Source organism: Aegilops tauschii, chromosome 5 (genome assembly GCF_002575655.3).
Source record: "Aegilops tauschii subsp. strangulata cultivar AL8/78 chromosome 5, Aet v6.0, whole genome shotgun sequence".
In the NCBI taxonomy this organism is placed as follows: Eukaryota; Viridiplantae; Streptophyta; class Magnoliopsida; order Poales; family Poaceae; genus Aegilops; species Aegilops tauschii.
The window spans coordinates 344,750,124-344,822,212 of record NC_053039.3 but is presented as its reverse complement, the minus strand read 5'-3'; the positions used below and the strand labels follow the sequence as shown (position 1 = coordinate 344,822,212).

At 43.6% G+C, this 72,089-nt stretch overlaps 1 protein-coding gene across 1 annotated transcript; it reads left to right on the top strand.

Annotated features, from left to right (window-relative positions):
- Positions 1 to 24,382: 24,382 nt before the first annotated feature.
- LOC120963963 (uncharacterized) lies at positions 24,383 to 27,788 on the top strand. The gene is made up of 3 exons (XM_040388432.1): positions 24,383 to 25,122; positions 26,843 to 26,923; positions 27,006 to 27,788. The coding sequence occupies exons 1-3, from the start codon at positions 24,520 to 24,522 to the stop codon at positions 27,108 to 27,110; spliced, it is 789 nt and encodes a 262-aa protein (XP_040244366.1). The 5' UTR covers positions 24,383 to 24,519; the 3' UTR covers positions 27,111 to 27,788.
- Positions 27,789 to 72,089: the final 44,301 nt, after the last annotated feature.

Sequence of the window (72,089 nt, the reverse complement as noted above, 5' to 3'; positions counted from 1 at the left end):
CATCATGCCTTATTCATGTGTGGTGTGTTCACCATGTTGTGTGCTTCTTCTCGATAGTTCCCGTTTCGTTGCGATCGTGAGGATTCGTTCGTCTACGCTTGGTTCGTCTTCGTGGCTTCATCTTCTTCATGGACTCGTTCTTCTTCCTAGCGGGATTTCAGGCAAGATGACCATCACCTTGGATCTCATTACTATCATTGCTATGCTAGTTGCTTCGTTCTATCGCTTTGCTGCGCCACCTATCACTTGCTCTTCAAGCCTCCCAAATTGCCATGAACCTCTAACCTTTGTCACCCTTCCTAGCAAACCGTTGTTTGGCTATGTTACCGCTTTTGCTCAGCCCCTCTTATAGCGTTGCTAGTTGCAGGTGAAGATGAAGATTGCTCCGTGTTGGATTATGTTTATGTTGGGATATCACAATACCTCTTATTTAATTAATGCATCTATATACTTGGTAAAGGGTGGAAGGCTCGGCCCTATGCCTGGCATTTTGTTCCACTCTTGCCGCCCTAGTTTCGTCATATCGGTGTTATGTTCCTTGTTTTTGCGTCCCTTACGCGGTTGGGTGATTTATGGGACCCCCTTGACAGTTCGCTTTGAATAAAACTCTTCCAGCAAGGCCCAACCTTGGTTTTACATTTGCCTCACCTAGCCTTTTTTCCCTTGGGAGTCGCGCATCCCGAGGGTCATCTTTATTTTACCCCCCCCCCCCCGGGCCAGTGCTTGTCTAAGTATTGGTCCAAACTAGAGCATCGTGCGGGACCATCACTTGGCAACTTGGGTTACGTCGGTACCTGTAAGCTTAGCTCATCCGGTGTGTCCTGAGAACGAGATACGTGCGACTCCTATCGGGATTGTCGACACATCGGGCGGCTTTGCTGGACTTGTTTTACCATTGTTGAAATGTCTTGTAACCGGGATTCCGAGATTGATCGGGTCTTCCCGGGAGAAGGAATATCCTTCGTTGACCGTGAGAGCTTATAATGGGCTAAGTTGGGACACCCCTGCAGGGTATAAACTTTCGAGAGCCGTGCCCGCGGTTATGTGGCAGATGGGAATTTGTTAATATCCGGTTGTAGAGAACTTGACACTTGACTTAAATAAAACGCATCAACCGCGTGTGTAGCCATGATGGTCTCTTCTCGGCGGAGTCCGGGAAGTGAACACGGTTTATGGGTTATGCTTGACATAAGTAGGAGTTCAGGATCACTTCTTGATCATTACAAGTTGACGACCGTTCCGTTGTTTCTCTTCTCGCTCTTATTTGCGTATGTTAGCCACCATACTTGCTTAGTCGCTCCTGCAACCTCACCACTTTACCCCTTCCTTACCCATTAAGCTTTGCTAGTCTTGATACCCATGGTAATGGGATTGCTGAGTCCTCGTGGCTCACAGATTACTACAACACCAGTTGCAGGTACAGGTTTTGCGATGATCATGACGCGAGAGCGATGTTACTTGTTTTGGAGTTCTTCTTCTGCTTCTTCTTCGATCAGGGGATAGGTTCCAGGTCGGCAGCCTGGGCTAGCAGGGTGGATGTCGTTTGAGCTTCTGTTTGTGTTTCATCCGTAGTCGGATGTGGATCTTAGGTATGATGTATTGATGTATTCTTGCGGCATTTGTATGCCTTGTATGTATTCCCTTCTATTATGCACGACGGTATGATCTTAGGGACCAGTGAAGTCGGACCCGACCTCATAGGTTCCTTTTTCCTTTAGCGCGTGACTCCTTACGTTCTCGTCCACTTGATTGCGAGTCGGATCGCATTCGGCTTGACCAGTCGGTAGCGGTTTCTAGCAAAGCGTCCCGACTCCAAGTGTTCGATGAAGTCGCTTCGGCGAGCCTGTACAACGTATCAGCTTCTGTTCTTTTTGCCTCACGATGATGTTGTAGGTCTCAAGGCGAGCCAGTCATCCTTGTGCTAGCCCGGCCTCTTTCTCGTTCCAATGATGCCGATCTCAAAACCAGATTATCTCATAATCCTCGTCACATGACCATGCTTATCCAGGTCAGATCACGCGAGGAGCCCAAAGTATATCGCTCCAGATTGGAGGCGCAAATTACATCTTGCTCAACCATGTCTCGTGGCATGGATCTAGACAAGCCCGAAACCAACCTTTATAACTACCCAGTTACAGAGTAGCGTTTCATCAGCCCAAAGCAGGTCGTTCACCATTCTGTGTCTATGCGTCGACCTTAGGTCTAGGACACACAACACATGTCTTACTAGAGACTAATAGATGACCAGATCTTGTTGCGTTACATGTTGGATCTGTTTGACTCGGACCTTATCTGGATCCGGATCCAACTCTACTCCCAATCTTTCCAACACTACAAAAAAAAGACACATCCGTGACATTTTGGGCCGAACGAAATTTTTTTCTGCCATACTTATGACATTTCTATGACTATAATTGTGACAAAACCCGGTATCATCATAGATGTGGTGGGTTCCTACTTCTATGACAAAAAATCATGACAGAAAATGGGCTTTTCGTCCTGGGCGGGCCGGAGACGCAGCTGCATGACATTCTTTGGGCCGTCCATGATGGAAAAACCGTGGTAGAAGCGAGGGCGAGAAAAATATCGGGGTGTTCCCGGTTACGGTGGGTGGTCGGGGCCGAGCGATGCGCGTTTCTCTCGTACACGCACGCGTGTGGGTGCGAGGCGTTGGGCTCTAACTGAACCCGAGCGAGGCGTTGGGCTCTAACTGAACCCGAGCGATTGCACTGCAGGCTACGCGTTACTGAACCCGAGCGATCGATCGATGGCTGTTAACTGAACCCGATCGAGCGATTCCTTCGCTACTGCTGCTAACTGAAGCCGATCGATGCTGCCTCTGGATGAACAGTGAGCGATGCTGGGGGGTGGATGAACAGTTCCTGGTGGGGGTGGATGAACAGGACCCCGTGGTGTTGCCTCTGGATGAACAGGACCCTGATCGATCGAGCCGGTTGGGGATGGATGAACAGGACCCCGTGGAGGGCTGGATGAACAGGACCACCCCATGGAGGGCTGGATGAACAGTAGATGGTGGAGGGCTGGATGAACAATAGCCCGTGGAGGGGTGGTTGAACAGGAGCCCGTGGAGAGGGCTGGTTGAACAGTAGCCGGTGGAGTAGCGCGCGGTGGAGGCTGGATGAACAGGAGCCCGTGGATGAACAGTCGCAGGTGGAGGCTGGAGGAGGTCGACGGTGGATGAACAGTAGCCCGTGGAGGCTGGAAGGGGTCGACGGTGGAGATGAACAGTATCCCATGGAGTCCCATTTTGCGGTACGCCACACCCCTCCCGATGAACAGGACCCCCATTTCGACCGTAGCGCTCTAACAGAAGTCCGTCTCCTCCGTTTTGCGGTACGCCACACCCCTCCCGATCAACAGGACCCCCGTTTTGACCGTAGGTGGTCTGTTTCCTCCGTTTTGCGGTACGCCAAACCCCTCTCGATGAACAGGATCCCGTTTCGAACGTGGCCGGTCGAACACAAGGTCGTTTCCTCCGTTCTGCCGTACGCCAGGCCTCGTTTCCATCGGCTGTTCCCTCCAAGCCCTCCCGATGAACACGACGACACATTCCATTCCGACCCAGCCGGTTGGCTTCCCATGAACACGACGACGACGCTGTTTCTCCATTCCGACCCAGCCCTGTACACGAGCCCGGGCCGTACGTATGCGCGAGTAAGCGTTCGAGACCCTGCCCATATGTACGTGCGTGGCCGTATTTTCTTTCTTGCACACTAGCCGCTGTACGTACGTGTACATGCTACGTGTGCGACTCTACATCGACCAGTATGTACGTACACGTTCGCGACGAGAATGACAACGCTACGTACGCTTCGACCAGGTGAGTCCCGACTGTCAGGCACTCCCTTGCATGCGAAGATGTAGCTGGTGGGTCCCAGCAGTCGGGGGGCGACTCATTTTTTTTGCCCGGACGCACTTCCTTGCGTGCGAAGATGTAGCTAGTGGGTCCCAGCAGTCAGGGGGGAAACGTTTTTTTTCGTGAAATACGGTGGCCCGTCCAGTGGGTCCCCGCTGTCAGGTGGAGGAATAATTATTTTGCGCGTAATAAGGAGGCACTTCCTTGCTGCGGCCGTGGACCCAGCTGTTAGCCTCTCCACGTACAGTCCACGTCCGATGGAAGCCGTTCCTTGACCACGTTGACCACGCCGCGCCGAGAGCACTAGGGCGGTGGACGACGGTGAGGCCTAGGAAGGGGACGACACGGAGCCGGAGAAGACACGGCAGTGGATGCCCACGCGTAGTGGAGTATGAGGGTTCACTGGTTCACTGCGGTGTGAGGCTGCCGTCGCCGCAGAATAACAGGGGGGTGTGGGTGAGTAGAGGGATGGCCTGGCCAGCGGTGGGAGTAGTAGGGGGTGGTGAGGCCTCCGCGGCATCGCAGCCGGCCACGGGAGGCAGGAGCACGAGGCACGACCGGCGCTGGTTTGGGCGGCTGGTGCAAGAAGACCAGTGGTTGAAGAAGCACTACGGTCGTTGGATGGACATCGTACGGTCACTGGAGCTAGAATCATGCATATTGACTAAGTTGACAAAGCCCTCCGTCCCCGTCAACTTAGTAGGCCCACAAGTCAGCCTGCCACTATACTGGGTCCCAGCTAGCATGGGGAGTATTCATTTTTTTGCGTAATAAGGAGGCACTTCCTTGCGTGTGAAGATATAGCTGGTGGGTCCGAGCTGTCAGTGGCGGTAACGTTTTTTTCGCGAAATACAGAGGCCCTTTTGGTGGGTCCCAGATGTTAGGTGGAGGAATCATTATTTTGCGCGTAATAAGGAGGCATTTCATTGCGTGCGGTGACAATCCCCAAGTGCAGGGAATCATCGTAGCAATTTCCAAAGGTGGAAGTGATAAGTATGGAGTGTCGAACCCACAAGGAGCTAAAGGTAAGATCAATATTCTCTCAAGCCCTATCTACCACTGATACGACTCTACGTACACCGAACATTTGCTTCCAACTAGAAACGAGAAATAAAACTACATTGTGGGTATGAAGAGGATAACTTTGCATGGTATCGGAGACCTAAAATATAAAAGTAGATGATGTTATCATAAAGTTAGAATATATTACTAAGTATTATAAATAGCGAGTGTGGAATAATGGTGGATCGGTGTACGGAATTGTCCTAGGCAATTGTTAACAAGACCGGTAATCACTATTGCAGTTTCATATGAGGGAGAGGCATAAGCTAACATACTTTCTCTACTTGGATCATATGCACTTATGATTGGAAATCTAGCAAGCATCCGCAACTACTAAAGATCATTAAGGTAAAACCCAACCATGCATTAAAGCATCAAGTCCTCTTTATTCCCATACGCAACAATCCCTCTTACTCGGGTTTGTGTTTCAGTCACTCACCAACCCACTATAAGCGAATCATGAACGTATTGCAACACCCTACAGCGGGAATCCCTCACGCTTGCGCGACACGGAGGGCACCATAGGACAGCACCAAAATAAAAAGATGAGGATGGTGATGATGATGGTGATGTTGATGAAGACGATTACCGCGGCGATGATTCCCCTCTCAATGGCACTCCGGTGCCACCAACAGAGAGGAGGAGAGGTTCTCCCCCTTGTGCTTCCTCCTCCATGGCCTCCACCCTCTGGTCCTTGGCCTTCATGGTGATGATGGCCCATCCGGGATACTCCTCCATGGCCACCGGTGATGATGGCCCCCTCCGGCAGGGTGCCGGAGAGGGCCTAGATTGATTTCTCGTGGCTACAGAGGCTTGCGGCAGCGGAACTTCCGATCCAGGTTTCTTTCTGGAAGTTTGGGTATATATAGAAGAATTTTGCATTGATTTCACGTCAGGGAGGTCTCCGGGCTGTCCACGAGGCAGGGGGCGCGCCCCAGGGGGGTGGGCGCGCCCCCCACCCTCGTGGGCAGCCCGGGACTCTTCTGGCCTGCTTCTGGTACTCCGTGGGCTTCTTCTGGTCCAAAAATGATCTCCTTCAAGTGGCACGTCAATTGGACTCCGTTTGGTTTTCCTTTTCTGCGATACTCTAAAACAAGGAGAAAACAGAAACTGGCACTGGGCTCTAGGTTAATAGGTTAGTCCCAAAAATCATATAAAATGTCATAAAAATGCATATAAAACATCCTAGAAGGATAGTATAATAGCATGAATACTTCATAAATTATAGATACGTTGGAGACGTATCAGCATCCCCAAGCTTAATTCCTGCCGTCCTCGAGTAGGTGAATGATAAAAGAAATAATTTATGAAGTGTGAATGCTAGCAAGTGCTTAAGTTTGATCAATGATAATTCCAATCACCTTTTCTAGCATCATTACATGTCATAACAGTAGCTCATCTCATAAAACTTCTCATGATCAAGTAACAAGAAAATCGCATGTTTAAAGTATAGATCATAAACTTTCTTGAAAACTAACAAACAATATTCTCAGTCATCAAACAATTGCAATTCATCTTATTTTCAGGGAGAGTCTATGTCAGAGCTTTGATTTAGCAAACTCCACATACTCAACTATCATTTAGTCTTTCACAATTGCTAACACTCACGCGATATTTATGGGTTCAAAGTTTTAATCAGACACAGAGAAATATAGGGGCTTATAGATTCGCCTCCCAACCTTTTACCTCAAGGGTAATGTCAACAATAATAGTTCATGATGCCTTACATCCAATTGGATATATATATATCAGAATCTTTCCAACACAAGGTGCTTGCCAAAGGATAAAATGTAAAAAGGAAAGGTGAAAATCACCATGACTCTTGCATAAGGGTAAGAGATAAAAGTAAAGGATAGGCCCTTCGCAGAGGGAAGCAGAGGTTGCCATGCGCTTTCAGGGTTGGATGCACAAAATCTTAATGCGAAAGAACATCACTTTATATTGCCACTTGTGATATGGACCTTTATTATGCAGTCCGTCGCTTTTATTTCTTCCACATCACAAGATCGTATAAAGCTTATTTCCTCCACACTAGTCAATCATACATATTTAGAGGGCAATTTTTATTGCTTGCACCGATGACAACTTATTTGAAGGATCTTACTCAATCCATAGGTAGGTATGGTGGACTCTCATGGCAAAACTTGGTTTAAGGATATTTGGAAACACAAGTAGTATCTCTACTTAGTGCAAAGAATTTGGCTAGCATGAGGGGGAAAGGCAAGCTCAATGTGTTGGGCGATCCATGACAATATACTTTATTTCAGATATAAGAAAACATAACCCATTACGTTGTCTTCCTTGTCCAACATCAACCTTTTAGCATGTCATATTTTAATGAGTGCTCACAACTACAAAAGATGTCCAAGATAGTATATTTATATGTGAAATCCCTCTTCCTTCAATATTCTTTCATGAATTGTTCAAGTGACCAATTCTACGTTTGCTAACTTTCAATAAGTTTACTACCTATACTTATTATGTGTGTGTTGGAAATATGCCCTAGAGGCAATAATAAATGGTTATTATTATATTTCTTTGTTCATGATAATTGTCTATTATTCATGCTATAATTTTATTGTCCGGAAATCGTAATACATGTGTGAATACATAGACCACAACGTGTCCCTAGTAAGCCTCTAGTTGACTAGCTCGTTGATCAACAGATAGTCATGGTTTCCTGACTATGGACACTGGATGTCATTGATAACGGGATCACATCATTAGGAGAATGATGTGATGGACAAGACCCAATCCTAAGCATAGCATAAAAGATCGTGTAGTTTCGTTTGCTAGAGCTTTTCCAATGTCAAGTATCTTTTCCTTAGACCATGAGATCGTGCAACTCCCGGATACCGTAGGAGTGCTTTGGGTGTGCCAAACGTCACAACGTAACTGGGTGATTATAAAGGTGCACTACGGGTATCTCCGAAAGTGTCTGTTGGGTTCGCACGGATCGAGACTGGGATTTGTCACTCCGTGTGACGGAGAGGTATCTCTGGGCCCACTCGGTAATGCATCATCATAATGAGCTCAATGTGACTAAGGCGTTAGTCACAGGATCATGCATTGCGGTACGAGTAAAGAGACTTGCCGGTAACGAGATTGAACAAGGTATTGGGATACCGACGATCGAATCTCGGGCAAGTAACATACCGATTGACAAAGGGAATTGTATACGGGATTGATTGAATCCTCGACACCGTGGTTCATCCGATGAGATCATCGTGGAACATGTGGGAGCCAACATGGGTATCCAGATCCCGCTGTTGGTTATTGACCGGAGAGGCGTCTCGGTCATGTCTGCATGTCTCCTGAACCCGTAGGGTCTACACACTTAAGGTCCGGTGACGCTAGGGTTGTAGAGATATATGTATGCGGAAACCTGAAAGTTGTTCGGAGTCCCGGATGAGATCCCGGACGTCACGAGAGGTTCCGGAATGGTCCGGAGGTGAAGAATTATATATAGGAAGTCCAGTTTCGGCCACCGGGAAAGTTTCGGGGGTTACCGGTATTGTACCGGGACCACCGAAAGGGTCCCGGGGGTCCACCGGGTGGGGCCACCTATCCCGGAGGGCCCCGTGGGCTGAAAGTGGAAGGGAACCAGCCATCAGTGGGCTGGGGCGCCCCCCTTGGGCCTCCCCCCATGCGCCTAGGGTTGGGAACCCTAGGGGGGAGTTCCCCCTTGCCTTGGGGGGCAAGGCAACCCCTTCCCCCCTTGTGGCCGCCGCCCCCCCTTGAGATCCCATCTCTTGGGGCCGGCCCCCCCAGGGGGCCTATATAAAGGGGGGGAGGGAGGGCAGCACACAACAGCCTTGGGCGCCTCCCTCCTCCCCTGCAACACCTCTCTCTCTCTCTCTCGCAGAAACTTAGCAAAGCCCTGCCGAGACCCGCTACATCCACCACCACGCCGTCGTGTTGTTGGATCTCCATCAACCTCTCCTTCCCCCTTGCTGGATCAAGAAGGAAGAGACGTCGCTGCACCGTACGTGTGTTGAACGCGGAGGTGCCGTCCGTTCGGCACTCGGTCATCGGTGATTTGGATCACGGCGAGTACGACTCCGTCATCCACGTTCATTGGAACGCTTCCGCTCGCGATCTACAAGGGTATGTAGATGCACTCCCTTCCCCTCGTTGCTAGTATACTCCATAGATGCATCTTGGTGAACGTAGGAAAATTTTAAAATTATGCTACGATTCCCAACAGTGGTATCAGAGCCAGGTCTATGCGTAGTTACTATGCACGAGTAGAACACAAAGCAGTTGTGGGCGTTGAGTTTGCCAATTCTTCTTGCCGCTACTAGTCGTTTCTTGTTTCGGCGGCATTGTAGGATGAAGCGGCCCGGACCGACCTTACACGTACGCTTACGTGAGACTGGTTCCACCGACTGACATGCACTAGTTGCATAAGGTGGCTAGCGGGTGTCTGTCTCTCCTACTTTAGTCGGAATGGATTCGATGAAAAGGGTCCTTATGAAGGGTAAATAGAAATTGGCAAATCACGTTGTGGTCATACGTAGGTAAGAAAACGTTCTTGCTAGAAACCTACAAACCACGTAAAAACTTGCAACAACAATTAGAGGACGTCTAACTTGTTTTTGCAGCAAGTGCTATGTGATGTGATATGGCCATAAGATGTGATGAATGATATATGTGATGTATGAGATTGATCATATTCTTGTAATAGGAATCACGACTTGCATGTCGATGAGTATGACAACCGGCAGGAGCCATAGGAGTTGTCTTTATTATTTTGCATGACCTGCGTGTCATTGAATAACGCCATGTAATTTGCTTTACTTTGTTGCTAAACGCGTTAGCCATACAAGTAGAAGTAATCGTTGGCGTGACAACTTCATGAAGACACAATGATGGAGATCATGATGATGGAGATCATGGTGTCATGCTGGTGACGAAGATAATCATGGTGCCCCGAAGATGGAGATCAAAGGAGCATGATGATATTGGCCATATCATGTCACTATTTGATTGCATGTGATGTTTATCATATTTTGCATCTTATTTGCTTAGAACGACGGTAGTAAGTAAGATGATCCCTTATAATAATTTCAAGAAAGTGTTCACCCTAACTGTGCACCGTTGCGAAGGTTCGTTGTTTCGAAGCACCACGTGATGATCGGGTGTGATAGATTCTAACGTTCGAATACAACGGGTGTTGACGAGCCTAGCATGTACAGACATGGCCTCGGAACACACGCAATACACTTAGGTTGACTTGACGAGCCTAGCATGTACAGACATGGCCTCGGAACACGGAGGACCGAAAGGTCGAGCATGAGTCGTATAGAAGATACGATCAACATGGAGATGTTCACCGATCTTGACTAGTCCGTCTCACGTGATGATCGGACACGGCCTAGTTGACTCGGATCATGTTTCACTTAGATGACTAGAGGGATGTCTATCTGAGTGGGAGTTCATTAAATAATTTGATTAGATGAACTCAATTATCATGAACTTAGTCTAAAAATCTTTACACTATGTCTTGTAGATCAAATGGCCAACGTTGTCCTCAATTTCAACGCGTTCCTAGAGAAAACCAAGCTGAAAGATGATGGCAGCAACTATACGGACTGGGTCCGGAACCTGAGGCTCATCCTCATAGTAGCCAAGAAAGATTATGTCTTAGAAGCACCGCTAGGTGAAGCACCAATCCCAGAGAACCAAGACGTTATGAACGCTTGGCAGTAGCGTGCTGATGATTACTCCCTCGTTCAGTGCGGCATGCTTTACAGCTTAGAACCGGGTCTCCAAAAGCGTTTTGAGAAACATGGAGCATATGAGATGTTCGAGGAGCTGAAACTGGTATTTCAAGCTCATGCCCGGGTCGAGAGATATGAAGTCTCCGACAAATTCTTCAGCTGTAAAATGGAGGAGAACAGTTCTGTTAGTGAGCACATGCTCAGAATGTCTGGGTTGCACAACCGCTTGTCTCAGCTGGGAGTTAATCTCCCGGATGACGCGGTCATTGACAGAATCCTCCAGTCGCTTCCACCAAGCTACAAGAGCTTTGTGATGAACTACAATATGCAGGGGATGGAAAAGACCATTCCCGAGGTATATTCAATGCTGAAATCAGCGAAAGGGGAGATCAGAAAAGAACATCAAGTGTTGATGGTAAATAAAACCACTAAGTTCAAGAAGGGCAAGGGTAAGAAGAACTTCAAGAAGGACGGCAAGGGAGTTGCCGCGCCCGGTAAACCAGTTACCGGGAAGAAGTCAAAGAATGGACCCAAGCCCGAGACTGAGTGCTTTTATTGCAAGGGAAGTGGTCACTGGAAGCGGAACTGCCCCAAATATTTAGCGGACAAGAAGAAGGCCGGCAACACCCAAGGTATATGTGATATACAAGTAATTGATGTGTACCTTACCAGTACTCGTAGTAGCTCCTGGGTATTTGATACCGGTGCGGTTGCTCATATTTCTAACTCAAAGCAGGAACTACGGAATAAACGGAGACTGGCAAAGGACGAGGTGACGATGCGCGTCGGGAATGGTTCCAAGGTCGATGTGATCGCCGTTGGCACGCTACCTCTGCATCTACCCACGGGATTAGTTTTAAACCTCAATAATTGTTATTTAGTGCCAGCTTTGAGCATGAACATTGTATCTGGATCTCGTTTAATTCGAGATGGCTACTCATTTAAATCTGAGAATAATGGTTGTTCTATTTATTTGAGAGATATGTTTTATGGTCATGCCCCGCTGGTCAATGGTTTATTTTTGATGAATCTCGAACGTGATGTTACACATGTTCATAGTGTGAATACCAAAAGATGTAAAGTTGATAACGATAGTCCCACATACTTGTGGCACTGCCGCCTTGGTCACATTGGTGTCAAGCGCATGAAGTAGCTCCATGCAGATGGACTTTTGGAGTCTCTTGATTACAAATCATTTGACACGTGCGAACCATGCCTCGTGGGTAAGATGACCAAGACTCCGTTCTCCGGAACAATGGAGCGAGCAACCAACTTATTGGAAATCATACATACCGATGTGTGCGGTCCAATGAGTGTTGAGGCTCGCGGAGGATATCGTTATGTTCTCACTCTCACTGATGATTTAAGTAGATATGGGTATGTCTACCTAATGAAACACAAGTCTGAAACCTTTGAAAAGTTCAAATTTCAGAGTGAAGTCGAGAATCAACGTGACAGGAAAATAAAATTCTTACGATCAGATCATGGTGGAGAATATTTAAGTCATGAATTTGGTACACACTTAAGGAAATGTGGAATAGTTTCACAACTCACGCCGCCTGGAACACCTCAGAGAAATGGTGTGTCCGAACGTCGTAATCGCACTCTATTGGATATGGTGCGATCTATGATGTCTCTTACCGATTTACCTCTCTCATTTTGGGGTTATGCTTTAGAGACTGCCGCATTCACTTTAAATAGGGCACCGTCTAAATCCGTTGAGACGACACCGTATGAATTATGGTTTGGGAAGAAACCTAAGCTGTCGTTTCTAAAAGTTTGGGGATGCGATGCTTATGTCAAGAAACTTCAACCTGAAAAGCTCGAACCCAAATCGGAAAAATGCGTCTTCATAGGATACCCTAAGGAAACTATTGGGTATACCTTCTACCTCAGATCCGAAGGCAAGATCTTCGTTGCCAAGAACGGGTCCTTTCTAGAGAAGGAGTTTCTCTCGAAAGAATTGAGTGGGAGGAAAGTGGAACTTGATGAGGTGATAGTCACCCCTTCCGAACCGGAAAGTAGCGCAGCGCGGGAAAATGTTCCTGTGGTGCCTACACCGACTGGGGAGGAAGTTAATGATGATGATCATGAAACTTCAGATCAAGTTACTGAACTTCGTAGGTCCACAAGGACACGTTCCGCACCAGAGTGGTACGGCAACCCTGTCCTGGAAATCATGTTGTTAGACAACGGTGAACCTTCGAACTATGAAGAAGCGATGGCGGGCCCGGATTCCGACAAATGGCTAGAAGCCATGAAATCCGAGATAGAATCCATGTATGAAAACAAAGTATGGACTTTGACTGACTTGCCCGATGAGCGGCGAGCCATAGAAAACAAATGGATCTTTAAGAAGAAGACGGACGCAGATGGTAATGTGACCATCTACAAAGCTCGACTTGTCGCTAAGGGTTATCGACAAGTTCAAGGGGTTGACTACGATGAGACTTTCTCACCCGTAGCGAAGCTGAAGTCCGTCCGAATCATGTTAGCAATTGCCGCATACTATGATTATGAGATATGGCAGATGGACGTCAAAACGGCATTCCTTAACGGCTTCCTTAAGGAAGAGTTGTATATGATGCAGCCGGAAGGTTTTGTCGATCCTAAGAATGCTAATAAAGTATGCAAGCTCCAACGCTCAATCTATGGGCTGGTGCAAGCATCTCGGAGTTGGAACATTCGCTTTGATGAGATGATCAAAGCGTTTGGGTTCACACAGACTTATGGAGAAGCCTGTGTTTACAAGAAAGTGAGTGGGAGCTCTGTAGCATTTCTCATATTATATGTGGATGACATATTGTTGATGGGAAATGATATAGAATTCTTGGAGAGTATAAAGGCCTATTTGAATAAGTGTTTTTCAATGAAGGACCTTGGAGAAGCTGCTTATATATTAGGCATCAAGATCTATAGAGATAGATCAAGACGCCTCATTGGTCTTTCACAGAGTACATACCTTGACAAGATATTGAAGAAGTTCAATATGGATCAGTCCAAGAAGGGGTTCTTGCCTGTATTGCAAGGTGTGCAGTTGAGCACGGCTCAATGCCCGACCACGGCAGAAGATATAGAAGAGATGAGTGTCATCCCCTATGCCTCGGCCATAGGGTCTATTATGTATGCCATGCTGTGTACCAGACCTGATGTAAACCTTGCCGTAAGTTTGGTAGGAAGGTACCAAAGTAATCCCGGCAAGGAACACTGGACAGCGGTCAAGAATATCCTGAAGTACCTGAAGAGGACTAAGGATATGTTTCTCGTTTATGGAGGTGACGAAGAGCTCGTCGTAAAGGGTTACGTCGACGCTAGCTTCGACACAGATCTGGATGACTCGAAGTCACAAACCGGATACGTGTATATTTTGAATGGAGGAGCAGTAAGCTGGTGCAGTTGCAAGCAAAGCGTCGTGGCGGGATCTACATGTGAAGCGGAGTACATGGCAGCCTCGGAGGCAGCACAGGAAGCAGTCTGGATGAAGGAGTTCATTACCGACCTAGGGGTGATTCCCAATGCGTCGGGCCCAATGACTCTCTTCTGTGACAACACTGGAGCTATTGCCCTTGCGAAGGAGCCCAGGTTTCACAGGAAGACCAGGCATATCAAGCGTCGCTTCAACTCCATTCGTGAAAGTGTTCAAAATGGAGACATAGATATTTGTAAAGTACATACGGACCTGAATGTAGCAGATCCGTTGACTAAACCTCTCCCTAGGGCAAAACATGATCAACACCAGGACGCAATGGGTGTTCGATTCATCACAATGTAACTAGATTATTGACTCTAGTGCAAGTGGGAGACTGTTGGAAATATGCCCTAGAGGCAATAATAAATGGTTATTATTATATTTCTTTGTTCATGATAATTGTCTATTATTCATGCTATAATTTTATTGTCCGGAAATCGTAATACATGTGTGAATACATAGACCACAACGTGTCCCTAGTAAGCCTCTAGTTGACTAGCTCGTTGATCAACAGATAGTCATGGTTTCCTGACTATGGACATTGGATGTCATTGATAACGGGATCACATCATTAGGAGAATGATGTGATGGACAAGACCCAATCCTAAGCATAGCATAAAAGATCGTGTAGTTTCGTTTGCTAGAGCTTTTCCAATGTCAAGTATCTTTTCCTTGGACCATGAGATCGTGCAACTCCCGGATACCGTAGGAGTGCTTTGGGTGTGCCAAACGTCACAACGTAACTGGGTGACTATAAAGGTGCACTACGGGTATCTCCGAAAGTGTCTGTTGGGTTCGCACGGATCGAGACTGGGATTTGTCACTCCGTGTGACGGAGAGGTATCTCTGGGCCCACTCGGTAATGCATCATCATAATGAGCTCAATGTGACTAAGGCGTTAGTCACGGGATCATGCATTGTGGTACGAGTAAAGAGACTTGCCGGTAACGAGATTGAACAAGGTATTGGGATACCGACGATCGAATCTCGGGCAAGTAACATACCGATTGACAAAGGGAATTGTATACGGGATTGATTGAATCCTCGACACCGTGGTTCATCCGATGAGATCATCGTGGAACATGTGGGAGCCAACATGGGTATTCAGATCTCGCTGTTGGTTATTGACCGGAGAGGCGTCTCGGTCATGTCTGCATGTCTCCCGAACCCGTAGGGTCTACACACTTAAGGTCCGGTGACGCTAGGGTTGTAGAGATATATGTATGCGGAAACCCGAAAGTTGTTCGGAGTCCCGGATGAGATCCCGGACGTCACGAGAGGTTCCGGAATGGTCCGGAGGTGAAGAATTATATATAGGAAGTCCAGTTTCGGCCACCGGGAATGTTTCGGGGGTTACCGGTATTGTACCGGGACCACCGGAAGGGTCCCGGGGGTCCACCGGGTGGGGCCACCTATCCTGGAGGGGCCCGTGGGCTGAAAGTGGAAGGGAACCAGCCATCAGTGGGCTGGGGCGCCCCCCTTGGGCCTCCCCCCATGCGCCTAGGGTTGGGAACCCTAGGGGGGAGTTCCCCCTTGCCTTGTTGGGCAAGGCAACCCCTTCCCCCCTTGTGGCCGCCGCCCCCCCTTGAGATCCCATCTCTTGGGGCCGGCGCCCCCCCCCAGGGGGCCTATATAAAGGGGGGAGGGAGGGCAGCACACAACAGCCTTGGGCGCCTCCCTCCTCCCCTGCAACACCTCTCTCTCTCTCGCAGAAGCTTAGCAAAGCCCTGCCGAGACCCGCTACATCCACCACCACGCCGTCGTGCTGTTGGATCTCCATCAACCTCTCCTTCCCCCTTGCTGGATCAAGAAGGAGGAGACGTCGCTGCACCGTACGTGTGTTGAACGCGGAGGTGCCGTCCGTTCGGCACTCGGTCATCGGTGATTTGGATCACGGCGAGTACGACTCCGTCATCCACGTTCATTGGAACGCTTCCGCTCGCGATCTACAAGGGTATGTAGATGCACTCCCTTCCCCTCGTTGCTAGTATACTCCATAGATGCATCTTGGTGAACGTAGGAAAATTTTAAAATTATGCTACGATTCCCAACAGTGTGAAGTCATTACTCCCCATGTTATAAGCATACGAAACATATATAAATTCAGATTTATGACATTCAATTTATTCAACCATTTACTCATAGGATATGCATGAAGCACATGAGCAAATGACAAGCTACTCCAAAAGATATGGGTGAAGAACACTGAGTAGTCAAATAATTAACAAGCCATGGGAGGATTCTTTTTCATTCAATATTTCAGATCCAATGATTTTATTCAAACAACAAGTAAAATCGAAAATACGCTCCAAGCAAAACACATATCATGTGACGAATAAAAATATAGCTCCGAGTAAGGTATACCGATAGTTTAGAAGACGGAAGAGGGGATGCCTTCCGGGGCATCCCCAAGCTTAGGTACTTGAGTCTTCCTTGAATATTGCCTTGGGGTGCCTTGGGAATCCCCAAGCTTAGGGTCTTTCCACTCCTTATTCTCCTCATATCGATATCTCACCCAAAACTTGAAAACTTCAATCACACAAAACTTAACCAAACTTCGTGAGATAGGTTAGTATGATAAAGAGCAAACCAATCACTTTGGTACTGTCAAAGGCAAGGTTCATAATTGTTCTCACACAATGCCTACTGTACCATATCATCTCTACAATTTATATTGAGGAATATAAGTCATAGAAATTAGAAAACAAGCAAACTATGCAATGAAAACAGAATCTGTCAGAAACAGAACAATCTGTAATGATCTGAACATAAACCATACTTCTGCTACTCCAAAAATTATGAAATAAATTGGTGGACGTGAGGAATTTGTCTATTAATCTTACTCAAAAAGAATCAACTCAAAAGCACTCTTCTGTAAAAAATGATAGCTAATCTCATGAGCGCAAAGTTTCTGTTTTTTTACAGCATGATCACATTGACTTTCTCCCAAGTCTTCCCAAAGGTCTTACTTGGCACTTTATTGAAACAAAAGCTATAAAACATGATTAATACAGTAGATTAATCATTTAAACACACAAAAACAGTAAGGGTAAATATTGGGTTGTCTCCCAACAAGCGCTTTTCTTTAATGCCTTTTAGCTAGGCATGATGATTTCAATGATGCTCACGCAATAGACAAGAATTGAAACACAAAGAGAGCATCTTGAAGAATATGACATGATTCTCAAGAAACAGCAAGGCTAGATGAAGATAGTGAACGTAGCTCTGTAGTTGATTACCGCATTTCCCCTACACTAGCATCGCAGGTGCTTGCTCTAACTTGGCAGCGTGATATGTGGTTGCATGTTGCATATGGTGTCTAGATTGTAATTCTTCCAATCTGGTTAAACTGCATGTGCTATTCTGCTTAGCTTATACATTATACCTGTTAATGTGACATGCCTTCCTTTATTTAGTACATAGTACATCTATCTATTAAGCATATCCTTACATAAAACTATTGTTTTTTTGTATCCCGCATCAATCAATATGACGAGACACCTTTAGTATATGCAGTGCGATATTAGTTGCATCTTTCATATGATTTATAGCATGCGCCGCTTCTAATTTGTTGGAATTCCATTTATGATGGGATGCTTTTAACTTGGCAGAGTCATATTGGTTGCATCTTTCATGTGGTGTCTAGCTTGCATTGCTTCTTATTTGTTGGAATGGTTTCTTCTTAGTTTACACAAACAGTTGTGAACATGCCATGTCGTCCTGTTTTTCGTACATATTCCATCCTGGTATCATGTGTTTGCCTTACATCAAAGTAGTGATTGTCAGTATCATGCATGAATGAGTTCTAAAGAGAGAATTTTATTGCTTTTTCTTGTCGGTTTTACTTGACAATTCAAAATCAATAAAGCGGAAGGAAGTTAGCAAGGCAGCGGATAAAGGTGCTCCTTCCAAACGGAGGGCCTCTACAGTTTCTACTCCTCCATCCCCCCAAGATGATTTCCAAGACAACACATGCATAGACACTCAACGTAGCTGTGTTTACGATGAGCACGTCTCCCCTAGTGCACCATCACCGGTGCTCCCTCTAACTTGGCACTGTTATATGTGGTTGCATGTTATGTGTGATGTCTAGCTTGTATTGCTTTTAATTTTGTTGAATTCCATCTACTTACTTTACACATTATACTTGAATAAGACACGTGTTCTTGTTTCTAGAACATACAATATCTGTCTATCACACCATGTTCTTACATCAAATTACTACTGTTGTGTAACCTGCAACAATCACTTATCATAAGACACATTTGACTTCGGAGTGTGATATAGGTTACATCTCGCATTCTTTTCTAGCTTGTACTACTAATTTGTTGAATGGCACTTATGACGAGACAGTTTTAACTTGGTAGAGTGATATTCGTTGCATCTTTCATATGGTGTCTAGCTTTCATTGCTTCTAATTTGTTAAAATGCCTTCTCCTTAGTTTACACATCATAAGCTGTGAATATGCAATGCTGTGAATATGCAATGGCACTAATGATGAGAGACCTTTAACTTGATAGTGTGATGTTGTTTGCATCTTGCATATGATTTATTTCTTGTACTGCTTCACATTTGTTTAAACGGCATTTATGATGAGACACTGTTAACTTGGTAGAGCGATATTTGTAGCATCTTTCATATGGTGTCTACCTTCCATTGCATTGCTTCTAATTTAGTGAAATGTCTTCTGCTTAGTTTACACATCATAGTTCTGGTTATCTCATGTCGTCCTGTTTTTCTTACATATTACATCCTCCTATCATGTGGTTGTCTAACATCAAAGTTTAGTTTGTCTGTATCATGCATCAATTTGTTCTGAAGAACTAAATTGTTATTCGTTTTTCTTGTCGGCTTGACTTAACATGGCACAGAGAAAGAGGAAGCAAGACAGAACGACAGGGAAAGGGAAGCGGAAGAATCCTGCAGATTCTGCTGGTACTGATGGTGCAATAGAAGGTCAAAGTCCAGCGGAAAATTGTACCGACAGGGTATCCCGTGCTACACGAGCTGCAGAACAAGCCAAACAGGAACAAATAGCTACCACCAAACAAGCAGAGACAACCCTAGTTGTTGCAACTCCTTCCACAGTACCACCAGCTGCACGATTTACTCGTTGGTCAACTCAGCTAGCAGCACGTTCCCAAGCTCCCTTGCCACCTGACACTACTTTCGAAGCACTCTTGACACAAGATGAGTTGGCAAGATCAGATGAACTTTGTGAGCTTCAACAGCAAGAAGGTAGTTGCTGGAGTCAAGTTACACTTGCATGCTTCTTTATATGTAGTCTCACAGTTTGATGTACACTAAGACTTCCTATGTTTGTTGTTGGACTAGCACCTAGGCGCAAGAGGAAACAAACATCAGGAATAATGCTCGATAGGTTAACTAAATCTAAAGGAGGAAGAATGGAGATCCGTTTTGAGGCAGGTTTAAAAAGGCCACGTGATGCTACAGAGTCAGCCAAGTTAGTATCAGAGGCAGCGGTTGCTGTTAGGTGTCATGTACGTATCCTCCCAACATGGATTCAGTACAGGAATGACAAAGACGAAACCCAGTTCAACAACTTCCTCGACCATTTATCTGTAAGTATGGTTATGTATGGAAACTAGTAATATCGTCTTGCTCTGTCCAATACTTTCTAGGTTGCTGATAATGAGACTCCCATAATTTTCAACAGATGAGGTTCAAGTTGGATAGCCAAGATGATGCAACCAGACAATCTTGCACCCATGTTTTCAAGTCTGCTCTGCGACAGTATCGGTATAACTTGAGGAAAACTCACTTTGAAGGCAAGGCTAACAGTGAACTTGCCCAAACATCTCCAGTGGAAAATATATCTGATGAAGACTGGAGAGGCCTCGTTAAACACTGGTCCGATCCGAAGTATCAGGTACATTATATATATGTGATCAGATCACATGTTGAAGTCCTATTTACGCATGTGCCACACAATTCTATCTTCTTGTAGGTGAACTGTTCAAAGAACAAGGCCAACCGTACGAAAGTGAAATTCCAACAGACGACAGGATCTCGTAGCTATATTGCACACTGCGAGGCTCTTGTAATTAGCTGCTGTTTCACTCTTTTCGTTGTACCATATTATCAGATCTATATTGACTTGTTCCAAATGCAGAGGAAAGCCCGCAAGGACCAAAAAGCACCTGAACCAAATGCTGTGGAAATCTTCAAGGACTGTCACACCAGCAAGAAGAAGGGCATGACTACACCAGTCAAAGCCGCTGTTGTAAGACCTTAATCCTCATGCCTTTTAACAACTACTTACTCTGACTTGTGCCTTAAACTGCATGGTTTGCAGCCAATGTCTATTACTCTTTTCAATTTTATACACAATTGTCTTAGCGTATCATTGCACCTTACAAGGTTTAAAAGAGAGGAGTGATGTTCCTTTGATCTTGACCTGTAATCTAGTTCCGTGCTGGACTTGCCCACACAATGTTACAATTGCCTGTTTGTCTGTTCTCAGTTGTTTTGTGATATGAATGATGTCATACTATGCTTACCGTATTATAAACTTCGTCTCTTTATCCTTAGCCCTCAATACAATGTGAAGAAATATACAATACATTAGCGATGGTACATGGTCATATGTTTGGAACCTGGTTTTATTATGTACTTTGCAATAAAATACAACTAATATTTTACATGGGTTCACCAGAATAAGTTCTGTATATAGACCAAAGCTATTTTGTTTGGTTTTGCTACCTCCTTAATATCTTCTGTTCTGGTACTACTAGTGTAAAACCTCAACTTTTCAGCGAGCTATGGAAAAAATGGTGGAACCGCCACCTTCTGAAGGTGGCGAGGCAACTATAACCGCAATGTCAGCTCTTGCTGCAGTGGGTCAGTACCTGTCCACTAACAGTGCCAAAAGCACGTTCCTGCGTAATACTGGGTTGGTTGTTAAGGCAATCTCATCCAAACTGCCTCATGATCAAGATATGCAAGTTCAAAACAATGTTGTATCTGCGCTCCAGACACAAGTCCATTCCCTAACAAAGACCCTTTGTGAAACAATGAGAGACATTGTTCGATGTTGTCAAGATATGCATGGTTTTGAAACCAGACTATCAGACATTTGCTATGTTGCTCAAGAGCCTAGGAGAACTGAAGACGAAGGTTATGGTGCTCCATCGGACAATACAGCATGAAAACGTAACAGTCAGGTCAAATGAACTGAGCTTCTGAACTTCTGGTGGTGCATTTATCTGCTAGACTGTTAACTTTTATGCCAACCTTCCTTTTGTTTTATAGTTGTAATTTATTTTGGTGCGATACAAAATTTGTTCTTAACGTGCAACCACCGACCGAAGAAAATAGCAAGCCATTTTTGTATAGTGTAGGGTGTTCCCTATATTTGCACTGGTGGCGAACTTTGATGCCCAGTGGATGTAATATGCGTAATAGCCGTGATAGCCTAGCGTAAGTTGCTTGCTTATTTATTTTCTTATTGGCTTGTTTATTTGTTTTCTTGTAGTCAGTGCAGTTCTTTTTCCGCGGTTTGCTAGTGGCCGCAATAACCTATTTTTTAAAACTAGGCCACATTAACCATGGGCTACATATTTACTGTAGTTAACATGGGCCTCCTAAAGGCCGTAGAAATAATGGGCCTTCTAAGGGCCGTAGAAACAATGGGCCTTCTACGGGGCGTAGAAACAATGGGCCTTATACAGGCCGTAGACACAATGGGCCTTCTATGGGCCGTATCATCAATGGGCCTTCTACGGGCCGTATGATCGGTTGGCCAAACATGGGCCAATAACAGACCACATTATGGCCGTAAATGGGCTAGAGTTGAAATCGTCCGTTCATGGGCCGACCATAACGGGCCGTCGTTAATCGGCCGTATTTGATGACGCTATGAAAACGGCCCAACGTATTAACGGGCCACAAACGGGCGGACTGTAACCACGGGCTGAATTTGGCCCACAAGCAGAAAATGATAGTAACAGGCCGTAAGTAAACGAATGCTGGAAATGAGCCCAAGAATAAATGGGCCCTGAGAAGGCCGAAAGATAACATGGGCCGGAAACGGCCCAAGTGAATAATGGGCCGTTAATAGGTATAAAGTGATACACTGTTCATTACGGGCCAGTTTTACCACGGGCCGTTAAGGGGCGGAGGGTTACTAAGGGCCTCATATGGGCCGAAAGACGTCATGGGCCATACATGGGCCGGAAGTTAAAACGGGCTGGAATTATATTGGACGGCCCAGATGACGCTACTGGGCCTAATTCGGATAGGCCGTAAACGGGCCCTGGGTTAGCGGGCTGTAAATGGGCTATATGTGAACATGCCGTTAACAGGCTTGCCGTGGGCCGGCCCGCCACCTTTTGACCAAGTCAAACGGGCCGGCCTTGTCACATGAATGGGCCTCTGTTGGGCCGTGTCACGTGTCGACGTATCATAGGCGCTTTGGGTCCAATGAGTGGATGACATCTATCCCAACGGTGAGCCGACACGTGCTTCCTCCAGCCAATGATGATTTTACACGTGGAAAATCCCCATTGGCCGGGGCTGTTAACGGGTTATCGGATCCAAAACCGGACCCGGTAGCTTAACGGCGTTCTGTTACGGTGGATGCCACGTGTCGGTCACCCTTGACGAAAGCACTTCTGTGACGCGTGATTTATCGTCATGGAAGTGGACACTTCCGTGATGATAATTTTGATAATGTCATGAAACACTTCTACGACAGCACAGGTATGACTATCTTGATTCTGTCATAAATTTGTCATAGATGTACATGCATGACAGAAAACGTGACCTACTGTGACAAACACGTATCATCACGGAAGTGTATTTTTTTTGTAGTGCAAGTCCGTATTATCCGGCTAGCATCCAATCTTACATGGCCAGTGAGACCGAGTCATCCATCATGTCATATGCTAGTCTAGTCGGTTGTGATTCCAGACAACCATTTTGACTAGGGACCAGTTAGAACAATTATCATACATTTGTATAGTCTCACAAACAGATCGCATACTTGTTGATACTCATTGATAATGTCCAAGAACTATCTTAATCCATCAATACATTTGAAAATATCATCATACATGATTACATCTATGGCATATGTCCAACAACACAATGCCACAAGTCAATCCGTACTGCTACATAGTTGGACAAGAGTATTAGTTGAGAAATTCACCTAGTATCAAGAGAGCCTCGACGCTGAAATAAACGGCGTTTAACCGAGTCACATATAAGTTTAAAAGCATTCCTTTCATATTTTTACCACGCCATGATCTTACAAATAGATCTTTTTTGATTACCTCTACCATAACTGTTTCAAGCCTCAATCATCTACATGTGTTGTACTCCCTTCATTTCTAAATATAAGCCCTTTTAGAGATTTCAATATAGACTACATACAAAGCAAAATGAGTAAATCTATATTTTAAAATATATCTATATACATCTCCGCGCCTCTAAAATATATCTATATACAACCCAAATCCGCGCCTCCGCGAGCCACGCGTGCGCCTCCGCAAGCTCGTGCGCGCCCGCGCACCTCCGCTAGCTTGCCGCGCCGTCCCCAACACCCCCTGCAGACACGAGCTCCCCGCACCGCCCAAGCTGCACAAGAGGGCGAAACCGAGAGGCCCGCCGCCGCGCGTGCTTTGCCTAGCGGGGGAGGAAGACGGCCGCCAGGGGGGGGGGGGGGGGGGGAGGGGGGGAGGAGTTCGGGGGCGGCTAGGGTTAGCGGTCGAGTCGCCCGCGGGAGGGCGACACGGGGCTCTCTTTGTCCTACGTGGCTGCAGATAATGGCCAGATAAATTGATGTGATGATCCTATGACTATGTTGCTATTATTTGTGAAAATTGATGAAAAACATGGAAGTGCTCGCAATTGTTTTCAAAACTTTGTTAGTTGTTGTGCTTTTAGTCTACTTCGGTTCTGTTTGGTTAAAACCAAACCAAGAACCGAACAAAAAGATCTGGTTAAAAATCGGATCTTGATTTATCAAAAACCGACAGCACAACAATTTTCAAAGATCAAATTTCTTTGCATACGGAGAAACCGAACGTGATCTGTTCGGTCAAACAGAATGTCCAGGAGGCCTAGTTGTAGATTATACTCGCTGCCAAGCTAAACTTATCGATCAAGAGTAGTATCCGGCCGCGGGAGACAAGATACCAGTCACCTCTCCAAGTGATATCCATCTTCTCCACGAAGAAGCTCAAATTCACGCAAACTTTTCAAGAAAGGAATAAAGGCAAGCCCAAGTATTGCACGAGGCTTGCGACCAAGGAGAAGCCCGCCTGCCTTTCCCTCTCGCTTCGTGCAAAACAATAACATATATATTCATCTCACTCTGATCCATGCCTCCTCTCGCTGGCGAACTGTTTCGATCGACGCACACAATATGTCCATGGATCCTGTCATGACCAGCAGCAGCAGGAGGAGGAGAGGAGGCTGCGGCTGCAAGGAGAGCTGCCATGGCCACTGCCTGCCTCCTCACTCTGCCAAATGCCTCTGCCTCTACCTGCTGCTCGCGCTGATCCTCCTCATCCTCGTCGCCGCCGTGCTGCTCGTCGTGTTCGTCACGAGGCTCAAGAAGCCGACCTTCTACCTGCAGTCCGTCCAGATGGACAGGTCCTTCAGCCTCCGGCCGTCGTCATCGTCCAACCGCAGCGGCGAGAACGCGACGTCGTCGTCGTCGTGCTCGGTGGCGTCGCTGCTGTTTGCGGCGCAGAACCCGAACGGGATCGGGATAAGGTACAGCGCGGCGGACCTCGGCGTGGCCTACGCGAACGAGTCGGTCGGCGCCATGGACGTGCCGGTGTTCTACCAGCCGCCGCGGAGCAGCAACGTGACGGTGCTCATGCACGCCGTGTTCGAGGAGTCCAACGTCAGCCGGCTCGTCGTCAGCGAGCTGTCGGCGCAGAGGAAGCTCGTCGAGATCAGGATCGCCGGGAGCATCGACGCCACCACGCACATCATGAACTTCCCTCTGCCAAAGTTTCATGTATGTTCAGAACTTCAGACTCCATACTCCTTCCATCTTCAGAAGTTCTTTTGTTGTTTTACTGTAGTATATGCTATCACTCTTCAGAAGTTTTTTTTTTTTTTTACGGAACCTCGTCAGAAGGCCAGGTGCTCTGGCTTTGCATTATAGAAGAAGAGAGTTGATCCAGTTTATGAGGGAAACTGGATCGAAAACCTAACAGAGTGGCCCAGTTTATGAAGAAAACCAGACCGAAAAACCGCACACGCAACGAACCCTTGCCGACCACACGACCCAAGGCAACATTGCAACAAACACACACACCCGACTCCGGAGCCGCCGCTCCGACATCCCCCGCCCACACGCGAGCCACAACGTCGCGCGGTTCAGGCGCCTCGTAGCCCTTACTACACGAGACGACTGCCCGCAGACCACGAACGTTGTACCAAACATCCGGGGCCGCCGCCCCGACTTCCAGCCAGACCGACCCCACAGATCGCGTCGACCGAGCCGACGAACTGGCCACCCTCGCAGCACCAGGTCGCCGCCCATGCCAAGCAAAGCAGCGGACCTACCCCATAGAACCGCCGTTGCATGACCGTCCGAGGCCGCCGCCTCGGCATACATCCACCGTCCCAAGCCGCCGCTCCGGCATCCACCGTCTCGGCACACCACGAGAAGCACAAAAGCCACAAGCGCCAACCGAACCTTGTCTCCAAAGATGGCGCCTCCAAGAAAGATAAACGACGTCCAAGAAGACGCCGCCGCCATCCGATCCAGCAAACTAAATCTGGGTTTTCACCTGGAAGACGAGGTTCCTTTGGTTGGAGGCGAGTCGGGGCTCCTCGACGACGCCATCAAGATGGAAACGGCGCAACAGGGCGCCGCCGTCGCCGGCACCGATCGAGTCGAGCAGAAACTTTTGTCCAGAGACCCACGACAACCACCATCACCGTACTGCCGCGAGGACAGCCCACCGCGCCGTAGCCCTTGACACATCCAGGGAGCCACCACCCTCACCGGAAGCACCAGTGGCCATGCCACACGACACCGACCCGGAGCCGCCGCCAACAGCCATGACCACCTCTCCACTGCTCGCACGGCCGGAGCTGGCAGAGCACACACCGCCCCGGAGGCCAGGGACCGCTCCCCACGACCGCCGCAGCACATCCACCTACGCGGCGCCGCCGCGCCGCCATCCAGGAGCTGCAGCACGGCGCCACCACCGCAGCTCAACCAGCCGGACGTGCAGCCGCCGGAGCCACACGCCTGGGCAGCCCCACCGACGGATCCAGCCTCCTAGCGCCAGATCCGCGGCGGCTGGCCCAACACAGCCCCTCACGACCCACAGGGAGGGAGGAGAGGAGAGAGCGGCGCCACCACCATGCCCGGGGCCGCCGCCCCGGCTTGCCTGCGCCGACGAGACGCCGCCGCCGCCGCCAGTCGCCTCGCGTCGTCCAGGGCCGCCGCTACGCGTCTCGCGAGGAGAAGTCCCCGCCGCCGCCGAACGCCGAGCGGGCTTTGCCCGTCGGATTCACCTGGCGGCGGCGAGGGGAGCTGGGGTGGAGGTGGGGGAAACGGGGGCGGCGGCGGCTAGGTTTCGCCCGTGCCGCCCCCCTGGGAGCGACGCGAGCGAGCTGGTTTACAGTTCATAGCTTCAAAGTATCCCAATTCACTCTTCAGAAGTTCAAATCTTCAGGAAGTTCAGTCTGTCTAAATTTCGTGGTGCTTTCGATTGCAGTTTAAGCTCGATTGCAGGATAGCAACTAACTACACCGACATAGTGCTCCGGGAAGGGATCGAGTCTGCAACTATACGCAAGGTATTTGTTGACTGATAGTTTCTAACTAACATGTGCAAGCTTGTGTCTGAAGTCAGGACTCAGAACAGTGATCTTCTTGCAGGCAATCCAAGTATCTGCACTGCCCCACATCTCACAGAAGTGCTCTATAAAGCTTGACATGGGGTCCAGAGGGAAGAGGACAAGGCTTGCAGATTTAGGATGCTGATTTCATAGAATTTAACCCTTTTTTTTCGAAGTACTCCCTCCGTGAACGTTCTTATATTATGGGACGGAGCGAGTAGAACGGATTTATGTACATGGCTTTTTTTTTTTGCGAACGTGTACATGGCTATTTTAGACTTAGAAGACTATTCTTTGCGTGGTATGCTCCCATGCCAAGCAGTGCAACTGTAAATGTATTCTACGGTTGGCAAATGATACATCTATTTTACTTGATTGTGCTTCACTGTAAATGTTGAAAATGCGTAAGCAATTGGCTTGAGCTAGTAAATCTATGAAGAGCCAATTACACCATTGGCGCTAAAACTTGGCGCAAAAAAGTCACTTGCCAGAACTTATGGCATACATTAAATTGGTGTCATAACTTAGCTTTGGTGTGCATATACGGTGTAAATCACGTCTGTATAAGAATATGATGCTGACTAGACAAGCCAGCGTGGCATGAAATCCGCTGTCAGCCATCGAATGACGGTGGCAGAGCGTGTGGCATGTTATTTTGTGAAGAAGAAAAAACTTGGAATTCTTTTGTCATGGAAAAGCCCTGCCTTGGCGTGGGGGATCGTGAGCGTAACCAACGCGGCAGGCGGAGATCCTAAGTGGTGTGGGCCGGCCCATTAGAAGGCCAGCGCTCGACCGCTCGACCTATTTCCGCCCGGTCGCTCGACGGGAACTCCTATTTGGTGCGGCGACTATTTCTCGCCTTAAGCGAGTCGAGAGGAAACTCTCGCGCGCTTTGGAGGAATCGACCCTGCTCGCGAGTGGGAACACCGCTAAAGCTAACCACTGTGCTCGCTCCCAGTTTCTATTTAGTAGTAGGATCGCGACCTACTAGAGGCGACCGGAGTTGGTATTCTCCATCTTTTCTTTGTTTTTTCATTTTCATTTATTTTTTTCTTCTTTGTTTTTTTCATTTTTTTCTTTGTTTATTTTTTCCATTTTACATTATTTTATACATGTTCAACATTTTTCAAATACTTGTTCAATATTTTCCAAATAAATGATCAACACTTCTTCAAATAATCATCCTAATTTTTTTAAATAATTTTTCGACTTTTTCAAATACTTGTTCAACACTTTTATATACTTGCTCAACTTTTTGAAAATCCTTGTTCAATATTTTTTCAAATACTTGTTCAACATTTTATATACATGATCTACATTTTTCCAAATACTTGTTCAAGATTTTTTTTTCAAATGTTTTTTGATGAGTTTTTTTGTAATGTATATATTTAGAATATTTTAAAGTATAAACAAAAGTGCAGAAGGAAACTAAAAAGGAAACAAAAAAGTAAAAAAAGGAAAAAAAAAGGCTGTGGCCTCCCGCTCTTGTGGGCTGGCAAAGCTCACGTGCTCTCCGGCAACAGAAACCTCCTGTCTCGCATAACGCGAGAAATAGGGGCGCCCCCTATTTGGGACCTCCTATATGACGCTCGCTACGGCAAAAGGTCGGCTCACCTGTACCAGCCCATTTGCAGTGGCAGGTGGAGGCATCGCGTTCCCGAGACGAAATAAAGGCAAAATATAGGAGTTTCTCAAAAAAGAAGGAAAAAAAATAGGAGCGTGCTTGCGCTGTGACGCAATCCCACAACCTCATAGCAAGTTGCACGTTGAGCTAGCCGTTGCGCCTGACAAACACTCGTGCTAGATTTGTAGCGCCAAAAAGAAATAGAACGACGGCGGCAGAACAAAAACAACAGCTCCCTAAAATTCCCAAAAACTAAAGTTTGTGAGAGGCCACGAACCGAAGACCTACTGCAAGTGCTCAGCGGAGCTAGCCATCATAATTCCTACAAATTTGGTGTCCAAAATGGCAGCCTGGTTTACATGAACTTTTTTGAAATTTCGAACGTGGTTTTCCTTTTGACATTTCTGAACAAATTTTGAAACTATAACATTTTGTGAAAACAGAACAGGAATCTCAAACATTATTTCAACAAAATTCAAAGCATAAACACTTTTCGAAATTACGATCTTTTTAGAAAAGGAACAAAATTGAAAACCCTAAAAATTTCTAATTTGTGAACAATTTATTCAAAACGTAAAAATTATTTTAACTAGGGAACAAATTTTGAAGATATGAACATTTATTGAATTTTTTAAAAAAACTTGGAAAGCGGGATTGGTTTTTAAATTCACAAACATTTCTTGAATTTGTGAAAAGAAAATAAAAATTTATTGTATGAAATCCCCAAAAGCATGTAGAAATATTAAAAACATGAACATTTTTCGAATTCCTGTACAAATTTTAAATGTGGGAACATTTGTTTGAAATTGCTGAACATTTTATTAATTTTCGATTTATTTTCTAAATATGACCATTTTTCGAATTTGTGAACAATTTTAAAAGTGGGAACATTTTTTTGAACCAATTCTAGAAGTGGAATAGTTTTCAAGAATCAGGAATATTTTTTGAACTTTTAAGAGATGTGAACATTTTTAGCTTTGAAAATCTAAACTAAAAGTGGAACAAATTTTAAATTCTAAAATAATTTTCGAATAAAATGGAACAAAATTTGACATTCTAAACATGTTTGAAGAATTGAACATTCTCGGAAAATTCAAATTTCTGAAAATTTGAAAAAGAAGGGGAAATAAGAAGGAGAATGAAAAAAGAAATATATAAAAAAAGAACAAGAAAAGAACATAAATAAATAAAGAAAGTAATTAATAACTGAAGAAAACCTTAAAAGAACCAGACTGGGATCGCTTTGATTGTGCGTTTGCACGACAACTTGACGCAGCAAGCATCGTATATGGTTTTCCCTCCTAGCGGGCCAGCCCAGCAATCTCCATGAAAAACAGACACAAACAAACAAAATATGTTGGCATGAAATATGGGAGAGGTGGGAATCAAACTCACATGCCAACGTCATTGGCCAACGACTCAGCATGATAACCGCTGGAGCAAGACAACTTAGTTGTCTACAATGCGAAAACCATGATAACCGCTGGACAATATTAACATATATTTTGAACCCATATAAATATTTTGGAAAAAAAAGATTTGCAATAAAAAGTGCACCAGCATGGTAAAACGTGCAAAATTTTAAAAATTTCATAAAACCCGAAAAAAGTTCATTAAATTTTGAAATAAGTACAGGAATTTGAAAAAAATCATCGAATAAAAAATTCAACCTTTTGAAAAAAAGAGTTCATCAATTTTGAATAAAAGTTCATCGATTTTGAAGAAAAGTTCACAATCGAGTATTAGAATATGTTCACAGATATCTAAAAAAGTTGACAAATTTGAAAGAAAGTTTATCGGTGTTGAAAAAAGTTCATCAAATTTTAAAAAATTAATCAAATCTGAAAAAATCATCAACTTTAGAAAAAGTATATCGATTTCAGAAGAAATTATTGCTTTAGAAATCATCGAATTAGAAAATGTTCGTGCATTTTGAAAAAAGGAAAAAATAATAAAGAAGGAAAGAAATAAAAATATTAAAGGAAAGACAGAAAAAGAGGAAAAGGTTAGGAGCAATCACATCATGTGCGTTATGCCGAGTGGTTAGTGTCGTTTGGATAGGAAGATGAGGTCGCGGATCTGACTCACCGTAAGCGCTACGTTTTACCACCATTTTAAAAAAACACAGATATGGGTCGGCCCAGCGCGGAGGGAGGGGTGTGCCATTTAGGAAATGTCGTGCTCTATCTTGTTCTAACCGGTCATGAAATCTTCAATCATTGACATTTGAAAAAAACACGAAAAAATGAGAAATCTTCGGGCTTAAAAAAATGTTCACAAATTATGAAAAGAAAAACACAACCCTAATTTTTTTCAATATTTTGAAAAGAATGTTCATCATAATTGGAAAAAGTTCATGTAAGAAACAAGCGCCGTTTAGGAAGCACCTCACTCGATCATAACGGTAGCGGTTGGACAGTTGACTGGTCAACCGTTGACTTTAGGAAAAATATATGAAAAAAAGAAAAGAAAAGTTCATGACTTAAAAAATCTACACAGATTTTGAAGAAAAAAACTCACAAACTTCAAAACAGGTTCATGAGTTCAAAAAAAACTCATTTAATTTGAAAAAAGTTCATCAAATATGAAAAAAAAGTTTGTCAACTTTAGGACAAGTTCACCATATTTGAAAAAAGTTCATCAATCTTGGAAATAGTTAATCTAATTTGAAAAAAGGTTCATCGATTTTAAAGAAAGTTCATTGAATTGGCCAAAGAATCTCGTAACAAGTTTTTTTTGAGTCTTTTCCCGCTATAATAGAATTCGCTGGCACTGCGCGTCGGTGGGCTGGTACGCGAGCGTGGGCGCATGAGCCGAATAGGAGGACCTCCTGCTCTTTGTTGTAAGTTTTTTTTGAGGGATGACGGACACTTTATTGATTAATTGGGAAGTTCAAAGGAATACAAAAAGGGTCATGTGGATAGCCCAGCCACAAGTGGCGACCCTGGTTAAGAGAAACCGAAAATTTAACCAAGCTACGAGCTTCTTTGTGTCTGTCCCTACCTTCGAAGCATGCTTCAAAAAGTTGCTAATTCGCATTGATCTCTTGAACTATTGCGCCGTTCTTCCCTCGTGAGCCATGCTTTATATCATTGACAACACTCTTACTATCACATGAGATGATGATTCTTCCTAGATTCAGATCTTAGGCAAGTGCTTGCGCCTCTCTACATGCTAGTGTTTCAAGACAGGACGGGTCATTTATGCCTGGAAAAAACATCGCCGAGGACCCTAAGAGAAGGCCCTTGTCATCATGTCATACAACAGAGGATGCGCCCATGAAGCCATCTCGGGAGAGCCCTCCGTCCAGATTGATCTTAAACATCCCTGCTGGAGGAGGCGTCCAAGCTCTTTGTCGTAAGTTGATACATGGCTATATATATCATTTTTAATGTTATATATCAACGGGCTGGACTACCTGAGGCCCATTTCGCACTCTTATTACAAAAATTATATATATAATATATGCGTGTGTTATTGATAAAATAAATTTTAAAAATGAACACTTTTATACAGTTCCTAAATATTAATTAAAATCATGAAATAATTAAAATTATATTTTATTTATTTATAGAAAATGTAAAATTACTTTGATATTTCAAGTAAATATGCAAATTATTACGTGAATAATTGTTTAATTTATCATGTAACTAGATGGATAATTATTGAAATAATATGTGAATATTCTATAATATAATATTTTGTATAAATTATTTATAAGATAAGATTACAATTTACATACATTTTCTAATTTCTAGCAGAAATAACGCTCCAGGGTGGGGTGGTGCCCACTCGCACCTGATGTACATGTTCGGATCTGTGTTTTTTAAAGCATGAACTGTTTTATAAACTACGTGAACATTTCTAAACTTATATACGCATTTATTAAAATATATTGAGAAATAAAAACTTTCTTAAAGCATGAACACTTTTTATATACTATATTAGTACTTTGTTAATAGTGTGATCAATTTTGATCTTACATAAGAATTTATTGAATATATATTTTTATTATATATGCTAATTAAGATTACATGAATAGTTTCATAATTTATAAGCTAAGTATAGTATATACAAAAAAGAGTTCAAATGGGGTGCACGGACTGCAGCACACTTAAGTTTCAAAAGAATACATTAAATGTATCCACGCCATTTCCTATTCAGCGCTTCAGGCCCTGTTTCTTCCAAAATTGCAAACGGGCGCACACGCCCGCTCCGCTCTGGGCCGGCTCATTTCCCTTCAGTTTTTTTTTTCAGTAACTCTATTCAGGAAAAGGTGCAGCGGACGGAATCAAACTCGCGACTTTCCGCAACTCCGCCGGCGAGTCCGGTCCGAGGTTGCGAAGCGAGGGCGAGCGTCGTAGACGAAGTAGTCGAACACACGAAAGTAAATGACACACAGAGATATGGAGGAGACCAGCTTTTATTAATCAATCATCAAGTGTTACAATGATGGCTCCTCGTTGCTTTATATAGGGACTAGGGATCAAGGGATAAGTACCCACTTAACGTAAAAAGGGGAAACGGGAGGGGCTATCCACCATCGTGGTGGCCCCGATTTCTCAACACTAATCATTTTAATAGAGGCATTTTCTATTTAGCGCCGCAGGCGCCGGTTACAGTTGTTTCGGCAAAAAAGGCGCGCTTTCGATAGGAATCGATCCCGCGACCTCACGTTCGTTTCCCACATGCACTAACCACTCCACTGCATCATGTCAGTCGTTCAAATACTGCTTCTTCACCGTTCTCTTCTTACAACGATTCCCTTTTCCTATTTATTCAGAACGGTTTTGTTATGTTTTTGTTTTTGTTCTTTTTTCTTTTCGGAACTTTTTTTTATTTTTTCTTTGTTTTCTTTAGTGCACGGTTTTTTACAAATTCGGTGAACTTTTTTCAGAATCGATGAACTCATTTTCAAATTCGATGAACTTTTTTCAAAACCCATGAGCTTTTTTCAAAATCAATGAACTTTTTCCAAATTCGATGAACTTTTTCTCAAATCGGATGAACTTTTTTCAAAAACTATGAACTTTTTTTCAATACGATGACCTCTTTTAAAACATTGATGAAATTGTTTTCAAATCCGATAAACTTTTTTCAAAAACTATGAACTTTTTTCAATATAATGAACTCTTTTAAAACATTGATGAAATTGTTTTCAAATTCATGAACTTTTTCTCAAATTAGTGGACTTTATTCAATTTTCTTGAACCTTTTCAAATCTGTGAACTTTTTCATTATTTGTGAACTTCTATGAATACGTGAGCCTTTTCTTTTTCGAAAAAAATTCGCAAACTTTTCTTAATCTGTGAACTCTCATTTTTTTTGGAACCGCGCAACCCATATTGTCCTTAATTACTGCCGAGCTACTAATGACCACAAGTACTAGGTATCTCTAGTGGTTAGCCGAGCTGGTTTAGAATGCATAGGTGTGAGGTCGAATCCTGTGAGTTGCAACTTCTTGTTGGAATTTTTGTTCGCTGGTGTTACGCGCTTGTGGGCCGGGCCAGTAAGACGCTGCTGCAGGCGCCAGTTGACTGAATGGGCGCTTAAGCGCCGTATAGGAGCTCCCTTTAATGGAAGCGCAACAACCACGAGGCCATCTCACGCACTTGTGCAAACTAACTTCATTTTTTTTCTTTTATGTCGTTCTGCAGTTCGGTTAGTTCATCTTTTTTTCTCTTTTTTTGATATCTTAAAAGCGCGGTTTGAAAAATCCGTGAATATTTTTTAAAATTTAGGAATTTTTAAAATTAGATAAACTTTTTTTCAATTTTGATGAATTTTTTTTAATTTGATGAATTTTTTTTCAAATTCGATGGTTTTTTTAATTTGATGAAGTTTTTTTCAAATTCGATGAAAATTTTCATATTTGTTTTTTTATTTTATGAACTTTCTTCAAATCCAATGACCCTTTTTCAAAACGATAATTTATTTTTAAAATTCATGAACTTTTACAAAATCACTGAGCTATTTCGAATTTGTGTCATTTTTTTCAAATCCATGAACTATTTTCAAATTTACAAACTTTTTTAAGATCTATTGTACAAAAAGTCAAGGGTCAAATGGTTCACCGATCGACAGGCCCCATGCCACGTTGGCGTGCCGTGTTCGTATACAAACTTGATTTGCACTTTTATATGCACGCCAAAGCCAAGTTGTGACACAAATTCAATGTATGCCGCAAGTTTTAGCACGAAACTGACTTTTCATGCCAAGTTTTAGCACAAGTGGTGTAATTGAATCATCTATAAAAGCAACTTTAGCAGAGTCAACATATCAGTCCGATCGGTATAATAATCACCATTGTGGTGATTTTGGCCCAAAAGTTCACTTTAGTTGAGTTGTCATCCCACCCTTGTTCGCCATTGTTTATGGAGGAGAGGGTGGGATGAGAGCAAGAAACGAGTATGCCGAGAAGAGCAAGCAAGAAGAACTACAGATGGAGGAGAAGAAGAACCAAAAGAAGAGGGAGAGATGGGATGGTATGCAAGAGAGTAGGCAGAATCAGGAAGAGATGGAGGCAGAACCAAAGTCAGCATGAGCTGAAGGTGCGTAAGATCCAACTCAAGAAGGATCGGGCAGGAGTTACATACATAGCCGAGAAGAATCAGTTTATCATGTTGGATCCGAGAGAAATGGTGGATCTAGTGTCGCGAGATATTTGGATGCAAGCGTGAGATCTAATCATACGTTCCAGATAGAAGGGAGGGACAATGCCTTTTCCGTAGGAGGAGGAGGCCACAACACACACACTAGACGAGGAGGGTAGAGTGCGGATGGCGAAGGAGAAGAGAACAATGCAAACGACAGAGGAGGAGGGGATAGTGCACACAACGACATCCTGTGATTTGTACATGTTGCGAGTTAAATGTTTTTGTTGATGCAACTTATCAAAAACTATGCACATGTGTGCTGGATGGGCTAAACATTTAAATTTGGAGGGAATCAAAGTGTTTGAATGAGAAAATGAAAAAAATTACTGCGATATGCAGAATATGTGTTTGCGCACAGGCACCACGATCTTCATATCCATATGGATTGCGCTCCATATGGACGATGGTGATCACATATATGGTGACTCTACTAGAGGCTCTCTAAGATTGCTAAACCTAATTGCAAGAGGATGCCCCCATACTCTTGCACTTGCAGCTACTGTCGGTGTTGGTGGAAGTGCATATAGTACACCCTATGGTCGGATTTTGATGATTAATGAAAAATGATAAAGAGATTAGTACTTTACTAAGCGCACACACATGCCTAGTCCCAATTGATAATGGTTTAAATGGCGGTCAGGGCCGAGTCGACAAAATGAGGGGACCGGTGCGAAACTTTATAATGAGGCCTATCTCTATAAAAAAAGTAAAATATACCCTAGGCTGGTCTTGACATGTCCGATGCTCTGGTGCAATTTGATAAAAATGAGGGATCTCCACATAGATATTTTTAGAAGCGTTGGCTTATATTTCAATAACAACTACAATAATTAACATATCATATAAATATTATCTACACTCATTAGATACATAATACCTAGATGGAAACTAATCTTATGATGACAATGTTGAATTGAAGATGTCACTCTTTATCAGAAATATAATTTGTAGATGGTGATGGAGTCAAATCCAGCAGATCTCGGGTAGGGGGGCCTGAGCTAGTAGTCTTGGCACGATGGTAATAGGGACACAAGATTTTACCCAGGTTCGCGCTCTCTCGAAGATATAGCACCCTACATCCTGCTTTGTTTATATTGATTGAGGGGGTAAAGAGTACAAGTTGATCTACCACGAGATCATGTGTGTATGAGTTGTCTCTCTAGATCTGATGATCTAAGTTGTCATGTTCTATTGACTAGCCTAGCATCGGCTTATATAATGTACCAAAGTCATAGGATAACATGAGTCCTAGTTGGCTACGTCGGTAGAGAGGAGTCCTCTATGGATTAGGAGTCCTTGTCTTGTCTTGTACATCAAGGCTCCTCGTAGCTCAACATGGGATGCTCCATTGGAAATATGCCCTAGAGGCAATAATATTATATTAATATATTTTCATACTCATAATTAAGTGTTTATATTTCATGCTATAACTGCTATGATCCTGTAATATGTGATTCAGTGGAAAACTCATATGCACGTGTGAAATGATAAACGGGTAAAATAAAGGTTCCTAGTCGCGCCTCTAAGAATAGCTCAAGTGTTCTTGGTGATCACGTTTTCTGGATCTTAGGATATCATTAAGTGTAAAGATAGTCCTAAAACAACATTGAGATTATGAGTTGGAAGAACGGTCATATTGAATCGACCCAAACTTGTTTGTTATGAATTGAGATAATATCGTCTCTAATCAATTGTATTAACATGGGGTGCTAACATGTGATTTTGCTCATTATACCATGAGATTATCGTGGTCACCTCTTACCCTATGGTGGAATTTGGGGTTGCTAAAACGTCACTTGTAACACGGTGATCATAACAACAACTTACGGGCTCATTAGAAAGTTTGACAAGTAGCCAGATAGCTCAAGAGTGGGATTTGCTCCTCCGATGATGGAGAGATATTCTTAGGGACCTCTCAGTGTGATGGCATCCATCATCGTCTGGGCCAGACATAGGTGCCTACGTCACGGGGATGCCGGAACACTATAATGAGAAAAAAGAACAAAACCGGTAACGAGGATTTTGGTATAGTGAGCATGTGATGACTGAGGAGAATACTGATGCATCCCAGGTTTTGTGAAGTATCGCGAAGCAAAGGGAACATCACATGATAACCAAAGGTTCACTCGAATATCATTCATGTACTCACATGGACCAATATGGACGTCCTGTTGGGGAACGTAGTATTTCAAAAGAATTCCTACGATCACGCAAGATCAACCTAGGAGAAGCATAGCAACGAGCGGGGAGAGTATGTCCATGTACCCTCGTAGACCGAAAGCGGAAGCGTTTAGTAACACGGTTGATGTAGTCGAACGTCTTCACGATCCAACCGATCCAAGTACGGAACGTACGGCACCTCTGTGTTCAGCACACGTTCAGCTCGATGATGTCCCTCGATCTCTTGATCCAGTTAAGGACGAGGGAGAGTTCCATCAGCACGACGGTGTGGCGGCGGTGATGATGAAGTTACCGGCGCAGGGCTTCTCCTAAGAACTACGACGATATGACCGAGGTGTTGAACTGTGGAGGGGGCACCGCACACGGCTAAGAGATTGTCTGTTGTGCCTTTGGGGTGCCTCCTGCCCCCGTATATAAAGGAGGGGAGGAGGAGGTCGGCCAACAAGGGGCGCGCCAGGGAGAGGGGATTCCTACCAGGACTCCAGTCCTAGTAGGATTCGGCCCCACCCTATTTTCCTTCTACCGGAGGGGGAAAAGGGGAAGGAGAGGGAGTAGGAGAATGAAAGGGGGGTGGCGCCCCCTTCCCAAGTCCAATTCGGCCTCCTCCCTTGTGGGGGGCGCACTAGCCCCTTGTGGGCTGGTTAGCCTCCCTCCTATGGCCCATAAGGCCCATATCTTTCCTCGGGGGGTTCCGGTAACCCCTCCGGTACTCCGGTATGTACCCGATACATTCCAGAACCCTTCCGGTGTCCGAATACTACCTTCCAATATATCAATCTTTACCTCTCGACCATTTTGAGACTCCTCGTCATGTCCGTGATCTCATCTGGGACTCCGAACAAACTTCGGTCATCAAATCACATAACTCATAATACAAATCGTCATCGAACGTTAAGCGTGCGGACCCTACGGGTTCGAGAACTATGTAGACATGACCGAGACACATCAACCAATAGCGGAACCTGGATGCTCATATTGGTTCCTACATATTCTACGAAGATCTTTATCGGTCAAAACGCATAACAACATACGTTATTCCCTTTGTCATCGATATGTTACTTGCCCGAGATTCGATCGTCGGTATCCTCATACGTAGTTCAATCTCGTTACCGGCAAGTCTCTTTACTCGTTCCGTAATGCATCATCCCACAACTAACTCATTAGTCACATTGCTTGCAAGGCTTATAGTGATGTGCATTACCGAGAGGGCCCAGAGATACCTCTCCGATACACGGAGTGACAAATCCTAATCTCGATCTATGCCAACTCAACAAACACCATCGGAGACAACTGTAGAGCATCTTTATAATCACCCAGTTACGTTGTGATGTTTGATAGCACACAAGGTGTTCCTCTGGTATTCGGGAGTTGCATAATCTCATAGTCAGAGGAACATGTATAAGTCATGATAAAAGCAATATCAATAAAACTAAACGATCATTATGCTATGCTAACGGATGGGTCTTGTCCATCACATCATTCTCTAGTGATGTGGTCCCATTCATCAAATGACAACACATGTCTATGGTCAGGAAACATAACCATCTTTGATTAACGAGCTAGTCAAGTAGAGGCATACTAGGGACACTCTGTTTTGTCTATGTATTCACACATGTACTAAGTTTCCGGTTAATACAATTCTAGCATGAATAATAAACATTTATCATGATATAAGGAAATATAAATAACAACTTTATTATTGCCTCTAGGGCATATTTCCTTCAGTCTCCCACTTGCACTAGAGTCAATAATCTAGTTCACATCACCATCTGATTTAACACCAATAGTTCACATCACCATGTGATTAGTTCACATCACCATGTGACTAATACCCAAAGGGTTTTACTAGAGTCAATAATCTAGTTCACATTGCTATGTGATTAACACCCAAAGAGTACTAAGGTGTGATCATGTTTTGCTTGTGAGAGAAGCTTAGTCAATGGGTCTGTCACATTCAGAGTCGTATGTATTTCGCAAATTTTCCATGTCTACAATGCTCTGCATGGAGCTACTCTAGCTAATTGCTCCCACTTTCAATATGTATCCAGATTGAGACTCAGAGTCATCCGGATCGGTGTAAAAGCTTGCATCGGTGTAACTCTTTACGATGAACTCTTTATCACCTCCATAACCGAGAAATATCTCCTTATTCTTCTAAGGATAGTTTTGACCGCTGTCAAGTGATCCACTCCTGGATCAATATCATACCCCCTTGCCAAACTCATGGCAAGGTACACAATAGGTTTGGTACACAGCATAGCATACTTTATAGAACCTATGGTTGAGGCATAGGGAATGACTTGCATTCTCTTTCTATTTTCTGCCGTGGTCGTGTTTTGAGTCTTACTCAAGTTACACCTTGCAATACAGCCAAGAACTCCTTCTATGACTGTTCCATTTTGAACTACTTCAAAATCTTGTCAAGGTATGTACTCATTGAAAAATCTTATCAAGCATCTTGATCTATCTCTATAGATCTTGATGCCCAATATGTAAGCAGCTTCACCGAGGTATTTCTTTGAAAAACTCCTTTCAAACACTCCTTTATGCTTTCCAGAAAATTCTACATCATTTCCGATCAACAATATGTCATTCACACATACTTATCAGAAAGGCTGTAGTGCTCTCACTCACTTTCTTGTAAATACACGCTACACCGCAGGTCTATATAAAACTATATGCTTTGATCAACTTATCAAAGCGTATATTCCAACTCCGAGATGCTTGGACCAGTCCATAGAGGGATCGCTGGAGATTGCACATTTTGTTAGTACCTTTAGGATTGACAAAACCTTCTGGTTGTATCATATACAACTCTTCTTTAATAAATCCATTAAGGAATGCAGTTTTGATATCCATTTGTCAGATTTCATAAAATGTGGCAATTGCTAACATGATTCGGACAGACTTTAAGCATCGATACGAGTGAGAAAATCTCATAGTAGTCAACATCTTGAATTTGTCAAAAACCCTTTTCGACAAGTCGGGCTTTGTAGATAGTAACACTACTACCAGCGTCCGTCTTCCTCTTGAAGATCCATTTATTCTCAATGGCTTGCCGATCATCGGGCAAGTCCACCAAAGTCCACACTTTGTTCTCATACATGGATTCTATCTCAAATTTCATGGCCTCAAGCCATCTATCGGAATCTGGGCTCATCATCGCTTCCTCATAGTTCATAGGTTCATCATGGTCTAGCAACATGACTTCCAGAACAGGATTACTGTACCACTCTGGTGCAGATCGTACTCTGGTTGACCTACGAGGTTCGGTAGTAACTTGATCTGAAGTTTCATGATCATCATCATTAACTTCCTCACTAATTGGTGTAGGCATCACTGGAACTGATTTTAGTGATGAGCTACTTTCTAATTCGAGAGAAGGTACAGTTACCTCATCAAGTTCTACTTTCCTCCCACTCACTTCTTTCGAGAGAAACTCCTTCTCTAGAAATGATCCACTCTTAGCAACAAAGATCTTGCCTTCAGATCTGTGATAGAAGGTGTACCCAACAGTTTCTTTTGGGTATCCTATGAAGACGCACTTCTCCGATTTGGATTTGAGCTTATCAGGCCGAAACTTTTTCACATAAGCATCGCAACCTCAAACTTTAAGAAACGACAACTTAGGTTAATTGCTAAACCACAGTTCATACGGTGTCGTCTCAACGGATTTTTAGACGGTGCCCTATTTAACGTGAATGCAGTTGTCTCTAATGCATAACCCCAAAACGATAGTGCTAAATCGGTAAGAGACATCATAGATCGCACCATATCTAATAAAGTACGGTTACGACGTTCGGACACACCATTACGCTGTGGTGTTCCAGGTGGCGTGAGTTGCAAAACTATTCCACATTGTTTCAAAAGAAGGCCAAACTCGTAACTCAAATATTAGCCTCCGCGATCAGATCGTAGAATCTTTATTTTCTTGTTATGATGATTCTCAACTTCACTCTGAAATTCTTTGAACTTTTCAAATGTTTCAGACGTGTGTTTCATTAAGTAGATATACCCATATCTGCTCAAATCATCTGTGAAGGTCAGAAAATAACGATACCCGCCGCGAGCCTCAACACTCATCGGACCACATACATCGGTATGTATTATTTCCAATAAGTCAGTGGCTCGCTCCATTGTTCTGGAGAACGGAGTCTTAGTCATCTTGCCCATGAGGCATGGTTCGCAAGCATCAAATGATTCATAATCAAGTGATTCCAAAAGTCCATCTGCATGGTGTTTCTTCATGCGCTTTGCACCAATATGACCTAAACAGCAGTGCCACAAGTATGTTGCACTATCATTATTAACTTTGCATCTTTTGGCATCAATATTATGAATATGTGTATCACTACGATCGAGATTCAATAAACCATTCACCTTGGGAGTATGACCACAGAAGGTTTTATTCATGTAAACAGAATAACAATTAATCTTTGACTTAAATGAATAACCGTATTGCAATAAACATGATCCAATCATATTATGCTCAACGCAAACACCAAATAACATTTATTTTAGGTTCAACACTAATCCCGAAGGTAAAGGGAGTGTGCGATGGTGATCTTATCAACCTTGGAATCACTTCCAACACACATCGTCACCTTGCCCTCAACTAGTCTCTGTTCATTTTATAACTCCTGTTTCAAGTTACTAACCATAGCAACTGAACCAGTATCAAATACCCATGGGCTACTTATGAATACTAGTAAAGTACACATCAATAACATGTATATCATATATACTTTTGTTCACTTTGCCATCCTTCTTATCCGTCAAGTATTTGGGGGCAGTTCCGCTTCCAGTGACCATTTCCTTTGCAGTAGAAGCACTCAGTTTTAGGCTTGGGTCTAGCTTTGGGCTTCTTCATGGGAGTGGCAACTTGCTTGTCATTCTTCTTGAAGTTCCCTTTCTTTCCCTTGCCCTTTTACTTGAAACTAGTGGTCTTGTCAACCATCAACACTTGATGCTTTTCTTGATTTCTACCTTCGCCGATTCCAGCATCGCGAAGAGCTCGGGGAATCATTTTCGTCATCCCTTGCATATCATAGTTCATCACGAAGTTCCAGTAACTTGGTGATAGTGACTAGAGAACTCTGTCAATCACTATCTTATCTGGAAGATTAACTCCCACTTGATTCAAGCGATTGTAGTACTCAGACATTCTGAGCACATGCTCAACTATTCTCCTCCATCTTGTAGGCAAAAATACTTGTCAAAGGTTTCATACCTCTCGACTCGGGCATGAGTCTGAAATACCAATTTCAACTCTTGGAACATCTCATATGCTCCATGGTGTTTCAAAACATTTTTGAAGTCCCGGTTCTAAGCCGTAAAGCATGGCGCACTAAACTATCAAGTAGTCACCATACCGAGCTTGTCAAACATTCATAACGTCTGCATTTGCTCCTACAATAGTTCTGTCACCTAGCGGTGCATCAAGGACATAATTCTTCTATGCAGCAATGTGGATAATCCTTAGATCACAGACCTAGTCTGCATTATTGCTACTATCAACTTTCAACTTAGTTTTTCTAGGAACATATCATAAATAAAACGGGGAAGCTATACGCGAGCAATTGATCTACAACATAGATATGCAAATACTATCAGGACTAAGTTCATGATAAATTTAAGTTAAATTAATCATATTACTTAAGAACTCCCACTTAGATAGACATCCCTCTAGTCATCTAAATGATCACATGATCCATATCAACTAAACCATGTCCGATCATCATGTGAGATGGAGTAGCTCTCAATGGTGAGCATCACTATGTTGATCATATCTACTATATGATTCACGTTCGACCTTTCGGTCTCAGTGTTCCGAGGTCATATCTGCATATGCTAGGCTCGTCAAGTTTATCCCGAGTATTCTGCATGTGCAAAAACTGGCTTGCACCCGTTCATCATGTGGTGTCTCAGCACGAAGAACTGTCGCAACGGTGCATACTCAGGGAGAACACTTATACCTTGAAATTTTAGTAAGGGATCATCTCATAATGCTACCGTTGTACTAAGTAAAATAAGATGCATAAAAGATAAACATCACATGCAATCAAAATATGTGACATGATATGGCCATCATCATCTTGTGCCTTTGATCTCCATATCCAAAGTACCGTCATGATCTCCATCGTCACCGGCATGACACCATGATCTCCATCATCTTGATCTTTATCAACGTGTCGTCACATGGTTGTCTCGCCAACTATTGCTTTTGCAACTATTGCTATCGCATAGCGATAAAGTAAAGCAAATACATGGCGCTTGCATCTTATGCAATAAAGAGACAACCATAAGGCTCCTGCAGTTGCCGATAACTTTAACAAAACATGATCATCTCATACAACAATTTATATCTCATCACGTCTTGACCATATCACATCACAACATGCCCTGCAAAAACAAGTTAGACGTCCTCTACTTTGTTGTTGCAAGTTTTACGTGGCTGCTACGGGCTTCTAGCAAGAACCGTTCTTACCTACGCATCAAAACCACAATGATTTTTCGTCAAGTGTGATGTTTTAACCTTCAACAAGGACCGGGCGTAGTCAAACTCGATTCAACTAAAGCTGGAGAAACAGACACCCGCTAGCCACCTGTGTGCGAAGCACGTCGGTAGAACCAGTCTCATGAACGTGGTCATGTAATGTCGGTCCGGGCCGCTTCATCCAACAATACCGCCAAATCAAAGTAAGATGTTGCTGGTAAGCAGTATGACTATTATCGCCCACAACTCACTGTGTTCTACTTGTGCATATAACATCTACGCATAGACCTGGCTCGGATGCCATTGTTGGGGAACGTAGTATTTCAAAAAAAAATCCTACGATCATGCAAGATCTACCTAGGAGAAGCATAACAACGAGCGGGGAGAGAATGTCCACGTACCCTCGTAGACCGAAAGCGGAAGCGTTTAGTAACGCAGTTGATGTAGTTGAACGTCTTCACGATCCAACCGATCCAAGTACTGAACGTACGACACCTCCGTGTTCAGCACACGTTCATCTCGATGACGTCCCTCGAGCTCTTGATCCAGTTGAGGAAGAGGGATACTTCCGTCAGCACGACGGTGTGGCGACGGTGATGATGAAGTTACCGGCGCAGGGCTTCTCCTAAGCACTACGACGATATGACCGAGGTGTTGAACTGTGGAGGGGGGCACCGTGCACGGCTAAGAGATTGTCTGTTGTGCCTTTGGGGTGCCCCCTGCCCCCATATATAAAGGAGGGGAGGAGGAGGTCGGCCAACAAGCGGCGCGCCAAGGAGAGGGGAGTCCTACTAGGACTCCAGTCCTAGTAGGATTCGGCCCCACCCTATTTTCCTTCTACCAGAGGGGGAAAAGGGGAAGGAGAGGGAGTAGGAGAATGAAAGGGGGGTGGCGCCTTCTTCCCAAGTCCAATTCGGCCTCCTCCCTTGTGGAGGCGCACCAGCCCCTTGTGGGCTGGTTAGCCTCCCTCCTATGGCCCATAAGGCCCATATCTTTCCCCGGTGGGTTCCGGTAACCCCTCCGGTACACCGTTATGTACCCGATACATTCCAGAACCCTTCCGGTGTCCGAATACTACCTTCCAATATATCAATCTTTATCTCTTGACCATTTCGAGACTCCTCCTCATGTCTGTCATCTCATCCGGGACTCCGAACAAAATTCGGTCATCAAATCACATAACTCATAATACGAATCGTCATCGAACGTTAAGCGTGCGGACCCTACGGGTTCGAGAACTATGTAGACATGACTGAGACACATCAACCAATAGCGGAACTTGGATGCTCATATTGGTTCCTACATATTCTACGAAGATCTTTATCGGTCAAAACGCATAACAACATACGTTATTCCCTTTGTCGTCGATATGTTACTTGCCTGAGATTCGATCGTCGGTATCCTCATACCTAGTTCAATCTCGTTACCAGCAAGTCTCTTTACTCGTTCCTTAATGCATCATCCCGCAACTAACTCATTAGTCACATTGCTTGCAAGGCTTATAGTGATGTGCATTACCGAGAGGGCCCAGAGATACCTCTCCGATACACGGAGTGACAAATCCTAATCTCGATCTATGCCAACTCAACAAACACCATCGGAGACACCTGTAGATCATCTTTATAATCACCTAGTTACGTTGTGATGTTTGATAGCACACAAGGTGTTCCTTCGGTATTCGGGAGTTGCATAATCTCATAGTCAGAGGAACATGTACAAGTCATGATAAAAGCAATAGCAATAAAACTAAACGATCATTATGCTATGCTAACAGATGGGTCTTGTCCATCACATCATTCTCTAATGATGTGATCCCATTCATCAAATGACAACACATGTCTATGGTCAGGAAACATAACCATCTTTGATTAACGAGCTAGTCAAGTAGAGGCATACTAGGGACACAATGTTTTGTCTATGCATTCACACATGTACTAAGTTTCCGGTTAATACAATTCTAGCATGAATAATAAAAATTTATCATGATATAAGGAAATATAAATAACAACTTTATTATTGCCTCTAGGGCATATTTCCTTCACGTCTACGGTCCCACTGTCGGTCATTGGACGAATGGCTTCAACCATGTATGTGAGTTACCGAACCTATGGGGTCACAAGCTTAAGGAAATCATGATCTTTTGAGTGTTAGTAGGATGGGAATCATGAGAATATATGATTTCACAAATACTCAGAATAGTTTCGATAGGATCCGAAAGCGTTTCATGGTCACTGAAAGAGTTTCGGTGAGTATCGGGTAATACCGAGTATTACTGATAAATTACATGTAGGTAGAAAAAGTTTCCGGAGATGTTAATATATATATATATATAATAGTCTATAAGTGTTTAGAACATTTTATATTTAATTTAAATATCAACGGACCTAAAAAGGCAAAGAGGTGGAAGGAAACTTGGGACAAAAAGACCCAAGTGGGAAAGTGCCTCCCTTCCCAAGGGGAGCAAATAGGAGTTGGGGAGGAGTCCAAGTCCTCCTCCCCCTTAGCCGGCACCCCAAGGAGGCTTTCCCTCCTTGGTGGAAGCCCACCCTCTCCCCTCTAACCTATATATACTTGAGGATTTGGCCCTTTTGATCATACAAGTTTTGGAGCCTTCACTAGTTCTTCTAGTTCTAATTCTAGTTGATCCTAGTTGACTAATTAGAGATAGACTAATCCTCTTGTACTCATAATTAGAAGTCCGCCGTGGTTCTAATCTCCCCCCTCTAATTCTCGGGTGACGATTAGCTCTGGGCGGCAAAGCGCTGCCGGCTCGTGAAGGTTGCATGCTTGCAACCAAGTAGAGAGGTCGTGCTTTTAGTCTTCAGTTGGAGGGACTATTCATGGGCGGTATGAGGGATCGTTCATCGATGGTTCGAGGGACTCCAAGTATGATCTACAAAGACACGTTCTTCTTCCACTGCAACTCGGCGACCGAGGACTCCAAGCATGATCTACACCGACACGTTCTTCTTCCGCTGCAACTCGGTGACGGTAACGATCGTGATCCCAACCCGTTATGCATCTTCATGTTGATCTTGGATGATCGTAGGTGCAGATTTTTTTATGTTTTCTACTATGTTTCCTAAAAGTGGCATCATGAGCAGTAATATGAGTAGGTGCATGTTAAAATCTAGATCACATGTGATTGTGAGGGTTGATGTTCTTGCTCTGGTTCAATTCATCGATGGCATGGTGTCGCCTTTTACAAGGTTCTGACAATCGATCGGATCTAGCTATCGATGATCTGCTAACAGTTCCTTGGGCTTCACCATAGCTGAGAATAGTGAACCGTCGCATACACAAGAGGGTGCCGAAGATGGATGATCTTCTAGGGGGTCACGCATATTGACGAAGTTTGGTCTAGGGCTAGAGATTTTTAATGAAGTCTCTTGTTTCACACACCCCTAAACTTAATATAGCATCAAGAATCATCACCTAAATTGTGGACATAGGTAGCTAGTATTACTTGTTAAAACTAGTTAACCACATAACTAAAATTTTGCTAAAACCGATTAGAGGACATCTGACTTGGTTTTGCCGGGTATTGAAAGTGCAACTATCCCTGGGTGGTTTTGGTAATTCCTAACAACATATATCTAATTGAACTAATGCTCTTTCAAGATGATCATTTCAGAAAGTTCAATGATTGGCATGGCATGGACTAGGAACGTGGACCCCTCAAAATGCTAAGGACACATATTGGCTCAAGCTCAGGACTCTACATTTTCATTTTAGTGATCCAAGATCACATTGAGTCCATAGGAAAAGCCAATACTATTAAAAGGGGATGAAGTGTTGCTTAATGGGTTGCTTGCTCAAAATGCTTAGTGATATGCTCCAAAAGCCCTCAACCACTTTCTCACTTACACATATGTCCCAAACCAAAAGTCAAACTCGGCCCCACCGATTTGATCTATCCGGCGACACCGAGTTCATTTGACATAGCCATAGCCAGAAACCCTAATCAGTTCGGTCTCACCAATAGGGATCTCGGTCTCACCGAGATGGGATTGCAAACTCTCTGTTTCCCTTCATAACGTTTCGGTCTAACCGAGATGAGCGATCAGTCCCACTGAGTTCGCAATGCAAACTCTCAGTTTCCCTTTTGTAATGTTTCGGTCTCACTGAAATGAGTGATTCGGTCCCACCGAGTTTGCCTGACCAACTCTCACCGAGATTAAGATATGCCCTAACCCTAATGAAATCTGTCGCACCGAGTTGACATGTCGGTCCTACAGAAAAGCCTAACGTTCACATTTTGAACTAAATCGGTCTGACCGAGTTTCATGATTTGGTCTCACCGAGTTTGGTAAATTGTGTGTAGCAGGTAGATTTTGTGTGGAGGCTATATATACCCCTCCATCAACTCTTCATTCGTGGAGAGAGCCATCAGAACGTGCCTACATTTGTACCATTCATTTTCTAAGAGAGAACCACCTACTCATTTGTTGAGACGAAGATATTCCAATCCAACCAAAAGAATCTTGATCGCTAGCCTTCCCCAAGTTGCTTTCCACTCAAATAATCTTTCCACAAAATCCAAATCTGTGAGAGAGAGTTGAGTGTTGGGGAGACTATCATTTGAAGCACAAGAGCAAGGAGTTCATCATCAACACACCATCTATTACCTTTTGGAGAGTGGTGTCTCCTAGATTGGTTAGGTGTCACTTGGGAGCCTCCGACAAGATTGTGGAGTTGAACCAAGGAGTTTGTACGGGCAAGGAGATCGCTTACTTCGTGAAGATCTACCCTAGTGAGGCAAGTCCTTCGTGGGCGATGGCCATGGTGGGATAGACAAGGTTGCTTCTTCGTGGACCCTTCGTGGGTGGAGCCCTCTGTGGACTCGCATAGCCGTTACCCTTCGTGGGTTGAAGTCTCCATCAACGTGGATGTACGACAGCACCACCTATCGGAACCACGGAAAAAATCTCTGCGTGTACATTGCATTTTCTCCCTCCAAACTCCTCCCTTTACCTTCATGTGCAATGTTTTACATTCCACTGCTATACTCTTAGACTTGCATGTGTAGGTTGATTGCTTGACTTCTACTAAGTTGCTAAAATCCGCCAAGACTTAAAATTGGAAAAGGCTAGATTTTTATTTGGTGAAGTAGTCTAATCACCCCCCTCTAGACATACTTTTGATCCTACAAGTGGTATCAGAGCTTTGGTCTCCATTTGCCTTGATTTCCATAGCTTTGGTGATCATAGCCTTGGTTTCACAACCTAGGAGAGTATGGCGTCTGGCGAGGGAAATTACCGCCGTAGAGGTCCTTACTTTGATGGTACTAATTTTGCTAGTTGGAAGCATAAGATGAAAATGCATATTCTTGGACATAACCCTGCCGTTTGGGCTATTGTGTGTATTGGCTCACAAGGTGAATTCTTTGATGGGAGAGAACCGAACCGTGAAGCTACCGCAGAAGAGTTGAAGATGCTGCAATACAACGCTCAAGCTTGCGATATCCTCTTCAACGGATTGTGCCCCGAAGAATTCAACAAAATCAGACGTCTTGAGAATGCAAAGGAAATTTGGGATACTTTGATTGATATGCACAAGGGTACCGACTCCGTCAAGGAATCCAAATTGGATGTGCTTTAAAGTCAGCTTGACAAGTTCAAAATGAAGGATGGTGAAGGTGTCGCTGAAATGTACTCTAGGCTTGCTCTCATCACAAATGAGATTGCCGGCTTAGGAAGTGAAGAGATGATCGATAGATTCATCATTAAGAAGATCCTAAGAGCCTTGGATGGAAAATATGATACCGTGTGCACATTGATCCAAATGATGCCCAATTACAAAGATCTCAAGCCAATGGAAGTCATTGGAAGAATTGTTGCTCATGAGATGTCACTCAAGGATAAAGAAGAGCTTCACAACAAGTCAAGTGGTGCTTACAAAGCCGCATGTGATGCTCCTACACCATCAAGTGAGAAACAAGCCTTCAATGAGTAATTGAGCCTAATGGTGAAGAAATTCAACAAGTTCTACAAGAGTAGAAGCAAAGAAAGAAGTTCCAAGTCAAGGTTCTACAATGACAAAAGATCTTCTAGTCATGAACGTAATTGCTACAATTGTGGAAGACCCGGACACTACTCCAATGAGTGTACGATTCCCTACAAAAGAAGAGAAGACTCACCCAAAAGGAGAAGTAGAAGAGAAGAATCACCTCCAAGAGAGAGAAGGAGTAGAGATGAGCGTTATAAACGAAGAACCTCTCGCAGAAGCAAGGATTTGGAAAGGAAGGACAAGTCATCAAGGAGCTACACAAAACGAAGATATCAAGCTCATGTTGGTGAATGAGTATCCGGCTCCGACTCCGACCATCACTCCGAGAGAAGTTATCAGTCTGACTCCGAATATACTCAAGATGAAGGTGTTGCCGGCTTAGCACTTGTGTCAACCAACTCCTATGACATATTTGACTCACCAAATGAAGGAATTGGAAGATGCTTCATGGCTAATGGCCCAAAGGGGACACAAGCTCAAGATGATCTTCCACCACAAGACCACAAGCAAAAAGGCAAGGACAAGCTTCAAGAGGAGATTGATGCATTTGAAGAAGCTCCCAAGGCCTTGGTCAAGTGGGTTCCCAAGACTACATCAAGTTCTACTTCATCAAGTACGACCACAACTCCAAGCATTCCCATCAAGATGATGTGGAACCCGAAGAAGAAGAACTAGAGAGTTCTTGAGGGTGACTCCTCCAACATACTTCACTCATATCATCTTGGAGAGGACAAGTGCAAACAACATCCACATCTTGCACTAGTTCAAGGAGTCACAAACCCTCTTGTTGGTAAGACAAGGGACAAGGTAACCTAATGCTTTCATGGACATCATCTTGTATGAACTTCACTCTATGTCCATGGATATCCTTGTTTGTTCCTTGTGGGACTAACCCGTGTAGGTATTGAAAGCAATGTTGAGGATATCGCTTATCATTAGCGTCTTGGCCAGTCCAGGATTAGAGATTAATCGGATATCGGCCGATTAATCAATTCTATCGGTCGACTATTAATCGGCCATTTTTTGCAAATCCCAGGCTCCCAACACAAAAATATGTTATATTCCGCACCAAAAAAATATTGGACAGAAGTGTTACCTTGATTCCTAGCCCTTGAACTCTCATATAAATAGGACAATAGTACATATTGCTTAACAAGGTCCACAAAACACAAATAAACATAATTTTTGCAAAAAATAGTGCCAGGAATAGGCTCGATTTATCAGTAGATTCTCGATAAATCGCTTGTCAGAGCGATAAATCGTCCCAAATGATAAATGGTGAAGATAAGGCATAATCTTATCGGTCACCCCGGGAGTAGCGATAAATCGGACGATTAATCATTGAATCGGAAGATTTTTTGAACAATGATTGAAAGTGCAACTCACTCCAAAGGATTGATCCAAATGATCTACATCAACATTGAGCATCCACATCTTCAACATCTACATGAAGTCATCATCGACAAAACCCAAAGTTAGTTCATCCCTCTTAGGGGGGATATCACATCTAGGGGGAGCTTTACTCTAAAAATTGAGCTAAAGCAACTCTAATGGTGTGAACACAACAATGCTTCATGTAAAAGTGGTAACCCCACTCGTGCTTAAACGATGAGTATGACCTATGATCAAATGTTCTCATTTGACTCCTAAGTCAATATACTCGTATATAGATGACCTAGTCATCGTCAATTGCTTGATAGATGCTAGAGTGTTTGTGCATGCTTTGTCACATATTTCATTTTTCATTTTATTGTGTGAGCATGTTGGTTGCATATTTCACTCATTCGTGGACATCCATTTGTTGCTTTGATTGTTTGGCTCTTCTTTTGCCAAATGGATGGACAAGAATGCCTAAGAACTTCATCTAGCTATCTATGCTTTTCTCGTCTCAAACTCTATTCATGCTACATCACAAAGTTTGATCAAGTCAGATTCGAACACTCTGTGTGAGGAGCACTCGGAGTCCCCGATTCGTCATAGACTTAAACTTCCAAAACCTCTCTGTGCATTTTGGTCTGACCGATTCATCCTTTTCGGTCTGATCGAGCTCACTGAGTTGATCTAGGGTTTCAACCTCGGTGCAACCAATTAGAACTTTTCGGTCACACCGAGTTGCAGTAACCGCTTGCGATTTTGCATCTCGGTGCCACCGAGTTGTTCCACTAGGTCACACTGACAGGGTCAGTATATAAATACCGTCGGGTCAAATTTTGGAAATTCCTCCAAAACCTCTCAACCCGCGCTTGTCCTGCTCTGCCGCCTCGGGTCTTCGGATCGTCGTCTCGTCACCAGCGACCTCCCGCCGCCGGTCTCCGTCACCGTCAATGGAATTCAACCTTGCCGTTGCCGCCGTAGCGAGATCATCACCGAACTAGGGTATGGGTTCGAATCTTTGTGCTGTTCCTTACTAGCTACGATTCTTAGCACAAAGCAAATGCCATGTTCCTTACCACGTATGAGATCATCCTGTCCAGAAAAACATCCTTTAGATTAGATTCGATTCAAAAATTTAGGGTTAGGTTTCCGCTGAACTCATCTCGGACCGACCGAGTTGTCGAAATTGGTCTCACCGATTTGGCTTAGGCTATTGCACTTGCAGTTTTTGGTTTGACCAAAACTTGCAAATCGGTGTGACTGAGTTCAACTCTCAGTGAAACCCTAGCAATCTCGGAGTCACCAAACTGTGTCTCGGTCTGACCGTTTTCACTAGTTTAGACTCCAAACATTGCTTTGGTGCCACCGAGTTTAACAAATCGGTAGCTCCGAAATGCTTTCTGTGTTAAACTAAAACTAAGTGTTTGACTCATTTGTTTTGCAAAATCTCTGCACTTTGTGATGCTCATCCACTCTACAACTATTCACAGGGTCAGTTGTCAGTTTGCTTTGCCAGAATGTCTGATCAGAGTGATAGCCAGAACAAGTCAGAAGAGCAGGTGAACCTGAGTGAGGGCACTAGTCCCTCTAGCATCTATGATATGAGGGTAGCAGGAGCACCCCAAGCAACTTTCCCAAAGCAGCTACAAGGACAAGGAGGAAGAGAAATTCTGACTCGGAAGATGAGGATTATGTGGCTGCTGAGGAGGAAGTCAGCTCCAAGAAGAAGGTGCTGAAAAAGGAATATGCTGCTGCTGCCGCAACTAAGCCAGGAATGCACAAGAAGGCACCTGCCAAGAGAGTGTCCATGTCTAAGGCCAGAGCTTCCACTCTTGAAACTTCCAAATCAACTGGTGGAGAGGCTGCTGGTGAGGGCAAGAAGAAGAAGGAGAGAAAAAGAGGGAGATGGTGCAAGAAAGTAGATCCCATGGCAGAATTTGAGAGACACTCATCTAATGAGGATGAAGAAGAGGAATAGGATGCTGCACCAGCATCAAAGTCTCAAAAGCTGATGGGGGATGCCATCAAGTCTGTGGCTGCCCCTTCTAAGCCCAAGACAGCCCCCAAAGCTTCTGCTCCAGCTCCAAAGACTGGACCAAAGAGGATCACAAGAAATATTCCAGCTGCTGAGAAGAATAAGGCCCCGGTGCCTAAAACTGAGATTGATGAAGAAGATGCTGACGCCCAAGTGCTTAGGAAACTCAAACCCAAGATCCCTAACCATGATGACAATCATCCAATGGCAGAAAACATGAAGATCAGAAAGGATGCATGTCTCAGACTATGGAGACAATCTGATCCATATGCTGTGAGGAGAAGGATTGTTGTGGACTACAGGTTCCATACCAAAGAGCAGCAACATTTCTATGAGACCATCTTGCTTGATAAGAAGCCAATTGTTTGTGACATGAAGTGGGCAGATTGGAAATATATTGACAACAATGAAGACCATTTTCCAGGAGTGCATGAGAGCTTCAGGCTATGTGGAGTGGACAAGTTTGTGGGTCAGAAGTTGACCAAGTGGAATGATGAACTCATCATGCAATTCTACTCCACAGCACATTTCTATCCTGATGGGAAAATTGTCTGGATGTCAGAAGGTACTAGGTACCAGTCTACAGTTGATGAATGGGCCAAATTGATCAATGCCCCTGAAGAGCAAGAGGATGACATAGATGTATATGCCAAGAAGAAGAAGGATCACAACTCCATGGCAAATATGTATAAGGAGATTCCTGACAAAGCCTTGGAGACTCACAAGATGGGCTCTGTCTACTATTTGTTGTCTGGATTGACCACAATCAACACTATATTGAGGCATACATTGTTGCCCAAGTCTGGAGATCATAGAATGATCAGAGGTCAGTCCATCAACTTGTTGCAGTTGTTTGATGTGCCCCAAAAATTCAAAGTCACGAGTCTGATTGTTGAGACAATCAAGAGGACAGCTGCAGATCATAAGAGGTCATGTGGGTATGCTCCACACATCCAAATGCTCATCAACTCCAAGATGGGCACATGCACATATCTTTTGGATAAGGAACATCTTCCTTGAGGCCAGATTTTGAGGACAACACAGTTGTCATGGATGAAGATGACCCCACATCTGTAGAAGCCCAAGAGAAGAGAGAGAAAGCTAAGGCCGAGAAAGCTGCAAAGATGCCAAGTGCTGAAGAAGCATCTCAAGTGTTTCTCAAAACTAAGCAAGATCAACTTGGACATCTGATTCAAGCCACCTTGAGGATTGAGAAGGGCTTAGCCACCCTAACTCAGAACCAAGAGAGCCTGGAAAGGAACATTGAGACTAAATTTTATGATCTTGATCTGAAGGTGACAGAGATCCAGACAACAGTTGAGCAGCTCCAGGAAGAAGCTGAGGAGAGGAAAGGGCAGGCTACCACAGATGCCTTTCAGTGAGTGCCAAGAGGGCAGAGATATGCTGCAATGCCCATGGCTAACACAAGAGCAACTACATCAGCACCTGCAGCCACAACATCAGTGCCACCTCCAGTTGCCACTCCACCAGCTCCAAGAACTTCCATAGATGCATTCATCTTTGGAGTCCTCTCAATGCCTCCTCCCGAAGATCAAGCCTAGAGAGACGCATAGCACTATGCATTTCCAAGCTTTTTGGTAACTTGTTGCCAAAGGGGGAGAAAGTGTATAGATCATAGGCTTCGAGAGAGAGTGCTTTGCTTCTTTTTGTCTTCTTTGCCATTTGGTTGATACTTATTTGTGTGCTTGCTTGATACTCTATGTTTATGTGTGTGAGATACTTGGATGATCATGTGATTGATCATATCCTACATTAATGCTTGTGATTGAATGATGTTATCTCTTATCTCTCTTATATGATCATTCACTTTGCCTTGGTGATGAGTGCATATTTTACTTTCTATCATTTTGAGCGCTCCACCAAGATGTATGTGACATGGAAGAGTAACCCATGATCCTAATCGATTGTGCATTTGCATTCAAAAGAAATTTTAAATAATGCACAAATTTAGGGGGAGGTCTTGCTTATCACATACTTCTCAAAGCGACAGTGTATTTCAATCTTATTATCATTTGTCGAAGCTTTGATCTATATGTTGTCATCAATTACCAAAAAAGGGGAGATTGAAAGTGCAACTATCCCTGGGTGGTTTTGGTAATTCCTAACAACATATAGCTCATTGAACTAATGCTCTTTCAAGATGATCATTTCAGAAAGTTCAATGATTGGCATGACATGGACTAGGAATGTGGACCCTCAAAATGCTAAGGACACATATTGGTTCAAGCTCAAGACTCCAAATTTTCATTTTAGTGATCCAAGATCACATTGAGTCCATAGGAAAAGCCTATACTATTAAAAGGGGATGAGGTCTTGCTTAATGGCTTGCTTGCTCAAAATACTTAGTGATATGCTCCAAAAGCCCTCAACAACTTTCTCATTTCCACATATGTCCCAAACCAAAAGTCAAACTAGGCCCCACCAATTTGATCTATCCGGCGCCACCGAGTTCATTTGACACAGCCGTAGCCAGAAACCCTAATCAGTTCGGTCTCCCCGATAGAGATCTCGGTCTCACCGAGATGGGATTGCAAACTCTCTGTTTCCCTTCGTAACGTTTCGGTCTAACCGAGATGAGCGATCGGTCCCACCGAGTTCGCAATGAAAACTCTCTGTTTCCCTTTCGTAACGTTTTGGTCCCATCAAAATGAGCGATTCGGTCCCACCGAGTTTGCCTGACCAACTCTCTATTTGCCTATTACAGAAATTGGTCTCACCGAGTTTATGTGATCGGTCTCACCGAGATTAGGTTATGCCCTAACCCTAATGAAATCGGTCCCACCAAGTTGATATGTTGGTCCCACCGAAAAGCCTAACGTTCACATTTTGAACTAAACCGGTCTGACCGAGTTTCATGATTCGGTCTCACGGAGTTTGGTTAATTGTGTGTAACGGTTAGATTTTGTGTGGAGGCTATATATACCCCTCCACCCACTCTTCATTCATGGAGAGAGCCATCAGAACTGCCTACATTTCTACCATTCATTTTCTGAGAGAGAACCACCTACTCATGTGTTGAGACCAAGATATTCCAATCCAACCACAAGAATCTTGATCTCTAGCCTTCCCCAAGTTGCTTTCCAATCAAATCATCTTTCCACCAAATCCAAATCTGTGAGAGAGAGTTGAGTGTTGGGGAGACTATCATTTGAAGCACAAGAGCATGGAGTTCATCATCAACACGCCATCTATTACCTTTTGGAGAGTGGTGTCTCCTAGATTGGTTAGGTGTCACTTGGGAGCCTCCGACAAGATTTTGGAGTTGAACCAAGTAGTTTGTACGGGCAAGGAGATCTCCTACTTCGTGAAGATCTACCCTAGTGAGGCAAGTCCTTCGTGGGCGATGGCCATGGTGGGATAGACCAGGTTGCTTCTTCATGGACCCTTCGTGGGTGGAGCCCTCTGTGGACTCGCACAACCGTTACTCTTCGTGGGTTGAAGTCTCCATCAACATGGATGTACGATAGCACCACCTATCGGAACCACGAAAAAAATCTCCGCGTCCACATTGCGTTTGCTCCCTCCAAACTCCTCCCTTTACCTTCATGTGCAATGTTTTACATTCCACTGCTATACTCTTAGACTTGCATGTGTAGGTTGATTGCTTGACTTGTGCTAAGTTGCTAAAATCTGCCAAGACTTCAAATTGGGAAAGGCTAGATTTTTATTTGGTCAAGTAGTCTAATCACCCCCCTCTAGACATACTTTCGATCCTACAGGTATGCATATGATGTGGTATAGCTTTCTTCATGATAATGAGTTTATGTATGAGATGGTTATATGTTGTAATGTTAAGTGACCTACGCGTCAAGGCGGGATGGCTGGAATCACGAGATTGCCATGTGAATGTAAATATCATAGAGATAGCCTACAGATTACAGGTGACGATGGCAACTGTACACGAAGGACCCCGATGTGGGGAAGGTGTACTTGATGCGGGACGAGGAGCTATAATTTTGTGCCACAATGGAATAATAGAATTTGGTGGCACGACAACATTTTCTCAAATGATCGCCAAGGCAAATTTTCTGATATTGCCGCCATGACAACATTTTTGAAACGATGGACACGACAACGAAATATTGGCCCTCACGACGCTTTAACTGGAGATTGAAGATGATCACGGAGATTCCCGGCGCCCAGGGCTATACCATATCATGCTTTTATGAATTGCCTGATATGTTTATCCCTTTGTTGTTTGCACCCTTTGATTGCGTACTAGTCAATTATTAGGGTGATCTCTCATAGTAAACATCAAGATTGAAAGGTGGTCTTCCCAATGTTGCAACCGTTTACGTCATTCTAGCATCTCGAAGTACGTCATGTCCACATGAGCACAAACGAGTTGAAATATGTAAGACAGAGATAGTCAGACCATGTGTGTAGATAGCACTCGATTATCTTGAAGTTCTAGCATAATCATTCTCAGCTCAGAGCACAAAGCATCGAAAGATGAACAAGAGTCATATGTTGATATGATCGGCAATAGTTTGCCCACCTGTAAAAATTCTCGTCATCAGTGATGTCCTCATCAATGGATGAGGACTAGATTTGAATCTTGAATCACTTAAAATCAATTATGAGAGATATTGATTTGAGTGTGAGCACAATTATGTATTAATTTAGTTTAATCACTAGTGCAAATTAATTATGAACAATGTCTATGTGTAGTTTGCATTATAGTTGTAGAATTTTGGCTCATAGTTCCACCTTTGCTATTGAAATTGATTGATTGTTATTTATCTGGTTAAATCTTTTACAATTGAGAGGATTGTACTCTAAGAGTGCCAAGAAGGATTTTGTCCTACTTCATGCTTGCAATGCTCTCGAGACATATGTCCTTCAATCCAAAAGTTAAAATTGCATTACCGTCTGCTTGCTTCTGAGAAACCCGAACTTCAAAATGTTTGGGATAGTTATGTATTCTTGGAACTGAATATTGTTTTCAGAAACAAACAAATATTAAAAGATATGTGATATCTAAAGAAATGTTTTGTTTGCAAGATCTAGTGAAGTGTTCAACTATGTTTAAGACTGAAATATGTAAGATCCGAAAGAACACTAGTCATGAGTTGATGGCGAGAACTTAAAGAGAAAGAACAAAACTAAAAGATGTAGTGAGACTTACATGCCTAGGGAAGTTCAGGGCTCACGCCACTCTTAAAGGGTTAGACGATTCTTCTGTTGAGTGGGAGAAATATTGGAAGTAAAAATATAAGAAATTTAGAGGTGGAAGGAAAAGAAGACTGGAATGTCTAGCTCAGGTATGAATGTCGTACAAGTTATAAGATGTAGATAAAGTTGGTCAAATAAAGTGTGATTCTTGAGAATTGTGATTAAAAAATTTAAACACTAAATTTTTCGGGAATTGTGGTTAAAAGCTGATCACAAGGATACCAACTCGATTGCATGTTGTTGCAAATCGATGCAAGAATTACTATGGCCTAATGACCAACAAATTAATGAGGTTAAAATATGTGTTGAAATTTTTATAATATTTGTGATACTTTTTCATCAACATATTGCCTCTTAATTTATTGTCATAATTCATTTTAGAGCTCTATACACTCTAGCGCATTGCATAGAAGTTGCAAGGAGGTTGTTCATAAGGGAACAATAGTTGTTTGATGTAATGAACGAAAGGGGCCATACTCCTATTATGAATAGGATTTAAATTATGAATATTGATGATAAAATTGAACATCCATAACACTGACGCTAAAATGTTGCAAGACTAAAAGAATATCACATATGTGTGGCACTGCATTTAGTTACATTCAAGAAACCCGCATGGAGAAATTCCATAGTGATGGGTTTTGGAGTCATATGATTATGAATCATCTCACACTTGCAACTTTGTCCAAGTAGTGAAGCAAACTAAAATACTGTTCACATGCCATAAAGAACGAGCAACAAAGTAAATTGGAAATATGCATATTGACATATGTAGTACAATAAGTGTTGTTGCAGGCAGTGGATTTATCTATCTTCAAGGATGACTCAAGTAGATATTTGTATTTACTAATTGAGACATAAATCTGAATCTTTTAAAATGTTTCAAAAGATTTTCAGAATGAAGTGGAAATTATTGTAACAAGAAAATTATGTTTCTACAATTGGATTGCAGAAAAGAATATTTGAGTTACAAATTTAGCAAATGTCTGATGAGCTATGAAAAATGTTTTATAGCTTGCACTTCCTAGAAGATTACTAAGAGTAGAATGTTTTGAATAGATGCAATCAAGCTATCTATGGCATGGTGAGATCAGAGATGACATTGATTGTTTCACCAATATCCTTTTTAATGTGATGCTTTACAGACTATAGCTTTACACTAAAAAGAGTGCCATCAATTTTGTTGGAATAAGTGGTACTTTGTAGGTTATCCCAAATGGTTGGGTATTTCTCTATCACTACGCAAATGCAAAGAGTTTTTGCTAGAGAGTGCGGGAATTTTGAAGAAAAATGTTTTCTGCAAAAGAGTGAGTGGGAGGACAGTACAACTTGACAAGATTACAAAATCTTCATGATCAGGTCAAAGAAAAGAAACGCTATAAGTGGTTATAAAATTTCCTACCACGACTGATACGGAAGACTCTACATGAGATATAGAGACTTCAGACAAACTTGCAGCTGAACCATATAGGTTGGAAAATTTCTGCAGACCTTCATGGTATGTAGACGAAATATTGTTGAAATAAACAATGAACCTATAATACACATAAAAGCGTTGATGGGCCCTGACTTTGGAATTGGCTATACACCAAAATAATCTGAGATAGTATCCATACATATAATTCAAGTTTAGAACTTGATGAACCCTCTGAAAGATTTAAAGTCTAGTGAAAAATCTATAGATTGACAAAGATTAAAATGTTTTATAATGCTTGACTTGTTGCAAATAGTTTATGAATAGATCAAGGAGTAGATTATGACGAGATTTCTCATCATAATAATACTTAAAGTCAGTTCAGATTAAACTAGCAATTACTAAATAAGTTAAGAGATATAATAGATGGATGTCAAAATAATTCCCATGAGATGGAAATAGAACCAAGGTTGTATATTTATACGGCCCAAGGCAATTTTGTTGATTCAGAGGATGCTAGTAAATGTGCAAACTTTAAGAAATCATGTAATGATCCAAAGCAATCATGGCGGAGTTGGAATCTTTATTTTGATGAATTGATCAAATAATATGGTTTCATCAATAGAAGCAAAGATGCTTGCATTTATAAGAAAGTAAGTGGGAGCACGATAATATTTCTAAAGAATATGTGTGTATGACACATTGTTGATTGGAAATTATATAAATTTCTTGACACGAATTAAGACTTCATTGAAACTAGTTTTCATTAAAGTACTTAGTCAATATAGTCCTTGTATTAGGCATTATAATATATTGAGATAGTAGTGTCTAATCAGGGCTTAGCCAAAATACATATTGACAAAGTACTAAAGCAGTTTAGTATGAAAAATGCCAAGAAGAGTTTCTTGTCAAAGTCACGTGGAAGGAGTTCTTAGCAAGAATCGGTATCTTGAAATACTGATGAGTGAAATACATGATTTCAATCACACTTGTGTTAATTCCATGGTATGTAAATAACCAGATATGTCCAAGTACTCCAAGTAAGTTGTGAGTAAAGTTACTGGAATGGTCAAATTGTTGATCATAGGACAACAGTGAAAATATCGTTAAGTACTGATAACCCACAAGTATAGGGGATCACAACAGTTTTCAAGGGTAGAGAATTCAACCCAAATTTATAGATTCGACAGAAGGGGAGCCAAAGAATATTTGTAAGTATTATCAGCTGAGTTGTCAATTCAACCACACCTAGAGATTAATTATCTGCAACAAAGTGATCAGTAGAAAAATAGTATGATAGTGTTGATAATAGTAGCAGCAACAATAGTAACAGTAAGAATGATAGCAGTGATTTTGTAGGAAGTGCAACAATAACGATAGCAGTAGTAACTTAGCAAGAAGAATATAAGAGAAATTCGTAGGCATTGGATCAGCGATTTGTTGAATGATATTCATCATGTGACAGTCATAACCTAGGGCGATACAACACTAGCAACAGTTCATAAATATAATGTAGGCATGTATTCCGTAAATAGTCATATGTGTTGGGGAACATAGTAATTTCAAAAAAATCCCTACGCACACGCAAGATCATGGTGATGCATAGCACCGAGAGGGGAGAGTGTGTCCACGTACCCTCGTAGACCGAAAGCGGAAGCGTTAGCACAACGCGGTTGATGTAGTCGTACGTCTTCATGATCCGACCGATCAAGTACCGAACGCACGTCACCTCCGAGTTCAGCACACGTTTAGCCCGATGAAGTCCCTCGAACTCCGATCCAGCCGAGTGTTGAGGGAGAGTTTGGTCAGCACGACGGCGTGGTGATGATGATGATGTTCTACCGACGCAGGGCTTCGCCTAAGCACCGCTACGATATTATCAAGGTGGACTATGGTGGAGGGGGGCACCGCACACGGCTAAGAGATCAATGATCAATTGTTGTGTCCTTGGGGTGCCCCCCTGCCCCCGTATATAAAGGAGCAAGGGGGGAGGCGGCCGGCCTAGGAGGAGGGCGCGCCAAGGTGGGAGTCCTACTCCCACCGGGAGTAGGACTCCTCCTTTCCTTGTTGGAGTAGGAGAAGGGAAGGGAGAAGGAGAAGTAAGGAAGGGGAGCCCCCCCTCCCTAGTCCAATTCGGACTAGTCCATGGGGAGGGGTGCGGCCACCCTTTGGGTCCTTTCTCTCCTTTCCCGTATGGCCCATTAAGGCCCAATACGAATTCCCGTAACACTCCGGTACTCCGAAAAATACCCGAATCACTCGGAACCTTTCCGATGTCCGAATATAGTCGTCCAATATCTCGATCTTTATGTCTCGACCATTTTGAGACTCCTCGTCATGTCCCTGATCTCATCCGGGACTCAGAACTCCTTCGGTGCATCAAAACACATAAACTCATAATATAACCGTCATCTAACTTTAAGCGTGCGGACCCTACGGGTTCGAGAACAATGTAGACATGACCGAGACACGTCTCCGCTCAATAACCAATAGCGGACCTGGATGCTCATATTGGCTCCCACATATTCTACGAAGATCTTTATCGGTCAAACCGCATAACAACATATGTAGTTCCCTTTGTCATCGGTATGTTACTTGCCCGAGATTCGATCGTCGGTATCTCAATACCTAGTTCAATCTCGTTACCGGCAAGTCTCTTTACTCGTTCCGTAATACATCATCCCGCAACTAACTCATTAGTTGCAATGCTTGCAAGGCTTTAAGTGATGTGCATTACCAAGTGGGCCCAGAGATACCTCTCCGACAATCGGAGTGACAAATCCTAATCTCGAAATGCGCCAACCGAAGAAGTACCTTCGGAGACACCTGTAGAGCACCTTTATAATCACCCAGTTACGTTGTGACGTTTGGTAGCACACAAAGTGTTCCTCTGGTAAACGGGAGTTGCATAATCTCATAGTCATAGGAACATGTATAAGTCATGAAGAAAGCATTAGCAACATACTAAACGATCGTGTGCTAAGCTAACGGAATGGGTCAAGTCAATCACATCATTCTACTAATGATGTGATCCCATTAATCAAATGACAACTCATGTCAATGGCTAGGAAACATAACCATCTTTGATCAACGAGCTAGTCAAGTAGAGGCATACTAGTGACACTCTGTTTGTCTATGTATTCACACATGTATCATGTTTTCGGTTAATACAATTCTAGCATGAATAATAAACATTTATCATGAAATAAGGAAATAAATAATAACTTTATTATTGCCTCTAGGGCATATTTCCTTCAGTCTCCCACTTGCACTAGAGTCAATAATCTAGATCACATCGCCATGTGATTTAACACCAATAGTTCACATCACCATGTGATTAACACCCATTGTTCACATCGTCATGTGACTAACACCCAAAAGGTTTACTAGAGTCAATAATCTAGTTCACATAGCTATGTGATTAACACCCAAAGAGTACTAAGGTGTGATCATGTTTTGCTTGTGAGAGAAGTTTAGTCAACGGGTCTGCCACATTCAGATCCGTATGTATTTTGCAAATTTCTATGTCTACAATGCTCTGCACGGAGCTACTTTAGCTAATTGCTCCCACTTTCAATATGTATCCAGATGAAGACTTAGAGTCATCTGGATCAGTGCCAAAACTTGTATCGACGTAACCCTTTACGACGAACCTTTTGTCACCTCCATAATCGAGAAACATATCCTTATTCCACTAAGGATAATTTTGACCGCTGTCCAGTGATCTACTCCTAGATCACTATTGTACTCCCTTGCCAAAAACAGTGTAGGGTATACAATAGATCTGGTACATAGCATGGCATACTTTATAGAACCTATGGCTGAGGCATTGGGAATGACTTTCATTCTCTTTCTATCTTCTGCCATGGTCGGGCTTTGAGTCTTACTCAATTTCACACCTTGTAACACAGGCAAGAACTCTTTCTTTGACTGTTCCATTTCGAACTACTTCAAAATCTTGTCAAGGTATGTACTCATTGAAAAAACTTATCAAGCGTTTTGATCTATCTCTATAGATCTCGATGCTCAATATGTAAGCAGCTTCACCGGGTCTTTCTTTGAAAACTCCTTTCAAACACTCCTTTATGCTTTGAAGAATAATTCTACATTACTTCCGATCAACAATATGTCATTCACATATATTTATCAGAAATGTTGTAGTGCTCCCACTCACTTTCTTGTAAATACAGGCTTCACCGCAAGTCTGTACAAAACTATATGCTTTGACAACTCATCAAAGCGTATATTCCAACTCCGAGATGCTTGCACCAGTCCATAGACGGATCGCTAGAGCTTGCACATTTTGTTAGCACCTTTAGGATCGACAAAACCTTCTGGTTGCATCATATACAACTCTTCTTTAATAAATCCATTAAGGAATGCAGTTTTGTTTATCCATTTGCCATATTTCATAAAATGCGGCAATTGCTAACATGATTCGGACATACTTAAGCATAGATACGAGTGAGAAACTCTCATCGTAGTCAACACCTTGAACTTGTCGAAAACCTTTTGTGACAATTCTAGCTTTGTAGATAGTAACACTACTATCAGCGTCCGTCTTCCTCTTGAAGATCCATTTAATCTCAATGGCTCGCCGATCATTGGGCAAGTCAATCAAAGTCCATACTTTGTTCTCATACATGGATCCCATCTCAGATTTCACGGCCTCAAGCCATTTTGCGGAATCTGGGCTCATCATCACTTCCTCATAGTTCGTAGGTTCGTCATGGTCAAGTAACATGACCTCCAGAACAGGATTACCGTACCACTCTGGTGCGAATCTGACTCTGGTTGACCTACGAGGTTCGGTAGTAACTTGATCTGAAGTTTCATGATCATCATCATTAGCTTCCTTACTAATTGGTGTAGGTGTCACAGGAACCGGTTTCTGTGATGAACTACTTTCCAATAAGGGAGCAGGTACAGTTACCTCATCAAGTTCTACTTTCCTCCCACTCACTTCTTTCGAGAGAAACTCCATCTCTAGAAAGGATCCAAATTTAGCAACGAATATCTTGCCTTCGGATCTATGATAGAAGGTGTACCCAACTGTCTCCTTTGGGTATCCTATGAAGACACATTTTTCTGACTTGGGTTCGAGCTTATCAGGATGAAACTTTTTCTTATAAGCATTGCAATCCCAAACTTTAAGAAACGACAACTTTGGTTTCTTGCCAAACCACAGTTCATATGGTGTCGTCTCAACGGATTTAGATGGTGCCCTATTTAACGTGAATGTAGCTGTCTCTAATGCATCAACCCAAAACGATAGTGGTAAATCGGTAAGAGACATCATAGATTGCACTATATTCAATAAAGTACGGTTATGATGTTCGGACACACCATTATGATGTGGTGTTCCAGGTGGCACGAATTTGTGAAACTATTTCACATTGTTTTAATTGAAGACCAAAATCGTAACTCAAATATTCGTCTCCGCGATCAGATAGTAGAAACCTTATTTTCTTGTCACGATGATTTTCCACTTCCCTCTGAAATTCTTTGAACTTTTCAAATGTTTCAGACTTATGTTTCATCAAGTAGATATACCCATATCTGCTCAAATCATCTGTGAAGGTCAGAAAATAACGATACCCGCCGCGAGCCTCAACACTCATCGGACCACATACATCAGTATGTATGATTTCCAACAAATCTGTTGCTTGCTTCATTGTTCCGGAGAACGGTGTTTTAGTCATCTTGCCCAAGAGGCATGGTTCGCAAGCATCAAGTGATTCATAATCAAGTGATTCCAAAATCCCATCAGGATGGAGTTTCTTCATGCGTTTTACACCAATATGACCTAAACGGCAGTGCCACAAATAAGTTGCACTATCATTATTAACTTTGCATCTTTTTGGCTTCAATATTATGAATATGTGTATCACTACGATCGAGATCCAACAAACCATTTTGGTTGGTGTGTATGACCATAGAAGGTTTTATTCATGTAAACAGAACAACAATTGTTCTCTAACTTAAATGAATAACCGTATTGCAATAAACATGATCAAATCATATTCATGCTCAACGCAAACACCAAATAACACTTATTTAGGTTCAACACTAATCCCGAAAGTATAGGGAGTCTGCGATGATGATCATATCAATCTTGGAACCACTTCCAACACACATCGTCACTTCACCCTTAACTAGTCTCTGTTTATTCTGCAACTCCCGTTTCGAGTTACTAATCATAGCAACTGAACTAGTATCAAATACTTAGGGGTTGCTGTAAACACTAGTAAAGTACACATCAATAACATGTATATCAAATATACCTTTGTTCACTTTGCCATCCTTCTTATCCGCCAAATACTTGGGGCAGTTCCGCTTCCAGTGACCAGTTCCTTTACAGTAGAAGCACTCAGTCTCAGGCTTAGGTCCAGACTTGGGCTTCTTCACTTGAGCAGAAACTCGCTTGCCGTTCTTCTTGAAGTTCCCCTTCTTCCCTTTGCCCTTTTCTTGAAACTAGTGCTCTTGTCAATCATCAACACTTGATGTTTTTCTTGATTTCTACCTTCGTCGATTTCAGCATCACGAAGAGCTTGGGAATCATTTCCGTTATCCCTTGCATATTATAGTTCATCACGAAGTTCTAGTAACTTGGTGATAGTGACTAGAGAACTCTGTCAATCACTATCTTATCTGGAAGATTAACTCCCACTTGATTCAAGTGATTGTAGTACTCAGACATTCTGAACACATGCTCACTAGCTGAGCAATTCTCCTCCATCTTGTAGGAAAAATATTGTCAGAGGTCAAATACCACTCGCCACGAGCATGAGTATGAAATACCAATTTCAACTCTTGGAACATCTTATATGTTCCGTGGCATTTCAAAACATTTTTGAAGTCCCAGTTCTAAGCCGTAAAGCATGGTGCACTAAACTATAAAGTAGTCATCATACCGAGCTTTTGTCAAACGTTCATAACGTCTGCATCTGCTCCTGCAATAGGTCTGTCACCTAGCGGTGCATCAAAGACATAATTCTTCTGTGCAACAATGAGGATAATCCTTAGATCACGGATCCAATCCGCATCATTGCTACTAACATCTTTCAACTCAGTTTTCTCTAGGAACATATCAAAATAAAACAGGGGAGCTAAACACGAGCTATTGATCTACAACATAGATATGCTAAGACTACCAAGACAAAGTTCATGATAAATTAAAGTTCAATCAATCATATTACTTAAGAACTCCCACTTAGATAGACATCCCTCTAATCCTCTAAGTGTGTCATGATCACCATCGTCACCGACGCGACACCTTGATCTCCATCGTAGCATCATTGTTGTCTCACCAACTTATGCTTCTACGACTATCGCTACCGCTTAGTGATAAAGTAAAGCATTACAGGGCGATTGCATTGCATACAATAAAGCGACAACCATATGGCTCCTGCCAGTTGCCGATAACTCGGTTACAAAACATGATCATCTCATACAATAAAATATAGCATCATGCCTTGACCATATCACATCACAACATGCCTTGCAAAAACAAGTTAGACGTCCTCTACTTTGTTGTTGCAAGTTTTACGTGGCTGCTACGGGCTGAGCAAGAACCGTTCTTACCTACGCATCAAAACCACAACGATAGTTTGTCAAGTTGGTGCTGTTTTAACCTTCACAAGGACCGGGCGTAGCCACACTCGGTTTAACTAAAGTTGGAGAAACTGACACCCGCTAGTCACCTATGTGCATAGCACGGCGGTAAAACCAGTATCGCGTAAGCGTACGCGTAATGTCGATCCGGGCCGCTTCATCCAACAATACCGCCGAACCAAAGTATGACATGCTGGTAAGCAGTATGACTTATATCGCCCACAACTCACTTGTGTTCTACTCGTGCATATGACATCTACGCATAAAACCAGGCTCTGATACCACTGTTGGGGAACGTAGTAATTTCAAAAAAAATCCTACGCACACGCAAGATCATGGTGATGCATAGCAACGAGAGGGGAGAGTGTGTCCACGTACCCACGTAGACCAAAAGCGGAAGCGTTAGCACAACGCGGTTGATGTAGTCATACGTCTTCACGATCCCACCGATCAAGTACCGAACGCACGGCACCTCCGAGTTCAGCACACGTTCAGCCCGATGACGTCCCTCGAACTCCGATCCAGCCGAGTGTTGAGGGAGAGTTTGGTCAGCACGACGGCGTGGTGACGACGATGATGTTCTACCGACGCAGGGCTTCGCCTAAGCACCGCTACGATATTATCGAGGTGGACTATGGTGGAGGGGGGCACCGCACACGGCTAAGAGATCAATAATCAATTGTTGTGTCCTTGGGGTGCCCCCTACCCCCGTATATAAAGGAGCAAGGGGGAGGCGGCCGGCCTAGGAGGAGGGTGCACCAAGGGGGGAGTCCTACTCCCACCGGGAGTAGGACTCCTCCTTTCCTTGTTGGAGTAGGAGAAGGGAAGGGAGAAGGAGAAGGAAGGAAGGGGGCGCCCCCCTCCCTAGTCCAATTCGGACTAGTCCACGGGGAGGGGTGCGGCCACCCTTTGGGGCCTTTCTCTCCTTTCCCGTATGGCCCATTAAGGCCCAATACGAATTCCCGTAACTCTCCGGTACTCCGAAAAATACCCGAATCACTCGGAACCTTTCCGATGTCCGAATATAGTCGTACAATATATCGATCTTTACGTCTCGACCATTTCGAGACTCCTCGTCATGTCCCTGATCTCATCCGGGACTCCGAACTCCTTCGGTACATCAAAACACATAAACTCATAGTATAACCGTCATCTAACTTTAAGCGTGCGGACCCTACGGGTTCGAGAACTATGTAGACATGACCGAGACACGTCTCCGGTCAATAACCAATAGCGGAACCTGGATGCTCATATTGGCTCCCACATATTCTACGAAGATCTTTATCGATCAAACTGCATAACAACATACGTTGTTCCCTTTGTCATCGGTATGTTACTTGCCCGAGATTCGATCGTCGGTATCTCAATACCTAGTTCAATCTCGTTACCGGCAAGTCTCTTTACTCGTTCCGTAATACATCATCCCGCAACTAACTCATTAGTTGCAATGCTTGCAAGGCTTTAAGTGATGTGCATTACCAAGTGGGCCCAGAGATACCTCTCCGACAATCGGAGTGACAAATCCTAATCTCGAAATACGCCAACCCAACAAGTACCTTCGGAGACACTTGTAGAGCACCTTTATAATCACCCAGTTACGTTGTGACGTTTGGTAGCACACAAAGTGTTCCTCCGGTAAACGGGAGTTGCATAATCTCATAGTCATAGGAACATGTATAAGTCATGAAGAAAGCATTAGCAACATACTAAACGATCGTGTGCTAAGCTAACGGAATGGGTCAAGTCAATCACATCATTCTACTAATGATGTGATCACATTAATCAAATGACAACTCATGTCAATGGCTAGGAAACAAACCATCTTTGATCAACGAGCTAGTCAAGTAGAGGCATACTAGTGACACTCTGTTCGTCTATGTATTCACACATGTATCATGTTTCCGGTTAATACAATTCTAGCATGAATAATAAACATTTATCATGAAATAAGGAAATAAATAATAACTTTATTATTGCCTCTAGGGCATATTTCCTTCAATACGTGCTTATGGAAAGAACTTGCATGACATCTTTTGTCCTATCCTCCCATGGTACCGGGGTCCTATTGGAAACTAAGGGATATTAAGGTCTCCTTTTAATAGAGAACCGGAACAAAACATTAACACACGGTGAATACATGAATTCCTCAAACTACGGTCATCACTGGGAAGTGTCCAGACTATTGTCACTCCGGGGTTGCCGGATCATAACACGTAATAGGTGACTATAACTTGCAAGATCGGATCTTGAACATAGATATAATGGTGATAACATAAACGGTCCAGATCTGAAATCATGGCACCAGGGCCCAAAGTGACAAGCATTAAGAATGGCAAAGTCAAAGCAACATCAATCTCAGAACATAATGGATACTAGGGACCAAGCCCTAACAAAACTAACTCGATTACATGATGAATCTCATCCAACTCCTCACCGACCAGCGAGCCTATGAAGGAATTACTCACTCCCGGTGGGGAGCATCATGGAATTGGCGATGGATAAGGGTTGGTGATGACGAATATCGAAGAACCCTCTCTCTGGAGCCCCAAACAGACTCTAGATCTGGCCTCCCGATGAAGAACAGGAGACGGCAGCGGCTCCGTCTCGTGGAACGCGATAATTCTTTCTCCCTGATTTTTTTTGGAAAAAATAGGATTTTATTGCGTAGGTTTCAGGGTCTGCGGGTCCACCAGGTGGGGACAACCCACCTAGGCGCGCCTGGATGGGGTGGCGCGCCCTGGTGGGTTGTGCCCACCCAGGTGCCCCCCTCCGGTGGTTCTTTGCTCCAGAAATTATCTTTTATTGTATAAAAAATCCTCGCAAAGTTTCGTTCCAATCCGAGAACTTTTATTTCTGCACAAAAACAACACCATGGTAGTTCTGCTGAAAACAACATCAATCCGGGTTAGTTTCATTCAAATCATGCAAATTAGAGTCCAAAACAAGAGGAAAAGCGTTAGGAAAAGTAGATACGACGGAGATGTATCATTCATATCCATTTTCTGAGAGAGAACCACCTACCCTTGTGTTGAGATCAAGAGGATTCCACTCCAACCTTTGATCCTTGATCTCTAGCCTCCCCAAGTTGCTTTCCTCTTCAATCCCTCTCCTACCACATAGCCAAAATCTGTGAGAGAGTGTTTGAGTGTTAAGGAGACTATCTTTTGAAGCACACGAGCAAGGAGTTCACCAACAACAACACCATCTATTACCTTTTGGAGAGTGGTGTCTCCAAGATTGGTTAGGTGTCACTTGAGAGCCTCCAAGCTTGCGGAGTTGAACCAAGGGGTTTGTTAGGGCAAGGGGATCGCCTACTTCCTGGCTATAGTTGGTTTTTGCACTAATGCTGCAATGAGTCATCTATTAAGTGAAGCCTACATGGAGTATAGAAACAAAGGCGACGATAGGGAAAATAAGTGTATGTTCTAGTTATACATCCTACTCGCAAACCTCATCAACTCTGATCCCCAATGGGTTCCGATTGTTTGCCCGGACATGCCTTGGTCCTATGTTGGGAATATCGTGTGTCCGGCAGCAAGCACACGGAGCATCGAAGGGAGAAGGGGTTTACCTATTCACCATTTTAAAAATGGAAAAATAGAATATTTAAATAATTATTTAATTAGTGCAGGATGATGCTCGTGCAATGCTAATGGAATGCCTATGGCGCATGAACAATATACCTAGAGTATTATTCCGAGGTTGTTACAAAGGACAACCCATGATGACACCTCCAGGGGGTGGGGGTGGGGAGGGCAACGCTGAATAGCATCACTGGCATCACAAAGTCGGTAGAGCTTTCACTTGGGACAACACCCCTGCCACCCAAGTTCATTAGCCATAGCCACATAGGAGAGAAGCAAAATACTCCCAGAACAGAACGACGTGGATGTGATGATCATGCCCGCACAATGGATGCCTCCCAAGTGAGCCAACTTGCCGCCCAAACAGTCAAGACAACGCAGCAAACACTCGCACAATGGCACTTGCTGTAATGGTGCCATTGTGCCCATGTTCACGTGTCGCCGCTCCAGCGACTATAGAAACCCAACCTCAACTACTACTCACAGGAAAGTATACCACTAGCACACAACCGGCCACCCCTATTGTCATACGAGGGCAACTCCGCCACCCACTACAACCCCATGCTTGCAACTTTGACCCGCAAGAAGATGAATCACGACAAAGATTTGGACAGTGGGGGTGCCTAGAAGGACTAGCCACAAGGGCATCCGATGAGGAGAGGGCCATGCCCATGGAAGCCACCAAGTCAAAGCAGGTGCTTGCTCGATCTAGCTAAGCCGACATCTAGCAGCAACCGAGAACCTTAGCCACGACCCTCTGCCCAAATTCACCACTCGGATGGGCCACACCTCCAAGGACTCAGTGGTGGCTGTATGTACCACCTAGTGCACGTCGTGGGCTGCATCGCCACCGGGAAACACCATGGCCGGTCAACATGGTTTTTTTTGCAGAGTTGAGATCTGCGTCATGCTACCTATGAATGGAGAACAAAAAATTGAGG

Excerpts from the sequence above, each read along its gene's own strand:
- LOC120963963 (XM_040388432.1), top strand. The coding sequence starts at position 24,520 with ATGTCCATGGATCCTGTCATGACCAGCAGCAGCAGGAGGAGGAGAGGA. Across the intron at positions 25,123-26,842 it reads TCCCTCTGCCAAAGTTTCAT|TTTAAGCTCGATTGCAGGAT; the intron begins GTATGTTCAGAA and ends TTTCGATTGCAG. Across the intron at positions 26,924-27,005 it reads AGTCTGCAACTATACGCAAG|GCAATCCAAGTATCTGCACT; the intron begins GTATTTGTTGAC and ends ATCTTCTTGCAG.